Source organism: Ascaphus truei, chromosome 16 (genome assembly GCF_040206685.1).
Source record: "Ascaphus truei isolate aAscTru1 chromosome 16, aAscTru1.hap1, whole genome shotgun sequence".
NCBI lineage: Eukaryota > Metazoa > Chordata > Amphibia > Anura > Ascaphidae > Ascaphus > Ascaphus truei.
This window is the reverse complement of record NC_134498.1, coordinates 10,306,958-10,379,046: the sequence shown is the minus strand read 5'-3', so window position 1 is coordinate 10,379,046 and position 72,089 is coordinate 10,306,958. Positions and strand designations below refer to the sequence as shown.

At 49.7% G+C, this 72,089-nt stretch overlaps 2 long non-coding RNA genes across 2 annotated transcripts; both read left to right on the top strand.

Annotated features, from left to right (window-relative positions):
* Positions 1-18,934: 18,934 nt before the first annotated feature.
* LOC142467282 (uncharacterized) lies at positions 18,935-23,070 on the top strand. The gene is made up of 4 exons (XR_012788340.1): positions 18,935-19,241; positions 19,417-19,537; positions 21,141-21,280; positions 22,001-23,070. It is a non-coding gene; the product is annotated as an uncharacterized LOC142467282 (long non-coding RNA).
* A 30,427-nt stretch (positions 23,071-53,497) lies between these two features.
* Positions 53,498-61,386, top strand: LOC142467281 (uncharacterized). The gene is made up of 2 exons (XR_012788339.1): positions 53,498-54,116; positions 60,947-61,386. It is a non-coding gene; the product is annotated as an uncharacterized LOC142467281 (long non-coding RNA).
* The last annotated feature ends 10,703 nt before the right edge of the window (positions 61,387-72,089 follow it).

Below are 72,089 nucleotides of genomic sequence, written 5' to 3'. Positions count from 1 at the left end.
TCTGTCTCTCTCTGTGTGTCTCTGTCTCTCTCTGTGTGTCTCTGTCTCTCTCTGTGTCTCTGTCTCTCTCTCTGTGTCTCTGTCTCTCTCTGTGTGTCTCTGTTTCTCTCTGTGTGTCTCTGTCAAAAGAACATTTCAGTATTGCCAAAGCGTGAGTAAAAGGGGGTGTGGGACAATGATTACACGAATACTAGGGGGTACGGTATAATGGTTACACAGTACATTACTTTTGTCTCTCTCTCTCTCTGTGTCTGTCTCTCTCTCTCTGTGTCTCTCTCTCCCTATGTCCCTCTCTCTGTCTCTCTCTCATTCTCTGTCTCTCTCTCTCTGTGTCTCTCTCTCATTCTCTGTCTCTCTCTCATTCTCTGTCTCTCATTCTCTGTCTCTCATTCTCTGTCTCTCTCTCATTCTCTGTCTCTCTCTCATTCTCTGTCTCTCTCTCTCATCCCTGTATGATAGGTATGTTCCAACTCTATTTTTTGCTCTTCTTTTCCGTTTGAGAGGAGGGAGTCCCTCACCTCTTCAGCCACACACCAGGAACGCTGGATTGCTTTCAGACTCCTCTGTTCGCAGTGAGTGTCCCCTTTCTGTCCCGGGTCCCAGCCAGGGGGGGTAATAGGAGGTGGTAGCGGGGGTGCGCCTACCTTTGTACCACCTTGTACCTTTGCCCCCCTGGCGCTCCCACCATTGCCCCCCCGGCGCTCTCCCACCATTGCCCCATCGGCACTCCCACCTTTGCCCCCCGGCGCTCCCACCTTTGCCCCCCGGCGCTCCCACCTTTGCCCCATCGGCACTCCCACCTTTGCCCCCCGGCGCTCCCACCTTTGCCCCCCCCCGGCGCTCACAGCTTTGCCCCCCGGCGCTCCCACCTTTGCCCCTCCGGCGCTCACAGCTTTGTGTGTGTGTGTGTGTGTGTATCAGTGTGTGTGTGTGTGTTTCAGTGTGTGTGTGTTTCAGTGTGTGTGTGTTTCAGTGTGTGTGTGTGTGTGTGTGTGTGTGTGTGTGTGTGTGTGTGTGTGTGTGAATCAGTGGGTGTGTGTGGGTGTGTGTGTGGGTGTGTATCTGTGTGTGTGTGTGTGTGTGTGTGTGTATGTGTATGTGTATCAGTGTGTGTGTGTGTGTGTGTGTGTATCAGTGTGTGTGTGTGTGTGTATCTGTGTGTGTGTGTGTGTGTGTGTGTGTGTGTGTGTGTATTTGTGTGTGTGTGTGTGTATGTGTATCTCTGTGTGTTTGTGTATCTGTGTGTGTGTGTGTGTGTGTTTCAGTGTGTGTGTGTGTTTCAGTGTGTGTGTGTGTTTCAGTGTGTGTGTGTATCAGTGTGTGTGTGTGTGTGTGTGTGTGTGTGTGTGTGTGTGTGTGTGTATCAGTGGGTCTGTGTGTGTGTGAATCAGTGGGTGTGTGTGTGTGTGAATCAGTGTGTGTGTGTGTGTGTGTGTGTGTGTGTGTGTGTGTGTGTGTGTGTGTGTATTAGTGGGTGTGTGTGTGTGTGTGTGTGTGTGTGTATCAGTGTGTCTGTATCTGTGTGTGTGTTTATTGTATTGTATGTCTTTATTTATATAGCGCCATTAGTGTACATAGCGCTTCACAGTAGTAATACATGTGGTAATCAAATAAATAACAGATAATATAAATAACAGATCATGGGAATAAGTGCTTTAGACATAAAAGTAACATTTCGGAAGAGGAGTCCCTGCCCCGAGGAGCTTACAGTCTAATTGGTAGGTAGGGAGAACATACAGAGACAGTAGGAGGGAGTTCTGGTAAGTGCGTCTGCAGGGGGTCAAGCATTATGTATCGTGTTTATAATATCCACAGTGCTATTCATATGCTTCTTTAAGCAAGTGTGTCTTAAGGTGGGTCTTAAAGGTGGATAGAGAGGGTGCTAGTCGGGTACTGAGGGGAAGGGCATTCCAGAGATGTGGGGCAGTCAGTGAAAAAGGTTTAAGGCGGGAGAGGGCTTTAGATACAAAGGGGGTAGAAAGAAGACATCCTTGAGAAGAACGCAAGAGTCTGGATGGTGCATACCGAGAAATTAGGGATGAGATGTAAGGAGGGGCAGAAGAATGTAAAGCTTTAAAAGTGAGGAGAAGAATGGAGTGTGAGATGCGGGATTTGATCGGAAGCCAGGAGAGGGATTTCATGAGGGGAGATGCTGAGACAGATCTAGGAAAGAGTAGAGTGATTCTGGCAGCAGCATTTAGGATAGATTGTAGGGGAGACAGGTGAGAGGCAGGAAGGCCGGACAGCAGGAGGTTACAGTAATCAAGACGGGAGAGAATGAGGGCCTGAGTCAGAGTTTTAGCAGTCGAACAACAGAGGAAAGGGCGTATCTTAGTTATATTGCGGAGGAAAAAGCGACAAGTTTTAGAAATGTTTTGAATGTGAGGGGCGAGTGTGAGAGAGGAGTCGAACGTGACCCAGAGGCAGCGTGCTTGGGCTACTGGGTGAATGATTGTAGTTCCAACAGTAATGTGGAAGGAGGTAGTAGGGCCAGGTTTGGGAGGAAGTATGAGGAGCTCTGTTTTAGCCATGTTGAGTTTAAGGCGTCGGAGGGCCATCCAGGATGATATAGCAGAGAGACATTCAGAAACTTTGGTTTGTACAGCAGGTGTAAGGTCAGGTGTTGAAAAGTATATTTGTGTGTCGTCGGCATAGAGGTGATAATTAAACCCAAAAGATGTTATTAGGTCACCTAGAGAGAGTGTGTACAGAGAAAAGAGAAGAGGTCCCAGGACAGAGCCCTGGGGTACCCCCACAGAGAGATCAATAGAGGAGGAGGAGGTGTTAGCAGAAGAGACACTAAAAGTACGATGGGAGAGGTAGGATGAGATCCAGGATAGAGCTTTGTTCCGAATACCTAGAGTATGGAGAATGTGGAGGAGAAGAGGGTGGTCCACGGTGTCAAATGCTGCAGAGAGGTCGAGTAATATGAGCAGAGTGTAATGACCTCTGTCTTTGGCAGCATGGAGCTCGTCAGTTATTTTAGTGAGGGTTGTTTCCGTGGAGTGAGCAGTGCGGAAGCCAGATTGTAGAGGGTCTAGGAGAGAATAAGTGTTGAGAAAATGGAGCAAGCGAGAGAATACAAGACGTTCAAGTAGTTTAGAGGCAAAAGGCAGGAGGGAGACAGGTCGATAGTTAGAAAGACAGGTAGGGTCAAGCTTGCTGTTTTTGAGTAATGGTATGACTGTTGCATGTTTGAAGGAGGATGGAAAGGTTCCAGAGCAGAGGGAGGAGTTAAAAATGTGTGTAAGCGTAGGGATTATAGTAGGAGCTAGAGGTTTTAGGAGATGGGAGGGAATGGGGTCAAGAGGGCAAGTGGTAGAGGGAGAAGAGGAGATCAACAGCGGCACATCCTCCTCTGAGACAGTGGAAAAAGACTCAAGGAAGGCAGGAGGAGAGTTAGGAAGAGGTGTAGGATGGGGGGAAGAAACAGAGGGGATGTTCTGCCGTATGGATTCCACCTTTTCCTTAAAATAGTCTGCAAAGTCCTGAGCGGAGGTGGAGGAAGGAGAGGCAGCTGAGGGTGGTTTGAGTAGAGTATTAAAGACAGAGAACAGTCGGCGTGGGTTAGACTTGTGCATGTTGATTAGTGCAGAAAAGTAGGCTTGTTTAGCTTGCGAGAGGGCAGAGTTGAAACAGGATAGCATAAATTTGTAGTGAAGGAAGTCTGCGAGAGTGTGAGACTTCCTCCAGAGGTGTTCAGAGGAACGAGTGGAGGAACGCAGCATGCGCGTGTGGGAATTTAGCCAGGGTCTAGGGTTAGAAGGGCGAGGGCGGCAGAGAGAAAGCGGGGCATGTAGATCAAGAGATGAGGACAAGACAGAGTTGTACTTTCTGACCAGGTTGTCAGGGTCTGTAGCAGAGCTGAGAGAGGAGAGGGAGGAGTGTAAAGTGGACTCAAAGTCAGGTAAGTGAATAGAGCGCAGGTTTCTGCAGAACCGGGGGGTAGATGGAGGTGGAGAAGGGGAGAAGCGAGATAAAGAGAATGAGATGAGATGATGGTCAGAGAGAGGAAAAGGGGAAATGGAGAAATCAGAGAGAGAGAAGTTTTTAGTGAAAACCAGGTCTAAGTAGTGGCCATCCTTGTGGGTGCTGGCTGCAGTCCACTGTTGAAGGCCAAAAGAAGAGGTAAGAGAAAGAAAGCGGGAAGCCCAAGAGAGAGAGGGGTCATCAATGTGGCAATTGAAGTCCCCAAGGAGAAGAACAGGGGAGTCTGAGGAGAGAAAGAAAGAGAGCCAGGATTCAAAGTGAGAGAGAAAGGCAGAAAGGGGATGAGTAGAGGTAGGTGGGCGATAGATGACCGCCACATGAACAGGGAGAGGAGAGAAGATCTGGACAGTGTGAGCCTCAAAGGAGGGAAAAGCAAGAGAGGGGGGAATAGGAAGGGTTCGGTAACGGCAGACAGAGGAGAGCAGGAGCCCCACGCCTCCACCCCTGCCATCAGGGCGCGGTGTGTGTGTGTGTATCAGTGTGTCTGTATCTGTGTGTGTGTGTGTATCAGTGTGGCTTTTTTGGCGATAAGCTGGTGATAAGTGGCTTATTGCTGCTTACTGCATGAGGGCCTTAGGGAGGATTTGTTCCTTTAAAGTACACCTAGTTTGGCATAGGATTTGGATGTCAGGGTATCAATGTGCAACCCAATTGTTAAATGGGAGTTGAATGATCAGATATTTCAAACAAGTAACAGGGGCTAGGATGGTTTTAGAGCTGGTTTTTATCTGAAGCTCTGTCATTGGTAGCTTTAGCAATTAAGCTCTGGTCCCAAATACCATTGTTACAGTCTTGTCAGTGTTTAAAATCAGTTTGTTTTGGGAAATCCAGTTTCAAGTCTCAAAAATCAGATTGAAGTATGTGTTCAAGGTCAGAGAGGCGAGGGCTGCGTGCATATAGGATAAGATCTAAGGCCTCTCACAATAACCCGTTAGGAATATTAATTCCTCATCTATCCGACATAAGTATAAAATTTAGTCTACCAAGACCCCTAATACAGAGTTACCCACCTTATACGGGAGCAGTTGCCAGACGAGTATAGTAAATGTATCTTATTTTTGAAAAATAGCACTTCTGGCGACATTGTTCATTTTCTCTACAAATGATAAATGAAAAAGTTGGATAAAACGTTATATGTGTGTGTGCGCGCGCAATATATATATATATATAGAGGTATCAGTACCGTGTTAGCCGAGCTTCAATAATCAAAAAATAAATAGATGATACCGTTCTGTGGCTAACGAAATGCTTTTATTTGTGCGAGCTTTCGAGATACACTGATCTCTTCTTCCGGCGATGTTACAATGAATGAAGCAAGCAAAAGGTATACTTAAAAACAGTGTCTCTTGGAATGTTATCTGTGCTGGTCCTTCCCCCGGTGTGGATGTGTTTTATGCCTAGAGACAGCTGTGTGTGCATAGATATAGCACAGTATGTTAAATTACGCCGCGGGGTCATGTGACGTCACCCTCGTCAAATGCCGCTGCAGGTCACATGACGCCGCATCAAGGTAAGGGTGGGGGGGCGCGAGCACCGGCAGGGGGGCGAGCTGCAAAAGTTTGTGCTCCCCTGGTATAACCAATAAATAATATAGCTGATATAGCAATTTGGTTGTGGCTAGAGAGAGATTATAATGGCAGTGAGAATTAGTGGTCAGAATTAATAACAGTGCAATTACTAAAAAGTAGCTGTAATAAAATAATAATAAACACTATGCCTAAACACAATAAAAGTCCAGAAACCTAGCTCTAATAGCTATGTTATAACTCAATCATAAAAGGATCCAATTCGGGCGTCCTCTGGAGCCCTGGCAGCTCTCTTCAGGGAAACAACCACCTCCTCGATAGATATCTAAACAAAAAAAAGAAGAGAAAGCGCCCGCTCCATGTGTAAATTCGGTTTAACAATTTCATTTCCTGGACAAGATAAAAATAGCAAACTCACAAACGCCCGTTTGGTAAAAGCATTGTGTGAGACAGGCTCGGGCTCCGTGGTAATCCGGTGGTCAATCCGCAGCTCCAGACTTTGGACGATGACCGGGAAACTCGATAGGCTGCGCCCCTCGCAGTGTGGTCCTCCAGCAATCTGTGGTATGTTGTGGTTCCACTCTGTAAATCCGGTGTCTCGTCTTAGTCGCGTACCAACTTCCCTTCCGGCGTCAGGACGTATAGTGTGGCAATAGCAACGAGAAGAAAGTACTGAGGTGGGGTTGGATCCTCCTCGGTTATTTCTTGTTTTATTAATAAATAATTTACTATATTTTAATCTCTGGTGCGCATTGTGTGCATTTTTCTTCTTGTCTGCACAGTGCTTCAGATGCTGCATCTGAAAAAATGCCGGTGGATCGGGATGTGAGGTAGGGAAGTGACGTCCACGCCGGAACGTTATTGCCACGCCTCCAAATATTTATTGCCACGCCCCCAATCGCACCCGCTGCATACCCTGCAAAGCCATAAAAAAGCTCAGGCTTCAGCAAGTGTATTGCAGCGTGTGTGCCTTCCCTCCGTCTGAAATACTATAGACGCAGCCTTATCGACGCTTACTTAAATAGGCCCGTGTCTCTCTCTCTCTCTCTCTCTCTGTGTCTCTGTCTCTCTCTGTGTGTCTCTGTCTCTCTCTGTGTGTCTCTATCTCTCTCTGTGTGTCTCTCTGTGTCTCTGTCTCTCTCTCTGTGTCTCTGTCTCTCTCTGTGTGTCTCTGTTTCTCTCTGTGTGTCTCTGTCAAAAGAACATTTCAGTATTGCCAAAGCGTGAGTAAAAGGGGGTGTGGGACAATGATTACACGAATACTAGGGGGTACGGTATAATGGTTATACAGTACATTACTTTTCTCTCTCTCTCTCTCTCTCTGTCTGTCTCTCTCTCTCTCTCTGTGTCTCTCTCTCCCTATGTCCCTCTCTCTGTCTCTATCTCATTCTCTGTCTCTCTCTCTCTGTGTCTCTCTCTCATTCTCTGTCTCTCTCTCATTCTCCGTCTCTCATTCTCTGTCTCTCTCTCATTCTCTGTCTCTCTCTCATTCTCTGTCTCTCTCTCATTCTCTGTCTCTCTCTCATCCCTGTATGATAGGTATGTTCCAACTCTATTTTTTGCTCTTCTTTTCTGTTTGAGAGGAGGGAGTCCCTCACCTCTTCAGCCACACACCAGGAACGCTGGATTGCTTTCAGACGCTCGGAGAGGCGGATACAGTCGTGGATTGCAGGCACTGATTTATCTGGTAAGTACCGCAAACATGCTTGAACAAGGGCCGTAGACATTTTATTTGACGGTTTAGATTATCATTGTCTGTGGTTGTTAGTTATTGGTATTAGAGTTTTTTGATGTTGTTACGAATCAAATACATTTTGAAGTAGTAATCCCCTCCGAACTGGGCATTCCTGGCCAATAATGCCCTGGCTGTAAGAGTTGAAGGGCCCAAGCAAAGCCCCCACCTCTATACACACTAACACTGCAGGGGCATCAGAGTGTCTTGTTGTCATGGCAACGGGGGGTGTCACGTGATGTAATTTGTTTAATAAATTATTTTTTAAGGTGTCCCGGTTTTTCATTTTCGAAATCTGGTCACCCTATTGATCAAGCAGAAAAAGTGAAGAAACAATTGTAGTTTTGCTAATGGACGTCATTTTGGCATATCATTAGCTTTGAGGATACCCATTAATATGAAGAAAAATAACATCGATTCCCAATGTAGCCCCCCTTCCCTGGGCCAATCGCAGATCGGGCCCCCCTCCTCTGTACTAGGGTCTGGCTACGTGTCTGAGTGTGGTGCATACCTGCTGGCAACAGGGGGGCCTGAGTCTCCCGCGATTGTATGGGGGATGACAGGATCAGGTTTCTGGGGTGAATGCCTCCGTCTCATCAGAGCAGGATGAAATTTCTCTTCAGAAGGACTTGGAGAGACTGGAAACGTGGGCAGGTAAATGGCAAATGAGGTTTAATACAGATAAATATAAGGTTATGCATTTGGGATGCAAGAATAAAAAGGCGACTTACAAATTAAATGGAGATATATTGGGGGAATCCTTGATGGAGAAGGATTTAGGAGTGCTTGTAGACAGCAGGCTTAGCAATAGTGCCCAATGTCATGCAGTAGCTGCAAAGGCAAACAAGATCTTATCTTGCATCAAACGGGCAATGGATGGAAGGGAAGTAGACATAATTATGCCCCTTTACAAAGCATTAGTAAGACCACACCTTGAATATGGACTACAATTTTGGGCACCAATCCTAAGAAAAGACATTATGGAACTAGAGAGAATGCAGAGAAGAGCCACCAAATTAATAAAGGGGATGGACATTCTAACTTATGAGGAGAGGCTAGCTATATTGGATTTATTTACATTAGAAAAGAGGCGTCTAAGAGGGGATATGATAACTATATACAAATATATTCAGGGACAATACAAGGAGCTTTCAAAAGAACTATTCATCCCATGGGCAGTACAAAGGACTCGGGCCATCCCTTAAGGTTGGAGGAAAGGAAATTTCACCAGCAACAAAGGATAGGGTTCTTTACAGTAAGGGCAGTTAAAATGTGGAACTCATTACCCATGGAGACTGTGATGGCAGATACAATAGATTTGTTCAAAAAAAGGTTGGACATCTTTTTAGATGGGACAGGTATACAGGGATATACCAAATAAGTATATATGGGAAGGATGTTGATCCAGGGATTAATCCGATTGCCAATTCTTGGAGTCAGGAAGGAATTAATTTTTCCCCTTAATGGGGTTTTTTGTTTGCCTTCCTCTGGATCAATAAGTAAGTATAGATATAGAATAAAGTATCTGTTGTCTGAATTTAGCATAGGTTGAACTTGATGGACGTACGTCTTTTTTCAACCTCATCTATTATGTAACTATGTAACTACAGCTAAACCCCGTTATAACGCGCCTCGCTATACCGCGATTCGGTTATAACGCGGTTTTCCCGTGGCTCCCGTTTTTAAAAAAAATGCACACACTCACTGCACACACACTGCTCATTGCTCACACTGCACACACACTGCTCACACTGACACTGCACACACACTGCTCACACTGTCACACACTGCACACTGCACACTGCACACTGCACACACTGCTCACACTGACACACACTGCACAGACACTGCTCATTGCTCACACTGCACACACTGACACACTGCTCATTGCTCACACTGACACACACTGCACACTGCTCACACACACACACACAGCAAGGTAACCCAACCTCTGTGGTGCCTCTTCAACATTAACCCCCTCACAGCCAGGGGTAAGGGTGTCCGAGCGTCCGGTGTGTCCCCCTCCCCTCTAGGCTGGTGTTACGGCCCGGGGCGGGGGATGGGACGTCATTATGCTGTGGGGGGGTGGCGGGGCCCTGCGCTGCGGCTGAGTGGCAGGACGACCCTGCGCTACGGCGGGCCCTGTACTGCTGCGCGAGGGCCCTGTGCTGCGGCGGGGGGGGGGGGTTAGCGGTCTTCCGGAGACTGTGCTTACCTGTCTCCAAAGCAGCACATCCCGACAGCGATCACTTTAGGCACCCCTCACGTTCGCCGTGCGCATGCGCATGCGCCGTGCGGCTCGTGAGGTGTGGATGTTCCCTGCCAGTTCCCTCTGCTCCTCCTGAAGCGGGGACCGGAGGGGCATCCCCCCTCCCATCCCGCGGCCTGTCACGCGGTGACAGGGGGAAGCGGGGACCGGAGGGACATCCCCGCTCCCATCTCCTGTCCCGCGGTGACAGGGGGAAGCGGGGACCAGAGGGTCATCCCCGCTCCCATCTCCTGTCCCGCGGGATGAATATGCGCTGATGCGGCGGCCATTTTTTTTTTTTTTAAATTAGCGCGACCCCGTTACTAACGCGGTGGTCTCGGGGTGGACCCCGAGGACCGCGTTATAACGGGGTTTAGCTGTATGTATGTAATGGTGCAGCGCCTCCATCTCTGAGCCCCAGGAATACGGGTGGAATCCTTCCAGAGAGTCCCCCCCCCCCCCCCTCGGGGATGAGAGATTCCAGTCTCACACTGTATATCTTTAAAAGCAGCCGCAGCTCTTTATTCACAGCAGCAGAATAGCAGCAACAAGACTGTCAATCAGGTACAGGGTGTCTTCCTCCACACAGGACTGCTCTCCCTCAGGATGGTCTCTGTGTCCCTGCCACCACCCCAGGTCAAGGGCACCCAGGGTGGGGCTAGCTCTTCCCTCGCCCCCTAAACAGGGTGAGAGGAATTGGTCCACCTCCCTAACTAAGGTTGCATCAGCTCTACTCAGAGGCTGATGGCTCCCCTTCTCCAACGGCCAATTGATATAGGCTCTCTCTGTCACCCTGGGCCAGCCAGGTGACAGACTCAGCAGACTCTAACTCTGGACTGAACTCTTAACTCTGACACACACTTCTACTAAATAGGAAGTGCACTGCTCTTTATGATATTGGCAGGCACTGCCCCTGTGTCTCTGCCTACCACACAGGGTCAGGTACCAATTTCAGGAATGTCCCGTTATTAGCGTAAACACAACAGAGTTATATGGATCTAGCATTAAGACTGTAAGCTCTGCAGGCCAGGGATTTCCTTTCCTATTGTCTGATTTTGTTTGTTGCACTTATTGTACTACAATTCTCTGTACTGTATTGCCTCTCTTATAAAGCGCTATATAAATAAATATTTACATACATAATATATCTTAATGCATCTTAAGACACCTTAGAGTTCCCTCTATAAGACACTTTATGGTCCACTCAAGTGAATAGTCTGTAAGTAGGGTGACCATTCGTCCCGGTTTTGCCGGGACAGTCCCGTTTTTTTCTGCCCTGTCCCGATTTTAGCTCCGTCCTGGTTATGTCCCGGTTTTTGTCCCTGGTCCCGGTATTGCGGGGCAGCGGCGGTGAGGAGAATGCGGCGGCCGGTAAGTATTTTCTATGTGTGTGTGTGAATGCTGCCGGGGAGACTGAATGAAGGAGAATGCCGGGGGCGGGACTTAGAATGCCGGCCGGCCCGCATGGGATTGGATGAATGATGATGCCGGGGGCGGGACTTAGAATGCCGGCCGGCCCGCAGGGGATTGGTTGCAGGCAGGTCAGAGGAAGCCGGGGGCGGGACTTCCGCTTTGTGCAGAGCACAAGTGTCTTCCCGCTCCCGGCTCCTCTGTTCGCGGTCAGTGTCCCCTTTCTGTCCCGGGTCCCAGCCAGGGGGGGTAATAGGAGGTGGTAGCGGGGGTGCGCCTACCTTTGTACCACTTTGTACCTTTGCCCCCCCGGCGCTCCCACCATTGCCCCATCGGCGCTCCCATCATTGCCCCATCGGCGCTCCCACCTTTGCCCCCCGGCGCTCCCACCTTTGCCCCCCGGCGCTCCCACCTTTGCCCCATCGGCACTCCCAACTTTGCCCCCCGGCGCTCCCACCTTTGTCCCCCCCCGGCGCTCACAGCCTTGCCCCCCGGCGCTCCCACCTTTGCCCCCCCGGCGCTCACAGCTTTGTCCCCCTGGCGCTCGCAGCTTTGCCCCCCGGCGCTCCCACCTTTGCCCCCCTGGCGCTCACAGCTTTGTCCCCCGTCGCTCACAGCTTTGCTCCCCGGCGCTCACTTCCCCCCCGTCCCCTTGGTGTGAGAGATGGGCTCGGGGGCGGGCAGCGGTCGCAGGCGGTGCAGGGGGAGGCGGGGTGTATCTCTGTGTGTATCATTGTGTGTGTGTGTATCAGTGTGTGTGTATCAGTGTGTGTGTGTGTATCAGTGTGTGTGTGTGTGTGTGTGTGTGTGTGTGTGTGTGTGTGTGTGTGTGTGTGTATCAGTGTGTGTGTGTGTATCAGTGTGTGTGTGTGTTTCAGTGTGTGTGTGTGTATCAGTGTGTGTGTGTGTGTGTGTGTGTGTGTGTATCAGTGTGTGTGTGTGTGTGTGTTTCAGTGTGTGTGTGTGTATCAGTGTGTGTGTGTTTGTGTTTCAGTGTGTGTGTGTGTGTGTGAATCAGTGGGTGGGTGTGTGTGGGTGTGGGTGTATTAGTGTGTGTGTGTGTATCAGTGTGTGTGTGTGTGTGTGTGTGTGTGTGTGTGTGTGTGTGTATCAGTGGGTGTGTATCAGTGGGTGTGTGTGTGTGTGTATCAGTGGGTGTGTGTGTGTGTGTATCAGTGTGTCTGTGTGTGTGTGTGTGTGTGTGTGTATCTGTGTGTGTGTGTGTGTATCTGTGTGTGTGTGTGTGTATGTGTATCTGTGTGTGTGTGTGTGTGTGTGTGTGTGTATGTGTGTGTGTGTGTGTGTGTGTGTGTATCTCTGTGTGTTTGTGTATCTGTGTGTGTGTGTATCTGTGTGTGTGTGTGTGTGTGTATCTGTGTGTGTGTGTGTGTGTGTGTGTCAGTGTGTGTGTATCAGTGTGTGTATCAGTGTGTGTGTATGTGTGTATCAGTGTGTGTGTGTGTGTGTGTGTTTCAGTGTGTGTGTGTGTTTCAGTGTGTGTGTGTGTGTGTGTGTGTGTGTGTGTGTGTGTGTGTGTGTGTGTGTGTGTGTGTGTGTGTGTGTGTGTGTGTGTGTGTGTGTGTGAATCAGTGTGTGTGTGTGTGTATTAGTGTGTGTGTGTGTGTGTGTGTGTATCAGTGTGTCTGTATCTGTGTGTATGTGTGTGTGTATTAGTGTGGCTTTTTTGACGATATGCTGGTGATAAGTGGCTTATCGCTGCTTACTGCATGAGGGCCTTAGGGAGGATTTGTTCCTTTAAAGTACACCTAGTTTGGCATAGGATTTGGATGTCAGGGTATCAATGTGCAACCCAAATGTTAAATGGGAGTTGAATGCCCAGATATTTCAAACAAGTAACAGGGGCTAGGATGGTTTTAGAGCTGGTTTTTATCTGAAGCTCTGTCATTGGTAGCTTTAGCAATTTAGCTCTGGTCCCAAATACCATTGTTACAGTCTTGTCAGTGTTTAAAATCAGTTTGTTTTGGGAAATCCAGTTTCAAGTCTCAAAAATCAGATTGAAGTACGTGTTCAAGGTCAGAGAGGCGAGGGCTGCGTGCATATAGGATAAGATCTAAGGCCTCTCACAATAACCCGTTAGGAATATTAATTCCTCATCTATCCGACATAAGTATAAGATTTAGTCTACCAAGACCCCTAATACAGAGTTACCCACCTTATACGGGAGCAGCTGCCAGACGAGTATAGTAAATGTATCTTATTTCTTTTGCCACTGGAGGGCAGCGTGGAGTTGCAAGGAGTGGCGCCCGTAAGGACGACGTGCCAGTTAGGCGGAAGGAGAAGCGCACACACTTTTATGTGAAACGGATATATTTGGGGAGGGATTTAGGAGTCTGAGTGAGAAAATTTATATTTTGTCACAATGGAAAAATGGAAAAATTAACCATTTAAATATGCACAGATTTAATCCCACTTTTGGAAATTAGGGATGTTGCCTAAAAGTTTGAGAATGCATCAAGTGCCACCCATGGGCTTTAATGAAGCAGCATTTGTGGGCTAAGGGGAACAGCATTCTGTATAAAGGTATTTTGGACTCGATATAAATAATTGATGCCAAAAACTAATATTAAGTAAATTGAGAATGGAAAAATCTTCAGCACAAACGTACAGAATGTGATATTCTGAGAGATTTTACAGATGTTATCAAATCCCACAATGAATATATAGAAAATGTCTGTATAGAACGAGTCAAACAAGAATACGCCAATAAAACGTTTAAAGCTGCAGTTCAGTCTTTTTTTTTCATTTTATTTATTTTTTTACTTTAATAGTTTCATGTGGGCAATCTCTAATTACCTAAAGAACTGTATAGCTGCAGGTCAATTCGTTCTCCATGTATTGATAGGCGAAATTTGGTGACATAATTAGTGAAGGGATCTGTTTCTCTTCTGCTTCTGTCACTCAGTGGAAGCTCATGAATATTCATGAGCACTCCTGCACTGATATGTGCTAGAGGGAGGGCAGGGCTGACAAAGGGGTGTGCCAGGGCTTGTGACAGGACATGAAGGGGCAGTGCCTTAGCAAATGGCTGTTAAACTAGAATACAAGAAAATTGGTCTTTCAAAGTTGTTTTTTTTTAAAACAGAAAATGCTAAAAGTATTTTTTCTTAATACAGAACTGATTTATTAAAAAAAACCACATGGAGGATATTGCCTGAACTGCAGCTTTAATTGGGAGATACAGGGGCCACAATTCAGGTCATTTAGCTGAAAGAAGGGAAGCCAGTCAGCCGGTAGAGCAGGTCAGTCGGTCAGCCAGTAGAGCAGGTCAGCCGGTCAGCCAGTAGAGCAGGTCAGCTGGTAAGCCAGTAGAGCAGGTCAGCCTGTAGAGCAGGTCAGCCGGTCAGCCAGTAGAGCAGGTCAGCCAGTAGAGCAGGTCAGCCGGTAGAGCAGGTCAGCCGGTCAGCCAGTAGAGCAGGTCAGCCGGTCAGCTCTGAGATCAGCATTACTTATATCTCCTAACCTTTGCCCCCTGCATGTAATGCTGCAGAACAGCCTACACTGCATATACTGTACATGAGATACTTAACCCTTTCTTTTCGCTCGACTTTAATCTGAATGATTTGCAAATTGGTTTGTAATTAAAGAGATATTTGTAGCAGAATCCCATGTATGTTCTTTTTACCTTTTTAGAAACCGTTTTGTGTAATAAAAGATATGACAGATCTTGCACTTGTGTTTTGGCAGAAGTGTATATGTGACCCTATAAATCTCCCTCACACCCGGGCTTGGCAGCGTGACACTAGTGCAGCGTCCTGGGTAAGAATCACTGAGCTGTTAGCAATAGATACAACGGATAGAAAAGACACTACACATAGGTTTGATTAAAGAGAGTATTTTATTTAAATAATTAATCTCTTTGCTGGGAGGGGCCTGCAGCACATTGCAGAGCGATATAGTAACACGCAGAGCAATGCACTGCAGGCCCCTCCGGCAGCGAAGGGGTGAAGACCAATGCAGGGTGTATAAAGATTTCACTGATAATTCATGCACAAAGGGCAGTTTGTTGCTGTGATCCAGAGGAAGGCGAAACATAACCCCTGCTGTGCAATGGGGGAAAAAATTCCTTCCTGACCCCATTAAATCGCGATCATAGGGTCCCTGGATCACTGCGCAGTGAGATCAGATGGAGCAGCACAGATCAGCGTTGTTATACACAGGGGCACACTCGGTATATAGAGATGCGGGTGATGGGGCCCTTGTGCCCCTGTGTATAACTCACCTGCTCCCCCATCCGCCTGCATATCTATCCCATTCACCCCTTTTCCTCCCGCATACCTCGCAGGGCCGGCCGGCCATTAGGCGGTCACCTAGCGCGCAGAGCTCCTAGGGGCGCATTAATAATCATTATTATTTTTTCCTCTTATTATTTTTAATTTATTTATCTTTTTGTTTTGAAAATTATTTTTATTTTTTTATCCAGTATTTTGGCGCCCTTTTATTTTTATTTTGCGTTGCGCTGGGGTGCGGTCGCACCCCCTGCCGCCTCGATAGCTACGCCACTGTTTATTTTATTATTTTATTTATCTTATTATTTTTTATACAACTGGGGCACAAATTTTAAGTTTTGCCTCGGGCGCATGAAACCCGTGCTCCGGCCCTGCTCCTTGTTCTCTCTCACCCTCTCACGCCCAATATCCCTATCTCCCTCTAGTACCTGCCCCTCCCGCAGCCTTCCTGATCTTATCTGCCTCTCCTGCGGTCAAACCAACTTCTCAGGGCCCCTAGAATACCCCTGTATCTACGCCCTGGCTCCTCTGCTACCTGCTCCTGGCTTCTTCTCCACCTAAAAAAGGTGAAGCAGCAGATCCGTCCACACCTCTTGTATTCTCCTTCGCCATGGCCCACCTCGTCGCCAGACTTAACATCCGCTTCGTCGTCTGCCTCATCGGCCGCCTTGTAGCCCACCTCTTCGCACCACTTGACGCCCGCTTTGTCGTATGCCTCATCGTCCGCCTCGTAGCCCGCCTCGTCGTCTGGTGGCACGAAGGGCTCCACCTTCGTGCGTGTCCTGATCTGCAGGAGACATGAAGTGTTTGTAACCAGGGACAGTGATACTCTGTATCGCAAGAGCTCCTGTGCCACCTATACCCCCTCCCCAATACCACGTTATACCGCCCTCCACAGGGCAAATACCCGTTATACCCACCTCCCCAGGCCCAGTACCCAGTTATACACCCCTCCCCAGGCCCAATACCCTGTTATACACCCCTCCCCAGGCCCAAAACCCTGTTATACACACCTCCCAAGGCCCAGTACCCTGTTATACACCCCTCTCCAGGCCCAGTACCCTGTTATACACCCCTCCCCAAGCCCAGTACCCTGTTATATACCCCTCCCCAGGCCCAGTACCCTGTTATACACCCCTCCCCGGGCCCAGTACCCTGTTATATACCCCTCCCCAGGCCCAGTACCCTGTTATACACCCCTCCCCAGGCCCAGTACCCTGTTATACGCCCCTCCCCAGGCCCAGTACCCTGTTATACGCCCCTTCCCAGGCCCAGTACCCGTTATACCCACCTCACCAGGCCCAGTACCCGTTATACCCACCTCACCAGGCCCAGTACCCGTTATACCCACCTCACCAGGCCCAGTACCCATTATATACCCCTCCCCAGAACTCCATTATACGTCCCTCCCCAGGATCCTTTACACACACACTCCCCAGACGCAGGACCCCCTACGGTGGAGGTGTAATGTCACATGGGTAGTGGAAGGTTTCCCAGAGAAGGTGTCCATGTGTCACAGCTGTTTCATCACCTTGGGTGAGAAGTCTCCCTACTCTCTGCCTTTCCTTTCCCTCTCCTGTCAGTCTCTCTCTCCCCCTTTAATCTTATCTCTTTTATTTATCTCTGTCCCTCCTTATTTTTGTTTCTATGTATTTCTCTCCCCCCCCCCATGTAAGGCCTGAGACATAGAGGGTTCAGCCGCACTGAGCCGCGCTCCTGCTCTGCCTCGCCTGCTGAAAATGGTGTTTTTTTCTGTCCTTGCAGGCGAGGCAGTGAGCGCGCTCTGGGGGCGGGTGGAGACGGAGCAGAGGCAGAGCGGAGGCGTGTCAGGAGGCGGAGCGGGAAGCGGGGCTAGTCCCCGCTCCCATTGGATGGGAGCGGTCACGTGACCGCTTCTTCGCTTCCCCGAGCGGCAAATTTGAAACTTGCCTGTCTCGGCAAAGTTTCTGAGCCTCTGCACGCATGAGCACGCATGCGGAGGGGGAAACTATAGCCGCGCTGATGACAGATGCAGGGGGTTTGTGCATCTGCTCAGCGTGGCTCAGCCCACCTCAGCGAGCTTGAACTTACTAATAGGCCCAGGCCTAATAGGGGCACAAACCTCAGATCTAAGTGTGTGGGGTTCTCTGTCTCTGGAGAGACCCCTAAATGTTCTCTCTTTGTTTGGGGAGACCCCTAAATATTCCCCAGTGTAGCTCGTTTCAAAATAACCCAGAAAAGTAGTCTTGAGCCCTCGGTGACCGGGCGCTATGACCAGAGGGACTAGGCTCTCCCTTACCTGTGAGTGTGGACTACGTCCCCCCTGGCCTTCCCCCCCCTCTGGCAGTGATGTGACACAGCCGGGGGAAGGGCCAGGGAGGTTAGAATTAGACAGAGGCGCGGGGTCAGTCTACGCCCTGCCATGGGAGTCCCGCCCACCCTGCCCTTTATTGTGAATACTGGTAAATATGTTGGTTGTACGTGTTTAAAAGGAAAAAAAGAATAAATAAACAATGAAAATGAATAACAGAAATAAAATAAAAGGTGGCTGGGAGTGGTGAGAGGGCGCGGCTCATTTACACGTGCGTTCCTGGGCCCATTCTCGCCAGACAGGCGGGGCCCGGCTAGGGGGGAGTAACGGGCCATTGGATCGGGTACCTTTGGCCTTTACCCAATGAGCAAGCACTCTGGCAGGGGGTTGGCACTAATTAGGTTAATAGAAGTTTTACTAAAAAGCAGCGGCCGCCAGACCTCGTGTTTGTGGTTATTTGTGTATTGGTTATGGTGGGGTTTGGGAAGCCAAGGGAAGGGGGGGAAGGAGAGGGGGTCTCACAGTCTCCGAGGTCAAGTTTCTATTTATCAAAAATACATTGAGTTACCTCTGGTTTCCAGGCATGTCCTGGGGGAGTTATCACAGAGACACAGAAGCGTCGCTGAGTTTGGTGAGTAACTCCCTTAACCTCTCAGCAGTTGAATTCCCCCTTGGCGCTAACACGTTAAAAACAAGCATTGCTATTTCTTTGCATGAAGTTGCAGGTAATTGGAAGAGTTACACAGTGACGGCTATTTCATCACTCGAAACGGTCTTTTCGGTATTGTTCTCGGTCTTATTTCCGACTTCACATCGGATATCCATATCCATTCTTCGCCTCTGATCTGTATGCAGGACAATGCTTTAAAGCTGCAGTTCCGTCAATATCCTGCATGTGTGTTTTTTTTTAATAAATCAGTTCTGTAGTAAGAAAAAATACTTTTAGCATTTTCTGTTTTTAAAAAAACAACTTTGAAAGACCAATTTTCTTGTATTCTATTTTAACAGCCATTTGCTAAGGCACTGCCCCTTCATGTCCTGTCACAAGCCCTGGCACACCCCTTTGTCAGCCCTGCCCTCCCTCTAGCACATGTCAATGCAGGAGTGCTCATGAATATTCATGAGCTTCCACTGAGAGACAGAAGCAGAAGAAAAACAGATCCCTTCACTAATTATGTCACCAAATTTCGCCTATCAATACATGGAGAACGAATTGACCTGCAGCTATACAGTTCTTTAGGTAATTAGAGATTGCACACATGAAACTATTGAAGTACAAAAATAAATAAAATAAAAAAAAGACTAAACTGCAGCTTTAATAGGGCCTCTTTGGACTTGAATATTTTGGTTATTGAGGAGGTGGGGGAACAACTTAGCCACACAAGGAAGGATATACTCAAAGTGGAAATCCTCATTGAACAGTCTAGGCCTGGTACGGACGTTGTACAATCATTGGATAGTCTTAAGATCAAGCTGGAAAAAAATTAAAAGTGATCTTATTCACTTTAAGAAGTTGAAATTCAAAAAAGTTGTTAATGACTATAAAGATGGAAGAGTATACCCGTGGCTGAAGCAAGACCCCAAACAACGCAAGAACCAAAGAGGGAGAGCACCCCAGGGAGTCCAAGAAGTCCACACCAGTGACTCTGAAGCCCATTCCTCAACAGAACGTCAGAGAGGCCAAAGTCCGGCCCCTTTTTTAGGCCAATCCAAGGACAAGGAGAAAGGAAAATTAGACGCGGGGGCCAGGGGAAAGGGAAGATCACCCTATCCCCTACGTACAACGGAGCAGAAATGAGTATGGACACCGTGGTTGTTAATCTGTCTGATTACACTCTTAATCAATGTGAAATGTCTGTCTTAGCTAGGGGGCCCTCATATGTACCTACTACATTGTTTAATGATTTTGATTTGGAGGTTGACCTATTTAAATTCGAACGTGTATTAAACCTTAAATCATTTTTTTCTAACAGGTCTACAGAATCGGTGCATTCCAATATCCAACCAGGGACAGGTAATCCTCCTATGAACAACAAGGGACAGTTAATTTGGCCACTGACCAGCAAGGGACAGATAATTCGGCTTCTTATCAAGGTACCAAAATGTGCAAGCTCAAATCCACTTTTGTCCCGCCATTTAAAAATCAATCAGTCAGCACATATATACGATTGGTTAAGGGGGACATTGCAAGGTACAAAAAAAAAAACATAGGGCTACATACAATATGTCTGTTCAGGAAAAGGAAGCATTAAAAATGTTGACTAATAATAATGAGATTATTATTAAGCGTGCGGACAAGGGGGGTGCCCTAGTAGTGCAGAATTACTCAGATTATAAGGCTGAAACCATCAGACAACTGAGTGACAGTAACTGCTACATTAAATGGGATAGGGACCCTATCTTTAACTATGCGAGAGAAATTAAGGAAATTATCCAAATGGGGGTTAATAACCGGTGGATAACAGAGCCTGAATCTGAGTTTCTAACTATGTTGCATCCTAAATGCCCTATTTTCTATACCTTGCCCAAAATACACAAGAATTTAAACAATCCCCCGGGGCGGCCTATTATAGCTGCTATTAATTCATTAAATCAACCCCTTGCAAAATTTGTAGACACATTTCTACAACCTATAGCACAGACAGCCAACTCATACATCAAAGACACGTTTGATTTTTTTGACAAATTAAAAAACTCACCTGGTGATGGGACTAATCATATTCTGGTTAGTTTAGATGTGTCTAGCCTTTATACAATAATCCCCCATGTTGAAGGTCTTGAGATAATCAAGGCCGCCCTCATTCGCCATTATAGTGATACTGTTCCAATTGAATACATTATGCTCATTTTACATTTCATTCTCTATAAAAATTATTTTAGATTTGAGAGTGATTTCTTCCTGCAGATTAAGGGGACAGCAATGGGCAGTAATATGGCCCCTGCTTACGCCAACATATACATGACACATTTCGAAGAGCAGTACTGCACCGACACATTTTATTCGAGCAAATACCCAGTATGTACCTGGCAGATACCTGGAATGCGCCGCTCCTCACCTCTGACATGCCCCGTTGTGTTTGCCTTCCCAGCCTGGGTTCATGCCTGGCTGACGGGCGGCTGATCTGTTAAATGATAATGATTAGGATTTAACAGGCTGCAATGCTTCGCGTGTCTACCAGATGGCATAAATTCATGAATTGTAATGCAGTATATATATATATACAGTATACTGTGCAGTATTGCAGCCAGCGGGAATAAAATGCTTCAATCCCTGCCTGGAAAATACCTCAATGCACTCGGGCAGAAAACAGTCACAAACCTCAATACACCCGGGTATACCCGAATTCGTGGGACTAGCCGAGCTCGAATAAAGTGTGTCGCCAGTGTACATCTACAAATCAGACTTTTTAGTGCATATTAAAAGCTATTACAGATATATTGATGATGTTTTTCATCTGGACAGGTACGGAGGATCAGCTGTTATCTTTTTTTGAGTATCTTAATGGTCTCCATTCACCGGTCCTCCTCACTAATACATGGAGTACACAGCAACTCTCTTTTTTAGATGTCCTCATTACACAGACTAATGGGGAGTTACATACTGATCTTTTTTAGAAAGGATACAGACAGAAATGCAATTTTAAGGGCAGATAGCCATCATCCTCCTTCTCTTATTGATGCATTACCTTTTTCACAGAAAGTCCAGGTCTGCAAAATCACGAGCAGGAAGGATCATATTTAACCAGCTATTGGAGAACTACGTGGTAGATTCCTGGCTAGGGGATATCTTCCTGCGTATATCCTCCTGCTGTGTTAGACCGGGCACTGGATAAAGAGGTAAGTGCTACCAAAAATAAGAAGGAGGACGGGCTTGTATTTACCACTATATACAGTCAAGCTGGTGGTTTTATTAAATCTACCATTCTTAAACACTGGCATATTCTGCAAAATGATGTTATATTATGTGAAAGTTGCTGTGTACCACCAATGGTGGCATTCAAAAGAGGGAGAAATCTGGCGGATAGCCTGATACATGCAGATAATGAGGGTAACTACAGAACTCCTCATTTTCTGGAGGGTGGCAGACCGGGTAACTTTAGATGCATGAGCTGCTCGGTCTGTAACAGTCTGACTACCGGTAGTCAATTCAGTCACCCCCAAAGCGGGAGGATCATAAAAATCAAAAATAAAATCACATGTAGATCTGAATATGTAGTGTACGTAATAAAGTGTCCATGTGGTCTTCTTTATGTGGGTAAGACCATAAGAATGTTAAAAACAAGGTTCATTGAACATAAAAGTGTAATTCGAAAAGGTACAGATCCCTCTATTCTTGTGCAACACTGTGTGGAACACAATCATAATGTTGCCTCTTTACGCATCATGGGTATTGAGACAGTAGCACCTAGACAAGGCACTCCAGATAGGGAGACTTTCTTATTGAGACGTGAAGCATTCTGGATACATGCTTTAAATACCAGCAACGGTATGGGTCTTAATGAGCAACAGAATTTAAAATGCTTCCTTAATAGAAGGTAATTTTTTGTCATTCTACAGGCATATTTGATCTTGCACCATCCATGGACTCTGCACTTACCAATTGGGAAGATTATCCTTTTTGTGTGTTTTTTTTCCCCTTCTTTTTTTCCCCTCCCTCCCTCCCCCTTCCCCTCCCTCCCTCCCCCTTCCCCTCCCTCCCTCCCCCTTCCCCATCCTCCCTTCCCCTTCCCCCCCCCCCTGGTTGTTCTAAATACTGATGTACTGCATATTCTTATGTGGAATTTCACTGTAACTTTGCAGGATTATACTGATGTCATCAGCAGTACAGTATACAGTCACATGTTTTAATAGTATATTGCTGTATTAGTTTTGTGCACATATGCTTTATTAATATTTTGGTGTGTGGTTTATTTACACTTTCAGGGTGATTTATAGGAGTGTCTCACTCCTCCCTGCTCTGAAACTGATCCCATGGCGACGGATACATCTTTGTCCAGCCCTGTGAGTACAGTCTTGATTGGTGCACGCCCGCCCCCCCTTACCCCCCCCCCTGACTGCCGGGTCACGCTGACGTCATCATGGGGGAGTGTTCAGTCTGGGGAGAGGTGTGGCTGTGGCTGCAGTCCTCCAAGACAGCTCTATGCTGTATTGCCAGGGATTTAGACCTAGACGTCTGACGTCACTAGGGGGCGCCATATGGTAGCTCTGACGTCATCAGGTGGGCGTCAACATCCTGGTTATGTGGCAGAGCGGGGAGGGGTGAGTATCAGGGGGGTGGTATATATTGTGACTGTTTCTTGTGTTTGTAGCCTTCACCTTGACTGCCGAAACGTTGGACTTCATGGCATATTAAACCTCCTTTGAGTAAGACCGTGTGCCTGCTTCTTCTTCTTTGTCCGGCTACAGGAAGGGTCAGGAGACAGGGAGGACAGAGGCAGGAGAACCCCATCTGGCTCCGGCCTTGCCTGTCCCTACGAATACAAACATACAACCCCTCACTGAATAACATAGCCCTAATCCCATGTAATAATCCTGGGTGTAAACAAAATAATGGTTTTATGAATATTGTAATGGTTTATTAGGGACCTAGGAGGTGGCCAGTGGGGCTGTTATGTGTATTTTTGTTTATTGTGGGTAGCGGGGGTGGGTGAACGGGGTATTGGCCCCAAGGATGGGTGTTTAGGCCTACCGGGTGGGGGGGGGGGGGTAGCGGGAGGGGTTAACCCCTTCATTACCTTAGCGGTATTAACCGCTAAGTTAAAGAAGAGGTTAAGTCATCCCGCAACCCCCTGGCAAGGCCTAAACACCCACCCAGGGCCAAATACCACCTTCACCCACCCCCGCTACCCGCAATAAGCCTGGCACGGGTATATAACCCCTTCACTGCCTTGGCGGTAATGAAGTTGCCTGTAAATGCATTTTTTATGCATCGGATTCATGCCGGGGGTCTCTTGTGCTGATATTAATGGATATCAGCTCTGGGACACATGCATTTTATTTTCATCGCAGCTTCACCCCACCTTCTTGCCAACTTTTGTGGCTGGACAATTTGGAGAAGAAACAGCAATTTTAAAGTGGCGATCAGCCGCAATAAGCTGATCAGGGCTTATAGAATTGAGCGTGTTTGAAAAACTGGCGATCAGTGCCGAAAAGTGGCTTATCACCGCGCGTCTGCCGATTTTATTTATTTATTTATTTTCCGGCAAAAAAAAAACGGTTATTTTTGCTCTAATCGCCAGCTTCTCTGGGCTTTCTGAATCGCTGTAGGCGATTACTGCATGAGGGCCTTAGGGAGGATGTGTTCCTGTAAAGTACACCTAGTTTGGCATAGGATTTGGATGTCAGGGTATCAATGTGCAACCCAAATGTTAAATGGGAGTTGAACTATATGCCCAGATATTTCAAACCAGTAACAGGGGCTAGGATGGTATTAGAGCTGGTTTTTATCTGAAGCTCTGTCATTGGCAGCTTTAGCAATTTAGCTCTGGTCCCAAATACCATTGTTACAGTCTTGTCAGTGTTTAAAATCAGTTTGTTTTAAGAAATCCAGTTTCAAGTCTCAAAAAATCAGATTGAAGTATGTGTTCAAGGTCAGAGAGGCGAGGGCTGCGTGCATATAGGATAAGATCTAAGGCCTCTCACAATAACCCGTTAGGAATATTAATTCCTCATCTATCCGACATAAGTATAAAATATAGTCTACCAAGACCCCTAATACAGAGTTACCCACCTTATACGGGAGCAGCTGCCAGACTAGTATAGTAAATGTATCTTATTTCTTTTGCCACTGGAGGGCAGCGTGGAGTTGCAAGGAGTGGCGCCCGTAAGGACGACGTGCCAGTTAGGCGGAAGGAGAAGCGCACACACTTTTATGTGAAACGGATATATTTGGGGAGGGATCTAGTAGTCTGAGTAAGAAAATTAACCATTTAAATATGTACAGATTTAATCCCACTTTTGGAAATTAGGGATGTTGCCTAAAAGTTTGAGAATGCATAAAGTGCCACCCATGGGCTTTAATGAAGCAGCATTTGTGGGCTAAAGGGAACAGCATTCTGTATAAAGGTATTTTGGACTCGATATAAATAATTGATGCCAAAAACTAATATTAAGTAAATTGAGAATGGAAAAATCTTCAACACAAACGTACAGAATGTGATATTCTGAGAGATCTTACAGATGTTATCAAATCCCACAATGAATATATAGAAAATGTCTGTATAGAACGAGTCAAACAAGAATATGCCAATAAAACGTTTAATTGGGAGATACAGGGGCCACAATTCAGGTCCTTTAGCTGAAAGAAGAGAAGCCGGTCAGCCAGTAGAGCAGGTCAGCCGGTCAGCCAGTAGAGCAGGTCAGCCGGTAGAGCAGGTCAGCCGGTAGAGCAGGTCAGCCGGTCAGCCGGTAGAGCAGGTCAGCCGGTCAGCTCTGAGATCAGCATTACTTATATCCCCTAAACGTTGTCCCCTGCATGTAATGCTGCAGAACAGCCTACACTGCATATACTGTACATGAGATACTTAACCCTTTCTTTTCGCTTGACTCTAATCTGAATGATTTGCTAATTGGTTTGTAATTAGAGAGATATTTGTAGCAGAATCCCATGTATGTTATTTTTACCTTTTTAGATACCGTTTTGTGTAATAAAAGATATGAGATCAGAGGGGCTTCCTGTTTGCACTAGTGTTTTGGCAGAAGTGTATATGTGACCCTATAAATCTCCCTCACACCCGGGCTTGGCAGCGTGACACTAGTGCAGCGTCCTGGGGAAGAATCACTGAGCTGTTAGCAATAGATACAACGGGTAGAAAAGACACTACACATAGGTTTGATTAAAGAGAGTATTTTATTTAAATAATTAATCTCTTTGCTGGGAGGGGCCTGCAGCACATTGCAGAGCGATATAGTAACACGCAGAGCAATGCACTGCAGGCCCCTCCGGCAGCAAAGGGGTGAAGACCAATGCAGGGTGTATAAAGATCTCACTGATAATTCATGCACAAAGGGCAGTTTGTTGCTGGGATCCAGAGGAAGGCGAAACATAACCCCTGCTGTGCAATGGGGGAAAAAATTCCTTCCTGACCCCATTAAATGGCGATCGGATGGTCCCTGGATCACTGCGCAGTGAGATCAGATGGAGCAGCACAGATCAGAGTTGTTATACACAGGGGCACACTCAGTATATAGAGATGCGGGTGATGGGGCCCTTGTGCCCCTGTGTATAACTCACCTGCTCCCCCATCCCCCTGCATATCTATCCCATTCACCCCTTTTCCTCCCGCATACCTCGCAGGGCCGACCGTCCATTAGGCGGTCGCCTAGCGCGCAGAGCTCCTAGGGGCGCATTAATAATCATTATTATTTTTTCCTCTTATTATTTCATTTATTTATATTTTTTTTTAAATTATTATTCTTTTTTTTATCCAGTATTTTGGCACCCTTTTATTTTTATTTTGCGTCGCGCTGGGGTGCGGTCGCACCCCCTGCAGCCCCGATATCTACGCCACTGTTTATTTTATTATTTTATTTATCTTATTATTTTTTATACAACTGGGGCACAAATTTTAAGTTTCGCCTCGGGCACATGAAACCCGTGCTCCGGCCCTGCTCCTTGTTCTCTCACCCTCTCACGCCCAATATCCCTATCTCCCTCTAGTACCTGCCCCTCCCTCAGCCTTCCTGATCTTATCTGCCTCTCCTGTGGTCAAACCAACTTCTCAGGGCCCCTAGAATACCCCTGTATCTACGCCCTGGCTCCTCTGCTACCTGCTCCTGGCTTCTTCTCCGCCTAAAAAAGGTGAAGCAGCAGATCTGTCCGCACCTCTCGTATTCTCCTACCTGCTCCCGGGGTCTTCTCCTCCGCCTAAAAAAGGTGAAGCAGCAGATCCGGCCACACCTGTCGTATGCTCCTTGGTCATCGTACACCACGTCTGCGTCATCGGCCGCCTTGTAGCCCACCTCATTGTTCCACTCTCGTACACTACCGACACGCTTTATTGCGCATCAATTTCCCGGCTTGCTAGTGGCCGCCCCTCGGCATGACGCGCGGTCACGCGTCTTCTGGAGCCTGCGCCCCCTGCACGCGCGTCCAGGGCTCCCCGAGGGATCGCGGGACGGCGGCAGGGATTCCGGGGGACCCGGCGGACCCGGCAGCGGGAGGGAGAGCGCCCCGATCGGAGGGCGCTCTTCCGCTGCTTCGGCGCGCGCCCGGGCTACTGCTGCGGCCAAGAACGAGCAAATGCTCGAATAAACTTGGCCGCAGCAGTATTCTCCTACCTGCTCCCGGGGTCTTCTCCGCCTAAAAAAGGTGAAGCAGCAGATCCGGCCACACCTGTCGTATGCTCCTTGGTCATCGTACACCACGTCTGCGTCATCGGCCGCCTTGTAGCCCACCTCATTGTTCCACTTGACGCCCGCTTTGTCATATGCCTCGTCGTCCGCCTCGTAGCCCGCCTCGTCGTCTGGTGGCACAAAGGGCACCACCTTCGTGTGTGTCCTGATCTGCAGGAGACATGAAGTGTTTGTAACCAGGGACAGTGATACTCTGTATCGCAAGAGCTCCTGTGCCACTTATACCCCATCCCCAATACCACGTTATACTGCCCTCCACAGGGCAAATACCCGTTATACCCACCTCCCCAGGCCCAGTACCCAGTTATACAACCCTCCCAAGGCCCAGTACCCTGTTATACGCCCCTCCCCAGGCCCAGTACTCGTTATACCCACCTCACCAGGCCCAGTACCCGTTATACCCACCTCACCAGGCCCAGTACCCATTATATACCCCACCCCAGAAGGTCATGTTTCTATTTATCAAAAATACATTGAGTTACCTCTGGTTTTCAAGCATGTCCTGGGGGAGTTATCACAGAGACACAGAAACGTCGCTGAGTTTGGGTTAGTAACTCCCTTAACCTCTCAGCAGTTGAATTCCCCATTAGGCGCTTAGCACGTTAAAAACAAGCGTTGCTATTTCTCTGCATGAAGTTGCAGGTAATTGGAAGAGTTACACAGTGACGGCTATTTCATCACTCACCTTCTTCCCCCGAAACGGTCTTTTCTGTCTTATTTCCGGCTTCACATCGGATATCCATATCCATTCTTGGCCTCTGATCTGTATGCAGGACAATGCTTTAAGACAGGGTTGCACAACCTTTCCCCCTGCTCCCCCCTCCACCTTCCCCACCTTGTCTCCGACGTTCTGATGTAACGACGTCATGTGATATCACGTTGCTATGGCAATGCCACATCATGTGACGCCACGTTGCTGTCGCCAGAAGCCGCCGGAGACAAGGAAAGGGAACTTACAGAGGCCTTGCGCGCGATCTCCGGCATTTAATTTAAATGCTGTGGGTAAGAGCGAGGGGCCTCTGTAAGCGCCGAGCCCCTCCTCCCAAGAAAATGTCGTGCCCCTCGATTTGCGCACCCCTGCTTTAAGAGATATTCTGGGACCCTCCAACTCCTCCATCGGACCCTTCCTCATATTGACTGACCTTGCAGTGCTCTGCACTGACTTGCACTGACCTGCTATGGTGCCTCTCAAAATACCATGCTAACTCATTCTGAACATACATGTGTCCTTTCTACATGTTACTCAGCTTGTATGGGCCACAGACAGCTTTCCCGGGGTCCAGGACTAGTTTCCACCGGAGATACTCACCCATGGGTCGGCGACTTTGCGAGAACCCACCCCCCCCCAACCTGTTTTCTCTTGCACTGCCATAGACAACAACATTTTGGCCTGCTGGTCTTTCTCAGGTAAAGTGGCTAAACCCACTAAATCCAGCAAAGAAAGGCCAGCAGCCGAAACATTGTAGTCTGTGGCACAATAAATTATCTTTTTTTATTCAAATCCGTGTGCCCTTTCCCATCAATCATATTGTATCCATTGGACGAAATGCCGGTCTTCCCTGAGACTAAGGGGCACCGGTAAAAGTATCACTACTTATTGTTTTTTTTTGGTGTGCAGCAAATCCCCATCATTTTTGCGTTCTCTTGCTCTGCCCCAATCTGACACACCACCTTGCTCTCTCACCCCCCTCTTAGACTCCCCCGTCACCCTTTCCTTCCTCAAAGGATGTCCTTTAATCAGATCTTACCCAAATTGTCTCCATCTCCCTTGGAAATGTTCTTTCTTTAAGCTGTGCGGCTCCTCTTGATCCGAACTTTCTTAGCTGACCCCTTTAGGTTTCGGCTCCGAGGGTCTAAAAAATAAGCAACTCCGAAAAGATGTGAAATATGCGCACGGGTCCTAATGGGGCACTGAGGGGTAGACTTAAATACTAGTAAATATAATCTACTGTGCTAACAAATATAATCTATTAACTAACAAATATAACTTATTAAACTAAGAAATATAATTTATTAAACTAACAAATATAACTTATTAAACTAAGAAATATAACTTATTAAACTAAGAAATATAATTTATTAAACTAAGAAATATAACTTATTAAACTAAGAAATATAATTTATTAAACTAAGAAATATAACTTATTAAACTAAGAAATATAACTTATTAAACTTAGAAATATAATCTATTAAACTAAATAAATATCTATTAAACTAAATAAATATCTATTCAACTAAATAAATATAATCTATTTAAAAACAATACAATAAAAAGCTGGAGAAATGATACGTCAACCAAGCCACAGATGTGATGCCAATGAGCGTTGAACTCCTTGCAGATCCACTGTCAGCTGGTTGTGGCAGAAAGTGGTGACATACAGTAGAACAGAGTGGTTGAGCTGTAACCACGGCAGTCAGGTCAGAAATCAACACAATATTTTTTGAAATTTAGAATGAGAATGTTCTGTATGTCACATTCTGGGCTCAGACTCTGAGCCCTGTCACATGTTAGCAGCTTGTGATAATAGAAAGTATCCATATACTGGGATGTGATAAGAAACATGAAGGTCATTTTATAATGGGTCCCATAACCTGCTTTATATGAAGTATCATTTTACACTAATTAGTAGAGATGTTACATTTTGAAAAATAGCACTTCTGGCGGCATTGTTCATTTTCTCTACAAATGATAAATCAAAAAGTTGGATAAAACGTTATATGTGTGTGTGCGCGCGCAATATATATATAGAGGTATCAGTACCGTGTTAGCCGAGCTTCAATAATCAAAAAATAAATAGATGATACCGTTCTGTGGCTAACGAAATGCTTTTATTTGTGCGAGCTTTCGAGATACACTGATATCTTCTTCCGGCGATGTTACAATGAATGAAGCAAGCAAAAGGTATACTTAAAAAATGTGTCTCTTGGAATGTTATCTGTGCTGGTCCTTCCCCCGGTGTGGATGTGTTTTATGCCTAGAGGTGTCAAAAGGTTCCTTAAAGCAAGTGATGAAAGAGTGTGTATGTGTATCAGTGTGAATGAAAATGAATGGAGAGCCCACAGTATATACAGTGCTTTACAAAAGGTGTGTGTGGAGTGGGAGTGGATAGAAATGGTGTGGGTGGGTGTGGAAATGTGACAGTTTGTAGCACAATTAAAAGTGTGTGGATACTTTGTGGTCCCTATTGATGTATAGGGATGTAAAAACAGTATTTGTATGTGTAAGAGACAGCTGTGTGTGCATACATATAGCACAGTATGTTAAATTACGCCGCATCAAGGTAAGGGGGGGGGGCGCGAGCACCAGCAGAGGGAAGGCAGGGGGGCGAGCTGCAAAAGTTTGTGCTCCCCTGGTATAACCAATAAATAATATAGCTGATATAGCAATTTGGTCGTGGCTAGAGAGAGATTATAATGGCAGTGAGAATTAGTGGTCAGAATTAATAACAGTGCAATTACTAAAAAGTAGCTGTAATGAAATAATAATAAACACTATGCCTAAACACAATAAAAGTCCAGAAACCTAGCTCTAATAGCTATGTTATAACTCAATCATAAAAGGATCCAATTCGGGCGTCCTCTGGAGCCCTGGCAGCTCTCTTCAGGGAAACAACCACCTCCTCGATAGATATCTAAACAAATAAAAGAAGAGAAAGCGCCCGCTCCATGTGTAAATTCGGTTTAACAATTTCATTTCCTGGACAAGATAAAAATAGCAAACTCACAAACATCCGTTTGGTAAAAGCATTGTGTGAGACAGGCTCGGGCTCCGTGGTAATCCGGAAGTCACTCCGCAGCTCCAGACTTTGGACGATGACCGGGAAACTCGATAGGCTGCGCCCCTCGCAGTGTGGTCCTCCAGCAATCTGTGGTATGTTGTGGTTCCACTGTAAATCCGGTGTCTCGTCTTGGTCGCGTACCAACTTCCCTTCCGGCGTCAGGACGTATAGTGTGGCAATAGCAACGAGAAGAAAGTACTGAGGTGGGGTTGGATCCCCCTCGGTTATTTCTTGTTTTATTAATAAATAATTTACTATATTTTAATCTCTGGTGCGCATTGTGTGCATTTTTCTTCTTGTCTGCACAGTGCTTCAGATGCTGCATCTGAAAAAATACCGGTGGATCGGGATGTGAGGTAGGGAAGTGACGTCCGCGCCGGAACGTTATTGCCACGCCTCCAAATATTCATTGCCACGCCCCCAAATCGCGCCCGCTGCATACCCTGCAAAGCCATAAAAAAGCTCAGGCTTCAGCAAGTGTATTGCAGCGTGTGTGCCTTCCCTCCGTCTGAAATACTATAGACGCAGCCTTATCGACGCTTACTTAATAGGCCCCTGTGTCTCTCTCTCTCTCTGTGTCTCTCTCTCATTCTCTGTCTCTCTCTCATTCTCTGTCTCTCTCTCATTCTCTGTCTCTCTCTCATTCTCCGTCTCTCTCTCTCATCCCTGTATGATAGGTATGTTCCAACTCTATTTTTTGCTCTTCTTTTCCGTTTGAGAGGAGGGAGTCCCTCACCTCTTCAGCCACACACCAGGAACGCTGGATTGCTTTCAGACGCTCGGAGAGGCGGATACAGTCGTGGATTGCAGGCACTGATTTATCTGGTAAGTACCGCAAACATGCTTGAACAAGGGCCGTAGACATTTTATTTGATGGTTTAGATTATCATTGTCTGTGGTTGTTAGTTATTGGTATTAGAGTTTTTTGATGTTACGAATCAAATACATTTTGAAGTAGTAATCCCCTCCGAACTGGGCATTCCTGGCCAATAATGCCCTGGCTGTAAGAGTTGAAGGGCCCAAGCAAAGCCCCCACCTCTATACACACTAACACTGCAGGGGCATCAGAGTGTCTTGTTGTTATGGCAACGGGGGGCGTCACGTGATGTCATTTGTTTAAAAAATTATTTTTTAAGGTGTCCCGGTTTTTAATTTTTTAAATCTGGTCACCCTATCCTCATGGAGTATTTAAGTGAAGTGGATTTATCGCAGCACCTGAAAGAGAAGAGACTACTTAAGATCAGCAGCGCAACGCAAGTGAAAAGGGGGGAGAAGGGAATATAGAGAAAGGAGGGTTAGAGGGGGGTGAGAGAAATTAGAGAGGGGGTTTGGGGAGGGGATATGATAAATATGCATTATATATATATGCATGCGAGTGACGTCATCTGGATGCGACGTGACCAGCGGGTCTGCGATCAGGACAACAGCTAGCGTGACGGCGACGTCTGAGCCCTGAAAGTACACTGTGGAGTCCCCAGATTGGGATCCAGCACGGAGGGAGAGACAAAGTTTCTATCAGCGCTGTTTGTTGGCCACCCTGTCGTGAGTAGGATTCCCATTTTTACATCACCGGGTGGGATCTCCACAGTTCATGTTCCTCATGTCTATTTAGACAATTGTTTTATCTTTTATAGGTTTTTATTCTTAGTATTAAATAGCACCAGTTTTTTCAGTCAGTCTGTGTTATGTGAGTGTGTGTTTGTAAGTTGTTGTGGTCCTTTTTAGTTTGATTGTGTATACCAGTGTTGCACTATGATTTTTTTCTTTGTTTATTTCCACGTTATGAGACATCAATCAAGAATCATCTGATATTGATTGGGCACTAAGGACTGATCTGATATTTGATCTGTGATCCCCTTAGGTGGTGAATGGTAAATCTAGGCGCCAGTTATTTTGTGTTTTCTATGTGTTTATGTTGACCTGTATCGGTCATAGTTTCTAGGTAGCCTAGACCTTTAATATAGAGGCTTGTTTGTGTAATCACTTTAGTATTTATTTTTACTATATTGTTTTAAGCATTAGCGCTGTAAGCACTTATTTTCTTTATATTATCTAAGAGTTTGGGTTTTTATAGAATGCAAGTTAAAACCAAAGTATTACTTACCATAAAAAAATAATTAAAAAAAAGTATATTATGTTTAAGATGCTCAAGTTAACTCGATGTTTTTATATAGTAGTCACAGGATAAGGACATTTTCTTCAGGATGTAAGACGTACGACGTAAATGGCACATGCTGGAAATGTAGTGACAAGATCGTGCGATGTACAGACAAATGATCTCAGGTACCACAGTGCACCCCGAGCATATACACTATTAGACTCTGCATACCACAATTACCCCATAAGCAGAGTCAACGGCCAAAGATGTACATGGGCTTCAACCCAAGATAAAACCCTTCTTTTTTCTCTTTATTATTTTCATTTTTACCCGTCCACCCATTCCCACTGTTCTAAACCCAGTGAGCGAGGCGACACTAACTTTTTCACTCGCCAAGCTGCGGGAGACCAACAAGACTAACGAGATAAAAACATGAGCCTTATGTAGCCAGGTCCCCCCTGCCTGTCAGCACCCCCCTCACCTTGCTGGCGATCGCGGGTGCCGCCGAGTCCAATGGCGGCCCCGGCAGCCGATCGCAAGGGTGAGGGCGGTCAGGCTCCTGCTCGGGAGTTGCCGGGGACACGTGCGGCCGGTTACCAAGACCGCGATCGCGTTGCAGGGCTCCCGAAGCCGGGTGGCGAGGGCGCCGCCATCTTCTTGTGGTTCGCGCATGCGCAGAGTAGACCTAGGTGCGGTGGCCAGCAGGAGAGCTCGCGCATGCGCAGGGATGAGCCCGCGAAACCCTAGCCTACCAGGGAAGGCTCTAGGCAGGGACTACGAGTCCCATGAGCCTCTGCGCACCCCACGTGATGCCAGGGAGCCAATAGGGCTTAGGATCTCCCTAGAGGGGGAGAATAAATACATTTCGCGCGCGGCAGAACGTCAGTTGGAGCTGGGAGCTAGGAGGGAGCAGGAAGGGTGTAGGGAGCAAGTAAAGCTCCTGCACCAGGTAGGTCCCCCATATCCCAGGTAGGCCCCAACTCACCACCAGGCTAGTGGGTAATTGATAAGGGATGGCCCTAGGTTAGGGACACTGCCCTTAGGTTCGTGAGGTGCCTTATTGTCCGGTCACAGCGGTCAGTGCTGTGAGGGCGGACAAGAGGGCATAGTGTCAGGTTGCAGTGCGTTGCAGCCAGGATTAGGAGAGGTTAGGTAGGAGTGAGTCAGAGGGGACCCGGGTGGGTACGGGAGAGGTAGTGGGGGTGCAGGGGGTCAGGGACCCACCTGCATAGGATAGGCGACCCCATAAGCCCCCAGGAGTTTTCCCCAAAAGCCATTCAAGGTTGCTGTGCTGTAGGGACGGCCTATAGTACAGCGAGTGTCACCGTAGTTGGTAAGAGTCAGTTAGGGACTCAGCGGACGCTGCACATCCGTGCAGCGAGTTGGGCGGAGGTTTTCATTGCGGCTGCAGCAATCATCCGAGTGGGATCGTCCTGGAGGTGGTTCCGGTGTTCTTCGGTCGTCGGATCCTTTGCAAAGCCAGTTGCAGATCCGAGCATGGGAGTGCTCGGCAGGTACTTTAGATCTACAAGTGCACCAACGGGCCCATTAGTTTCCTTAGTGACTGCGCAGTCACCCATATCCTCTCTCTGCAAGAGTGCGGGACATTGGGTGGGGAATTATTGGACACGGGGTAGGATCACCCGGTGTTGGGGGAAGCGTCCGGTGAGACGCCTTGGTTAGTGTCTCCTCTAGAGAGGGACACCTGTTATTCTGTTGATGGTATATGTGTCGTATGTTCTCAAGTAAAAGGTATTGGTTATCATACACACGGTGTGCGAGTATTTGTATGTGTCCTGCGAGGAACAATTCCTGCTCTGCTGGGAACCATCGCAGGTGGAGTCGCTGCACCGAGTACAGGGTTACTCTTAATATAATTGCACCGCACCAAGTACAGGATTACTCTTAATATAATTGCCCCAGGTTCCCCGTAGCGGAAGCTCAGCCCTCCTGTGAGCTTAACAGGTAAAGCACCACACCTGGTTACACTGTATGTTCTCCGCACCCACACTATAACTGCGATTGGGTGGGGGAATACCCGTTACATCTGGAGGCGCTGCTGAGATAAGACCTGGGGTGCCCTGTTCCATTTTTTTTTTGTCAAATTGTCCCACCATGTTTGTGAAGTCCGGACGCAAGGGCTTTGAGGCAAGATTTTAGCCCCCGCCGTGTGGTGGCCGTAGGAGGCCTTCCCGCAAATATATCAGATGTGGAGGTCTGTAATCATACTGTATGCGTAAAATCCCCGGGTGGCCGGAGTGCCACGGCGTAATTGAATGAGTAACCATTATATTGGTATACCCTTAGACACTTGTTTGCTACAATCATAACAAATTTAATACATAGCTGTAGTATTTCAAGGGATAAATGATTTTGGGACACCTATTCCACAAGCATAAAACCTTACATGAAACCCATTTGTATTTATCTGGGCCCAAAAGAGATTTGGGCATCAAACTGGCTGCTAAACTGAGAATGGGTGCCAATATTTACTCATTTGAATAAGTAGCTGCAGTGTTTCCATGGGTTAATCGCTTTGAGTCACCTATTTCACAGTGGTTATGCACAAAGGGAGATCCCCTATGTAACCCCTATCTTGCCTGCCCCCCAAAAAAAGAGTATGGGCATCAATAACAGTTGTTAAATTGGACACAGGTGCCTATTTTTTTTTTTTTTTTTTAAACAATTTGAATAAGTGATTGTATTTTTCCAAGGGTTAAATGACTTTGGACCACCTACTGTACAGTGGCTATCGAAAGAAGGGGATCTCTTACATAAAACCTGTATTTAGCCGGGCCCAAAAAGGGTATTGGCATCAAAACATGTGCCGAACTGGTCACGTGTATCCGAGTTTCATACAGTAGCTCTAACTACACGTATATTAATATAACTGGTAAGCAATGCACATTTAATACAGAACAGATATGAATGATACTTTTAGTAAGCAAAGAGAGTACGAAGTACTGTAAAAATAATCATTTCTTGAAAGCCTTTTAAACACGTAGGTGAACCATAAATTGATGCAGTATTATGCTTTGACTTTACAGACATCTTATAAATTAAAACAGCAAAATACATAAGTTCCTTTTAAAGTTTTCATAAATTCAAATAATTACACATAGGTACCCTGTGTTGATATAAACTGGGGGAAAAACATAACTGCCTGACCCAGTACATTTGTGGATATACAGTAGAATGTAAAATACTGTACATGGGCAAAAGTGACTTGCTCTTGGAAACCTGCAGATAATTACAGCCATCTGTTCTGATGGCCAAATCATTTTGGAGCCAGGCAAAATTGATGGTGGGCTTTAAATAGAGGACCAATTTCTACACTATAAAGAACCCTTGTGAAATATGTAGGCAAAAGTCATTTCATCCTTGAAATACTACAGCTGCTTCTTGAAATTATTTAAAATTGGCATCTGAGACTAGTTTGCCACCTGTTTTGGTCCCCAAACCTTTTTTGGCTAAATACAAGCTTTATGCAAAGGCTCCAACTCTGTCAATATCTACTGTGATATAGGTGGCCCAAAAGCTTTTATCCCTTCAAATACTGAAACTACGTTATTCAAATTGTACCTGTTTTGATGCACAAATATTGTTTGGGATGGGTTAGTGCAACTAGGTGTGACACAGGAATTCATCTTCTGTTGATAAACACAGTGGGATGTGACCCACATTCATTTAACCTTTAAAATACTGCAACTACTTATTCAAATGGATAAATATTGTTACCCGTACCCAGGGTGGCACCTGTTTTGATGCCCAAATTCCTTTTGGGGCAGACGATATGCAAATGGGTGTTATGTAAGGGACTGGGAAATAGGTGGCTCAAAGTCATTTTAGTTTGCACTGTAACTAGGCATTAAAGTCATAACCTTTTCATTCTCCCATATCTTATGATGTCATATAACACCAAAGATGTATTTATATATGGAAACAACATAATTATTGTTGAACGCCATTTAAAAATAAGCCTGTGTTTGCCGTACCTGCTATTAGTGCATTCACCTTTTCTGTATACTCTGAGGTAGATAAATACTAAAGATGCATCATTTGCATGTTACTTCCCAGAATCCCTGGCTGCAGTGGAAGCACTGTAGGCTAAAAGATAATGGTGAAAATCAGGGTTGCAGACCTGTCTAAGGCTGCGGTCCCAGTGACTGCCACAGCGCACGCCACGGTGTGCACTGTGCGCACAAGCACCGGCCCCCCAGTCACTCAGGGCCGAGTACATGCGTCGGCGCACACTCAGCAGCCGCGCTGTACTGCAGGATTTCACACACTCAAAAAAATTGTGTGTGGAACTTGCGACGGAGCCGTGGCCACGCCCCCGCTGGCGGTTCAGCAAATGAGGGCGAACCAGCTGCGTGAGGTCATAGCCACGCCCCCGCAAAAACCCGACCACGCCTCCTCCCGTCGCATCCTCTCCCTCTCTCCTGAAGACCGCAGATCGCGCTTAGCGCTGTGCACGCGCCGCCACCCCGCCGGGCGCGCGTGTCACAGTGTTGACTGGGACCGCAGCCTGAGACATGTGAATGTGCTCACAAATTATATTTTTATTAACTGCATTACCAAACTTTTGCCATGTATGATGAAAGAGATCTGTAAATAACATTATTTTTATATATTTATTTGCATACATCTACAATCACCTCCACAGGCAGAGACCATCTAAATTACTATATGCACCAGAAAATAATCTTAATATATAAATTCGAAAGGTTAGTGCTAGATGCGGTGAATCTGATTGGTCCGTGGCCACCCCGACTCTCATTGGCCAAGAGGTACGCCCCACTGTGACACACACATAGACACTATGTCCGCCCTCCCATAGTCAGCCTCCCACATGACTTTCATTGGCCAAAAGGTACAGTGACATCACTGACACACACCTACTTCACTCTCATACACTTGCACTGACACCATACACCCAGAGAACCCCTGCGGAGTCCTTGTTAAGTTTACATCTCACACTCTCACCCCTGTCTACACACACACACACACACACACACACACACACACACACACACACACACACACACACACACACACACACACACACACACACACAGTCACCCCTATGTACAGAGGCGACCAACTTTATTCTAACTCGGCTAGTTCCGCAAATTTCAGAATATCCCGGTGATGTTCGGTTTTGTATCGTTTTCGCCCGGAGTGTATTGCGTTATTTTCCCGGCTGTGATTTAAGCATTTTATTCCCGCTGGCTGCAATACTGCAATGCCGTGTAAAAACACATGGGGGCGTTTGCGAGCTGTTGTCTTTGAAGCCGTCCCCTATAACCCCTAACATACAGTACATCAATGAAAACCTGTCACATGGTACTAGAACCAATCAGAGTAGGGATGGAGTTCCCACGCTCTGATTGGCTCTAGTACCATGTGACAGGTTTTCATTGACGTCACATCCTTTCTCCCCCAAGCCTCTGTCACATGGTATACTAGAGCCAATCAGAGTAGGTATGGAGTTCCCACGCTCTGATTGGCTACCGTACCATGTGACAGGTTTTCATTGACGTCACATCCTTTCTCCCCCAAGCCTCTGTCACATGGTATACTAGAGCCAATCAGAGTAGGTATGGAGTTCCCACGCTCTGATTGGCTACCGTACTGGGTGCTGAGCTCAAGGACTGACTCCAGAAAGGAGAATAACAGCAGCACTTCCAACAAAGAGGGACAAGTGCCTATCTGGGTGCCCCCTTCACATAACCCCCCTGCACCTCACATCGCCCCCTGCACCTCACATCACCCCCCCCTTGCAAATCAACCCCCCTTCCCTTGCACATCACCCCCCCCCTTGAACATCAACCCCCCCTTGCACATCAACCCCCCCTTCCCTTGCACATCAACCCCCCCTTCCCTTGCACATCAACCCCCCCTTCCCTTGCACAACACCCTCCCCCTTGCACATCAACCACCCCCCTTGCACATCAACGCCTCCTTCCCTTGCACATCAACCCCCCTTCCCTTGTACATCAACCCCCCCTCCCTTCCTTGCACATATCCCCCTGCACATAACATCACCTCCTCGCCTCCGATCACGGCGGGACTGGCCGCGCTCGCAAGCAGTGGGCACCGGAAAAGTGCCGCACTTGAGAGCGGGCTCGGCTCCCCCGGGGAGGAAGGGGAGAGCGGGCTTGGCTCGCGGGGGGAGGGAGAGCGGGCTCGGCTCGCGGGGGGAAGAGGGAGAGCGGGCTCGGCTCGCGGGGGCAGATAGAGCGGGCTCGGCTCGCGGGGGCAGGGAGAGGGGGCTCAGGAGGAGGAAAGCAGCCGCCGCCGTGGGCCGTGTGATGTGCAGGTCTGCCCTATATCCATACCTCTCCAATCCCCGCCACTGCTCAGTGTTCAATGGGGGAGGTTGACGTCGGCGGAGTGACGTTGACGTCGGCGGCATGACATTGACGTCGGTGACAGATTAGCCCTGCCTGCCGACACGCCCACAACCCGCCTCCCAAGCGCGCTTGCTATCTCCTCTGCCAGGACAGCAAAAAGCTCCTGGTAGAGCGAGCGGCAGCAAGCAACAGCGAACAGCAGCACAAAAGTGCTTACTATGTCCCAGGCCTCATACATCCAGTAGCGCAAGCACGCTGCCTAGGGGTCACACTCGACTCCTCTCTCACATTCTCCTCTCACATTCAAAACGTATCTAAAACCTGTCGCTTTTTCCTCCACAATATTACAAAGATACGCCCTTTCCTCTGTTGCTCAACTGCTAAAACTCTGACACAGGCCCTTATTTTTCAATCCGGCCAGGGATCTTACCTGATCCGCAGTCCCTCAATGTACTATACTGGAGGGGAGGTGTTCTCTACCTGTCTTCCGATGTCTCCCGTGTGAAACTTGAGAGTCAGATCTGGAAGAAAGCAGTGTAGGTTATTTCGGTGTATGTATATGACAGTTAAGATAAGATAAAACAGAGAGAGAGTGGGTGAGGGTGACAGGGAGAGAGAGGGGGTGAGAGAGAGAGGGGGGAGAGAGAGAGAGATGGGGAGAGAGAGAGAGGGGGGAGAGAGAGAGGGGGGGGGGAGAGAGAGAGGGGAGAGGGAAGGGGAAGAGACAGAGGGGGGAAGAGAGAGAGGGGGGGAGAGGGGGGGAGAGAGAGAGAGAGGGGGGAGAGAGAGGGGAGAGGGAAGGGGAAGAGACAGAGGGGGGAAGAGAGAGAGAGGGGGGGAGAGAGAGGGAGGGGGGAGAGAGGGAGGGAGGGGGGAGAGAGAGGTGGGGGAGAGAGAGAGGTGGGGGAGAGAGAGAGGTGGGGGAGAGAGAGAGAGGTGGGGGAGAGAGAGAGGTGGGGGAGAGAGAGGTGGGGGAGAGAGAGAGGTGGGGGGAGAGAGAGAGGGGAGAGAGAGAGGTGGGGGAGAGAGAGAGGGGAGAGACGGGGGGAGAGAGAGAGGGGAGAGAGAGACAGGAAGGAGAGGGTGGAGAGAGGGGGGGAGAGAGAGGGGGTGGAGAGAGAGGGGGAGAGAGAGAGAGTGGGGGGAGGGAGAGAAGGGGGGAGAGAAGGGGGGAGAGAGAGTGGGGGAGAGAGAGAGAGTGGGGGAGAGAAAGAGAGAGAGAGAGAGAGAGAGAGAGTGGGGGAAAGAGAGAGTATGGGAGTGAGAGGGAGGGGGGGAGAGAGAGGTGGGGGAGAGAGAGAGGTGGGGGAGAGAGAGAGGTGGGGGAGAGAGAGAGGTGGGGGAGAGAGAGAGGTGGGGGGAGAGAGAGAGGGGAGAGAGAGAGGTGGGGGGAGAGAGAGGGGGAGAGACGGGGTGAGAGAGAGAGAGAGGGGAGAGGGAAGGGGAAGAGACAGGGGGGAAGAGAGAGAGGGGGGGGGAGAGAGAGGGAGGGGGAGAGAGAGGTGGGGGAAGAGAGAGGTGGGGGGAGAGAGAGGGGAGAGAGAGAGGGGAGAGAGAGAGGTGGGGGGAGAGAGAGAGGGGGAGAGACGGGGGGAGAGAGACAGGGGGGGAGAGAGAGAGGGGGGAGAGAGACGGGGAGAGAGAGACAGGGGGGAGAGGGGGGAAAGAGGGGGAGAGAGGGGGGGGAAAGAGGGGGAGAGAGAGAGTGGGGGGAGGGAGAGAGGGGGGAGAGAGAGAGGGGGGGAGAGAGAGAGGGGGGGAGAGAGAGAGAGTGGGGGAGAGAAAGAGAGTGGGGGAGAGAAAGAGAGAGAGAGAGTGGGGGAAAGAGAGAGTATGGGAGAGAGAGAGAGATAGAGTGGGGGAGAGAGAGTGAGTGGGAGGAGAGAGAGTGGGGGGGAGAGAAAGAGATCGAATGGGGGAGAGAGAGTGGCTGTGTGGCTGTGTGTGTATCAGTTGCTGTGTGTATCATATCAGTGGCTGTGTGTGTGTGTGTGTGTGTGTGTGTGTGTATTGTGGCTGTGTGTGTGTATCAGTGGCTGTGTGTGCCTGTGTGTGTATCAGCCACTGATACACACACACACAGCCACTGATACACACACACACAGCCACTGATACACACACACAGACACTGATACACACACACACAGACACTGATACACACACACACAGCCACTGATACACACACAGTCACTGACACACACACACAGCCACTGACACACACACACAGCCACCGATACACATACACAGCCACCGATACCCACACAGCCACCGATACCCACACAGCCACCGTTACCCACACAGCCACCGATACACACACACAGCCACCAATACACACACAGCCACCGATACACACACACACACACACAGCCACTGATACACACACAGCCACCGATACATACACACACAGCCACTGATACACACACACAGCCACCGATACACACACATACAGCCACCGATACACAGCCACTGATACACACACACAGCCACCGATACACACACATACAGCCACCGATACATACACACACAGCCACTGATACACACACAAAGCCACCGATACACACACATACAGCCACCGATACACACACACACAGCCACTGATACACACACACAGCCACTGATACACACACACAGCCACCGATACACACACATACAGCCACCGATACATACACACACAGCCACTGATACACACACACAGCCACTGGTACACACACATACAGCCACCGATACATACACACACAGCCACTGATACACACACACAGCCACCGATACACACACATACAGCCACCGTTACATACACACACAGCCACTGATACACACACAAAGCCACCGATACACACACACACACTCCCCCCAATACAAAAACATACTCTCCCCAATACACACACAAAGTGGAGTACAGTCAGAGTCAGCGACGGATGTGAGTGTACAAGAAAAAACAAAAAATAATAATGCGCCAAATGGGATGTTACTAAGAATATGGGCAATAAGCAAGATTGACAATAAAATATATATAAAAATAAAAAACAAAAAACAAAAAACATGTGACATGAACCAGTCCGGTGCGTATAGGGTATTGCTGAAAAGAATATATATATGAGTGAGACAAACACAACCCAATGAATGGTGCAGCTGCTTTAAAACAGGGAACCCCCAGTCCCTGATATATACGTGGCAACAAAGAAGAAAAAAGTTAGAAGCGCAGTCAGTACGGGGTTGTGGTCAAACTCTATATCTTTATTAATATATCTTGTCCCAGGGATAAACCTCTAGGACAACAACAACATGAGAATTAATACATTGATAATAATAGTAAAAACTGTGCAGATGAAGCTGTTTGTGCAATTGCACTTGATGGGTCTCCAAGGGGTTAAAAACGGGAGTAGCCCGATAGTAAGTCTCAGTCCTGCAATCTGTGCACTGCCCGGGCAGGTTTAGGTAAAATAGGGGGTACCCCAGGGTTGAGACAATGCTCAAAATGCTCACCCTTGATCCACTTTGGTCCGTTGGTGTCCAGTAGTGTTCTTTGGTCCCGAAATCTGCTCCGTAGCAAGCTGCTCAGATGCGCTGGTGCGCACGATAGCAGACAGCCCTCCGGGTGTCCGGGTCTGATGTCACTTCCGGCTGTGACGCACAGACCCTTCCCGGTAGTCTCTGGGCTTCGTCTATCAGCTCTCCTCCTCCTGCTAGTTGCCGATCACCAGGCAAACAGGTTTTGATCAGCTGGAGCCCAGCGTGTGGTGTTAACAGCTCTACTCCACTGCACTGTATGGAAGCAACACCCTATTGCTCCTCCTCCTACGCGTTTCACCAAAAGGCTTCGTCAGGGATATCAATGCACCAGTGCCATATTAATTTATAGCCTAGTTAATTGCAATGGCTCAATTAGTGTGATAATGAACTTCCATATTGGTTCATTAAACCTATTTTCTTAATGGACTGGTGCTATTGATACAAATGACTGGTTCATGTCACAAACAAAGAAAAAAACAATACTTAAACAAAAAACATGATATAAAAAAGATTAATTACAATATAGGATAAATTAAAAATATTTTAAAATTTTTAAAAATGTAATAAAATATGAATTAAAAATACATTCTTTTATGAATTTATCGGTGTTTGTCATTATTAAACAAATGGATTCATCAATATGTATTATAATAATTTAGCTATACAGTTAAAACACCTTATATAACCCACAGATATATATAATTGAATAACTGACTGACTTGATTACAAAAAAATCAATACATGAAATAGATAATATATTAAACACTCATAAATAGAATTTAAAACATTTAAAATCAGATAAAGAATAGAGATCATTTAAATCTCAATAGATAAATGGTTTATGAGACAGATAACAATTACTGAAAAGCTAAAAGATCCAGTTCTTCATTCAGACCCACTGGACTCATTGTTTGTAATTTGAAAATCCAGTAGGTCTCCTGTTTTCTAAGTTTTAAAAGCCTGTCACCCCTCATGGTTGTATGGTAATGTGTTCAATACCGACAATGGATAATCCTCCTATATCTTTATTGTGGGCTGTTAAAAAATGACGTGAAACCCCATGTCCAAGGAAGCCTCTTAAGATGTTTCTCCTATGTTCAGTAAAGCGTTCCTTTAAACTTCTCTTGAACAATCATATAAAAACCCCAGTGACTCAGGGAGGAATGTAGCTGCCCCACAAAAATCTAAAAGTAGGGAAATTGAGAAACCCAATCATAACTTCTAACTTTTTTCTTCTTTGTTGCGACGGATGTGAGTGACTGGAGGGGGGCGGGAGAGAGAGGAAAGGCCGACGATCCGAGCAGGCGGCTCCCCACCTCCCCATGCACCTATCTCCCGCACCAAGGGGACCGGGGGCAAAGGGAGTGCAGGGGGGTGGGGGGCAAAGGAAGCACTAGGGGGGGCAAAGGGAGCGGTAGGTGGGGCAAAGGGAGCACCAGGGGGGCAAGGAGGGCAAAGGGAGAGTCAGGGGGGCAAAGGGAGCGTCAGGGGGGCAAGGAGGGCAAAGGGAACACCAGGGGGGCAAAGGGAGAGCCAGGGGGGCAAGGAGGGCAAAGGGAGAGCCAGGGGGGCAAAGGTAGAGTCAGGGGGGCAAGGAGGGCAAAGGGAACACCAGGGGGGCAAAGGGAGAGCCAGGGGGGCAAGGAGGGCAAAGGGAGAGCCAGGGGGGCAAAGGGAGCGTCAGGGGGGCAAGGAGGGCAAAGGGAACACCAGGGGGGCAAAGGGAGAGACAGGGGGGCAAGTGGAGAGCCAGGGGGGGGACAAAGGGAGTGCCAGGTGGGGCAAAGGGAGCACCAGGGGGGGCAAAGGGAGCGCCAGGAGCACCAGGGAGGGGCAAAGGGAGCACCAGGGGGGCAAGGCGAGCGCCAAGGGGGCAAAGGGAGCACCAAGGGGGCAAAGGGAGCGCCAGGGGTGATACCCACACAGCCACCGATACCCACACAGCCACCGATACACACACACAGCCACCGATACACACACACACAGCCACCGATACACACACAGCCACCGATACACACACACAGCCACCGATACACACACACAGCCACCGATACACACACAGCCACCGATACACACACACACAGCCACCGATACACACACAGCCACCGATACACACACACAGCCACTGATACACACACACAGCCACCGATACACACACACAGCCACCGATACACACACACAGCCACCGATACACACACAGCCACCGATACACACACAGCCACCGATACACACACAGCCACTGCACAGCAAAGGAATAGCCCGCGATCGCAAGTGTAGCCAGGTCCCCTATCAGGGCTCAGAGCCCCTTCGGGTACTGGATGGGAGAGAGAGAGAGTGGGGGAGAGAAAGAGAGAGAGAGAGAGAGAGAGAGAGTGGGGGAAAGAGAGAGTATGGGAGTGAGAGGGAGGGGGGGAGAGAGAGGTGGGGGAGAGAGAGAGGTGGGGGAGAGAGAGAGGTGGGGGAGAGAGAGAGTTGGGGGAGAGAGAGAGGTGGGGGAGAGAGAGAGGTGGGGGAGAGAGAGAGGTGGGGGGGAGAGAGAGAGGGGAGAGAGAGAGGGGAGGGAGAGAGGTGGGGGGAGAGAGGAGGGGGGAGAGAGAGAGGGGGAGAGACAGGGGGGGAGAGAGAGAGAGAGGGGAGAGGGAAGGGGAAGAGACAGGGGGGAAGAGAGAGAGAGAGGGGGGGAGAGAGAGGGAGGGGGAGAGAGAGAGATGGGGGAGAGAGGTGGGGGGAGAGAGAGAGGGGAGAGAGAGAGGGGGAGAGACAGGGGGAGAGAGAGAGAGGGGGGAGAGAGACGGGGAGAGAGAGACAGGGGGGAGAGGGTGGAGAGAGAGAGGGGGGTGGAGAGAGGGGGGGAAAGAGGGGGAGAGAGGGGGGGGAAAGAGGGGGAGAGAGAGAGAGTGGGGGGAGGGAGAGAGGGGGGAGAGAAGGGGGGAGAGAGAGAGAGTGGGGGAGAGAAAGAGAGAGAGAGAGTGGGGGAAAGAGAGAGTATGGGAGAGAGAGAGAGATAGAGTGGGGGAGAGAGAGTGAGTGGGAGGAGAGAGAGTGGGGGGGAGAGAAAGAGATAGAGTGGGGGAGAGAGAGTGTGGGGGAGAGAGTGGCTGTGTGGCTGTGTGTGTATCAGTTGCTGTGTGTATCATATCAGTGGCTGTGTGTGTGTGTGTGTGTGTGTGTGTGTGTGTGTTTGTATTGTGGCTGTGTGTGTGTGTATCAGTGGCTGTGTGTGCCTGTGTGTGTATCAGCCACTGATACACACACACACAGCCACTGATACACACACACACAGCCACTGATACACACACAGCCACTGATACACACACAGCCACTGATACACACACACAGACACTGATACACACACACACACAGCCACTGACACACACACACAGCCACCGATACACATACACAGCCACCGATACCCACACAGCCACCGATACCCACACAGCCACCGTTACCCACACAGCCACCGATACACACACACAGCCACCGATACACACACAGCCACCGATACACACACACACACACAGCCACTGATACACACACAGCCACTGGTACACACACATACAGCCACCGATACATACACACACAGCCACTGATACACACACACAGCCACCGATACACACACATACAGCCACCGATACATACACACACAGCCACTGATACACACACACAGCCACCGATACACACACACACACTCCCCCCAATACAAAAACACACTCTCCCCAATACACACACAAAGTGGAGTACAGTCAGAGTCAGCGACGGATGTGAGTGTACAAGAAAAAACAAAAAATAATAATGCGCCAAATGGGATGTTACTAAGAATATGGGCAATAAGCAAGATTGACAATAAAATATATATAAAAATAAAAAACAAAAAACAAAAAACATGTGACATGAACCAGTCCGGTGCGTATAGGGTATTGCTGAAAAGAATATATATATGAGTGAGACAAACACAACCCAATGAATGGTGCAGCTTCTTTAAAACAGGGAACCCCCTGTCCCTGATATATACGTGGCAACAAAGAAGAAAAAAGTTAGAAGCGCAGTCAGTACGGGGTTGTGGTCAAACTCTATATCTTTATTAATATATCTTGTCCCAGGGATAAACCTCTAGGACAACAACAACATGAGAATTAATACATTGATAATAATAGTAAAAACTGTGCAGATGAAGCTGTTTGTGCAATTGCACTTGATGGGTCTCCAAGGGGTTAAAAACGGGAGTAGCCCGATAGTAAGTCTCAGTCCTGCAATCTGTGCACTGCCCGGGCAGGTTTAGGTAAAATAGGGGGTACCCCAGGGTTGAGACAATGCTCAAAATGCTCACCCTTGATCCACTTTGGTCCGTTGGTGTCCAGTAGTGTTCTTTGGTCCCGAAATCTGCTCCGTAGCAAGCTGCTCAGATGCGCTGGTGCGCACGATAGCAGACAGCCCTCCGGGTGTCCGGGTCTGATGTCACTTCCGGCTGTGACGCACAGACCCTTCCCGGTAGTCTCTGGGCTTCGTCTATCAGCTCTCCTCCTCCTGCTAGTTGCCGATCACCAGGCAAACAGGTTTTGATCAGCTGGAGCCCAGCGTGTGGTGTTAACAGCTCTACTCCACTGCACTGTATGGAAGCAACACCCTATTGCTCCTCCTCCTACGCGTTTCACCAAAAGGCTTCGTCAGGGATATCAATGCACCAGTGCCATATTAATTTATAGCCAAGTTAATTGCAATGGCTCAATTAGTGTGATAATGAACTTCCATATTGGTTCATTAAACCTATTTTCTTAATGGACTGGTGCTATTGATACAAATGACTGGTTCATGTCACAAACAAAGAAAAAAACAATACTTAAACAAAAAACATGATATAAAAAAGATTAATTACAATATAGGATAAATTAAAAATATTTTAAAATTTTTAAAAATGTAATAAAATATGAATTAAAAATACATTCTTTTATGAATTTATCGGTGTTTGTCATTATTAAACAAATGGATTCATCAATATGTATTATAATAATTTAGCTATACAGTTAAAACACCTTATATAACCCACAGATATATATAATTGAATAACTGACTGACTTGATTACAAAAAAATCAATACATGAAATAGATAATATATTAAACACTCATAAATAGAATTTAAAACATTTAAAATCAGATAAAGAATAGAGATCATTTAAATCTCAATAGATAAATGGTTTATGAGACAGATAACAATTACTGAAAAGCTAAAAGATCCAGTTCTTCATTCAGACCCACTGGACTCATTGTTTGTAATTTGAAAATCCAGTAGGTCTCCTGTTTTCTAAGTTTTAAAAGCCTGTCACCCCTCATGGTTGTATGGCTAATGTGTTCAATACCGACAATGGATTATCCTCCTATATCTTTATTGTGGGCTGTTAAAAAATGACGTGAAACCCCATGTCCAAGGAAGCCTCTTAAGATGTTTCTCCTATGTTCAGTAAAGCGTTCCTTTAAACTTCTCTTGAACAATCATATAAAAACCCCAGTGACTCAGGGAGGAATGTAGCTGCCCCACAAAAATCTAAAGTAGGGAAATTGAGAAACCCAATCATAACTTCTAACTTTTTTCTTCTTTGTTGCGACGGATGTGAGTGACTGGAGGGGGGCGGGAGAGAGAGGAAAGGCCGACGATCCGAGCAGGCGGCTCCCCACCTCCCCATGCACCTATCTCCCGCACCAAGGGGACCGGGGGCAAAGGGAGTGCAGGGGGGTTGGGGGGCAAAGGAAGCACTAGGGGGGGCAAAGGGAGCGCCAGGTGGGGCAAAGGGAGCACCAGGGGGGCAAGGAGGGCAAAGGGAGAGTCAGGGGGGCAAAGGGAGCGTCAGGGGGGCAAGGAGGGCAAAGGGAACACCAGGGGGGCAAAGGGAGAGCCAGGGGGGCAAGGAGGGCAAAGGGAGAGCCAGGGGGGCAAAGGGAGAGTCAGGGGGGCAAGGAGGGCAAAGGGAACACCAGGGGGGCAAAGGGAGAGCCAGGGGGGCAAGGAGGGCAAAGGGAGAGCCAGGGGGGCAAAGGGAGCGTCAGGGGGGCAAGGAGGGCAAAGGGAACACCAGGGGGGCAAAGGGAGAGACAGGGGGGCAAGTGGAGAGCCAGGGGGGGGACAAAGGGAGTGCCAGGTGGGGCAAAGGGAGCACCAGGGGGGGCAAAGGGAGCGCCAGGAGCACCAGGGAGGGGCAAAGGGAGCACCAGGGGGGCAAGGCGAGCACCAAGGGGGCAAAGGGAGCGCCAGGGGTGATACCCACACAGCCACCGATACCCACACAGCCACCGATACACACACACAGCCACCGATACACACACACACAGCCACCGATACACACACAGCCACCGATACACACACACAGCCACCGATACACACACACAGCCACCGATACACACACAGCCACCGATACACACACACACAGCCACCGATACACACACAGCCACCGATACACACACACAGCCACTGATACACACACACAGCCACCGATACACACACACAGCCACCGATACACACACACAGCCACCGATACACACACAGCCACCGATACACACACAGCCACCGATACACACACAGCCACCGATACACACACAGCCACTGCACAGCAAAGGAATAGCCCGCGATCGCAAGTGTAGCCAGGTCCCCTATCAGGGCTCAGAGCCCCTTCGGGTACTGGATGGGAGAGAGAGAGAGTGGGGGAGAGAAAGAGAGAGAGAGAGAGAGAGAGAGAGAGTGGGGGAAAGAGAGAGTATGGGAGTGAGAGGGAGGGGGGGAGAGAGAGGTGGGGGAGAGAGAGAGGTGGGGGAGAGAGAGAGTTGGGGGAGAGAGAGAGTTGGGGGAGAGAGAGAGGTGGGGGAGAGAGAGAGGTGGGGGAGAGAGAGGTGGGGGAGAGAGAGAGGTGGGGGGAGAGAGAGAGGGGAGAGAGAGAGGGGAGGGAGAGAGGTGGGGGGAGAGAGAGAGGGGGAGAGACAGGGGGGGAGAGAGAGAGAGAGGGGAGAGGGAAGGGGAAGAGACAGGGGGGAAGAGAGAGAGAGAGGGGGGGAGAGAGAGGGAGGGGGAGAGAGAGGGAGGGGGAGAGAGAGAGATGGGGGAGAGAGGTGGGGGGAGAGAGAGAGGGGAGAGACAGGGGGAGAGAGAGAGAGGGGGGAGAGAGACGGGGAGAGAGAGACAGGGGGGAGAGGGTGGAGAGAGAGAGGGGGGTGGAGAGAGGGGGGGGAGAGAGGGGGGGGAAAGAGGGGGAGAGAGAGAGAGTGGGGGGAGGGAGAGAGGGGGGAGAGAAGGGGGGAGAGAGAGAGAGTGGGGGAGAGAAAGAGAGAGAGAGTGGGGGAAAGAGAGAGTATGGGAGAGAGAGAGAGATAGAGTGGGGGAGAGAGAGTGAGTGGGAGGAGAGAGAGTGGGGGGGAGAGAAAGAGATAGAGTGGGGGAGAGAGAGTGTGGGGGAGAGAGTGGCTGTGTGGCTGTGTGTGTATCAGTTGCTGTGTGTATCATATCAGTGGCTGTGTGTGTGTGTGTGTGTGTGTGTGTATTGTGGCTGTGTGTGTGTGTATCAGTGGCTGTGTGTGCCTGTGTGTGTATCAGCCACTGATACACACACACACAGCCACTGATACACACACACACACAGCCACTGATACACACACAGCCACTGATACACACACAGCCACTGATACACACACACAGACACTGATACACACACACACAGCCACTGACACACACACACAGCCACCGATACACATACACAGCCACCGATACCCACACAGCCACCGATACCCACACAGCCACCGTTACCCACACAGCCACCGATACACACACACAGCCACCGATACACACACAGCCACCGATACACACACACACACACACACAGCCACTGATACACACACAGCCACTGGTACACACACATACAGCCACCGATACATACACACACAGCCACTGATACACACACACAGCCACCGATACACACACATACAGCCACCGATACATACACACACAGCCACTGATACACACACACAGCCACCGATACACACACACACACTCCCCCCAATACAAAAACACACTCTCCCCAATACACACACAAAGTGGAGTACAGTCAGAGTCAGCGACGGATGTGAGTGTACAAGAAAAAACAAAAAATAATAATGCGCCAAATGGGATGTTACTACGAATATGGGCAATAAGCAAGATTGACAATAAAATATATATAAAAATAAAAAACAAAAAACAAAAAACATGTGACATGAACCAGTCCGGTGCGTATAGGGTATTGCTGAAAAGAATATATATATGAGTGAGACAAACACAACCCAATGAATGGTGCGGCTTCTTTAAAACAGGGAAGCCCCCCAGTCCCTGATATATACGTGGCAACAAAGAAGAAAAAAGTTAGAAGCGCAGTCAGTACGGGGTTGTGGTCAAACTCTATATCTTTATTAATATATCTTGTCCCAGGGATAAACCTCTAGGACAACAACAACATGAGAATTAATACATTGATAATAATAGTAAAAACTGTGCAGATGAAGCTGTTTGTGCAATTGCACTTGATGGGTCTCCAAGGGGTTAAAAACGGGAGTAGCCCGATAGTAAGTCTCAGTCCTGCAATCTGTGCACTGCCCGGGCAGGTTTAGGTAAAATAGGGGGTACCCCAGGGTTGAGACAATGCTCAAAATGCTCACCCTTGATCCACTTTGGTCCGTTGGTGTCCAGTAGTGTTCTTTGGTCCCGAAATCTGCTCCGTAGCAAGCTGCTCAGATGCGCTGGTGCGCACGATAGCAGACAGCCCTCCGGGTGTCCGGGTCTGATGTCACTTCCGGCTGTGACGCACAGACCCTTCCCGGTAGTCTCTGGGCTTCGTCTATCAGCTCTCCTCCTCCTGCTAGTTGCCGATCACCAGGCAAACAGGTTTTGATCAGCTGGAGCCCAGCGTGTGGTGTTAACAGCTCTACTCCACTGCACTGTATGGAAGCAACACCCTATTGCTCCTCCTCCTACGCGTTTCACCAAAAGGCTTCGTCAGGGATATCAATGCACCAGTGCCATATTAATTTATAGCCAAGTTAATTGCAATGGTAATTGCAATGGCTCAATTAGTGTGATAATGAACTTCCATATTGGTTCATTAAACCTATTTTCTTAATGGACTGGTGCTATTGATACAAATGACTGGTTCATGTCACAAACAAAGAAAAAACAATACTTAAACAAAAAACATGATATAAAAAAGATTAATTACAATATAGGATAAATTAAAAATATTTTAAAATTTTTAAAAATGTAATAAAATATGAATTAAAAATACATTCTTTTATGAATTTATCGGTGTTTGTCATTATTAAACAAATGGATTCATATCAATATGTATTATAATAATTTAGCTATACAGTTAAAACACCTTATATAACCCACAGATATATATAATTGAATAACTGACTGACTTGATTACAAAAAAATCAATACATGAAATAGATAATATATTAAACACTCATAAATAGAATTTAAAACATTTAAAATCAGATAAAGAATAGAGATCATTTAAATCTCAATAGATAAATGGTTTATGAGACAGATAACAATTACTGAAAAGCTAAAAGATCCAGTTCTTCATTCAGACCCACTGGACTCATTGTTTGTAATTTGAAAATCCAGTAGGTCTCCTGTTTTCTAAGTTTTAAAAGCCTGTCACCCCTCATAGTTGTATGGCTAATGTGTTCAATACCGACAATGGATTATCCTCCTATATCTTTATTGTGGGCTGTTAAAAAATGACGTGAAACCCCATGTCCAAGGAAGCCTCTTAAGATGTTTCTCCTATGTTCAGTAAAGCGTTCCTTTAAACTTCTCTTGAACAATCATATAAAAACCCCAGTGACTCAGGGAGGAATGTAGCTGCCCCACAAAAATCTAAAAGTAGGGAAATTGAGAAACCCAATCATAACTTCTAACTTTTTTCTTCTTTGTTGCGACGGATGTGAGTGACTGGAGGGGGGCGGGAGAGAGAGGAAAGGCCGACGATCCGAGCAGGCGGCTCCCCACCTCCCCATGCACCTATCTCCCGCACCAAGGGGACCGGGGGCAAAGGGAGTGCAGGGGGGTGGGGGGCAAAGGAAGCACTAGGGGGGGCAAAGGGAGCGCCAAGTGGGGCAAAGGGAGCACCAGGGGGGCAAGGAGGGCAAAGGGAGAGTCAGGGGGGCAAAGGAGAGTCAGGGGGGCAAAGGGAGCGTCAGGGGGGCAAGGAGGGCAAAGGGAACACCAGGGGGGCAAAGGGAGAGCCAGGGGGGCAAGGAGGGCAAAGGGAGAGCCAGGGGGGCAAAGGGAGAGTCAGGGGGGCAAAGGGAGCGTCAGGGGGGCAAGGAGGGCAAAGGGAACACCAGGGGGGCAAAGGGAGAGCCAGGGGGGCAAGGAGGGCAAAGGGAGAGCCAGGGGGGCAAAGGGAGCGTCAGGGGGGCAAGGAGGGCAAAGGGAACACCAGGGGGGCAAAGGGAGAGACAGGGGGGCAAGTGGAGAGCCAGGGGGGGGACAAAGGGAGTGCCAGGTGGGGCAAAGGGAGTACCAGGGGGGGCAAAGGGAGCGCCAGGAGCACCAGGGAGGGGCAAAGGGAGCACCAGGGGGGGCAAAGGGAGCGCCAGTAGCACCAGGGGGGCAAGGCGAGCGCCAAGGGGGCAAAGGGAGCGCCAAGGGGGCAAAGGGAGCACCAGGGGTGATACCCACACAGCCACCGATACCCACACAGCCACCGATACACACACACACAGCCACCGATACACACACAGCCACCGATACACACACACAGCCACCGATACACACACAGCCACCGATACACACACACACAGCCACCGATACACACACACACAGCCACCGATACACACACACACAGCCACCGATACACACACACACAGCCACCGATACACACACACAGCCACCGATACACACACAGCCACCGATACACACACAGCCACCGATACACACACAGCCACCGATACACACACAGCCACCGATACACACACAGCCACCGATACACACACAGCCACTGCACAGCAAAGGAATAGCCCGCGATCGCAAGTGTAGCCAGGTCCCCTGTCAGGGCTCAGAGCCCCTTCGGGTACTCACAGGGCAGTCAGCCCCCAGGGTGCACAGGGACAGCGTCACATGTCCCAAGGGAGCCAATAGGGCGGCAGCATGTCCCTGCAGGGAGATGGATACATTTCGCGGGCTGGCAGTTGGTGACAGTTGGTGACCGGAGCAGCTAAGGGAAGGAGGTCGGGTGCGGGAGTCAGTGACTCCCTGCACTAGGCCAGCAGCCCCCCAGGCCCCAGATAGCCCTGAGTCACCAGTAGCTGAGTGCTATAGGGACAGGCCCTAGGTTAGGGACCCTGCCCCATTAGCTGTTTGATAGGGACACAGCGGACGCTGCGTTTCCTGCGGAGAGACTTGGGCTCAAGTCTCCGCCATTAAAGAGAGCTGGACTATCTTCAGGGTGGGATCGCCCCTGACGGATCACCACGCGGGTGGATCCTGGATGTCGTGTGGGAGCTCGTCTGATCCTTTGTGAAGCCATTGCAGGCCCGAGCACGGGAGCGCTCGGCAGGTAACCAGTAACAACAAGTGCACCAACAGAGTCCTCACGCGGGACTAGTGGCTGCGCAGTCACACACACACCCATATCATTTAAAGGGACACATTGTGTGGGGTCACTGCGTATCACGGGGCGGGATCACCCGGTGGGAGGAGGTTGCGTCCTGCGAGACGCCGTAGTAGTGTCGCCTCTAGAGAGGGACACCTGTTATTATATGCAAGTTCCTTCTATGCTCACAAGTAAAGTTATTGGTTGTAATATATATGCTGTTGTGTGATATATATATATATATATATTGTCCTGCGATCACCCGGTGGGAGGAGGCCCGAGCAAATAATTATTTATTATTTTGTCCGAATTTGGGCTAGTATTACTCAGTCAAATGTATATCTTAGGGAGCTTCAGACAAACCCGACTATCCCTGTCAGGCCCCAAACCGCGCCCCTGCACTCTTTCCTAAATCTGTCTCAGCGTCTCCCCTCCTGAAACCCCTCTCCTGGCTCCTGTCACACCCCGCACCTCACACCCAATCCTCCTCCTCCTCACTTTTACAGCTTTACCCCCCTCTGCCCCTCCTCACATCCCAGCCCTAATTTCTTCCTATGCTCCCTCCCGACCCGTGCGTTGTACCCCCTTTGTATGTAAAGCCCTCTCCCGCCTTAACCCTTTCTCACTGGCTGCCCCACACTCTGGGATGACCTTTAAGAGCCACCTTAAGGCACACCGGCTGAGAGAAGCCTATGAGTAGCCGCGCCGTGGCTAATACTATACACACGATACATGAAGCTCGGCGGCCCCCTGCAGGCGCACTTACCACAGCGCCCTCCTACTGTCTCTGTACCTTCTTCCTAACAATTAGAGTGTAAGCTCCTCGGAGCAGGGACGCTTCCGCAATGTAACTTTCTGTCTGAAGCGCTTATTCCCATGATCTGTTATTTGTATGTCGCCCCCTGTAAGCAGAACGGGCGACTTATCCTTCTACTACTGGGGTAAGCCCTGGTAAGGGCAGGCGCCAGTAGTGACCATGGGGTTTCCCCCCTCACCAAGCCCCGCCTCTGTGATAGAGGCAGGCCCCTGGCCCTGTGCAGGCCTAGACAGAGAGGAGGTCCTGCTGACATCACAGGGGGCGGGGCTGTGTCTCTTTAGTGGACTGTCCCGTGGCTGTGTGTGGGAGAGAGGTCTGAGTGCAGCTCGGGGAGAATACTATTTAATAAGAATAGATATGACACGGCCTTCTCCTGCCGGCTCCTCTTAGTTTTATTTCCCCTTCTGTTATCCATATTCTGTATGTCCGGCTACAGGAAGGGTCAGGAGACAGGGGGGACAGAGGCAGGAGAACCCCATCTGGCTCCGGCCTTGCCTGTCCCTACTAATACAAACATACAACCCCATACAACTATTTACCCTATTTCCTCGATTGTAAGACGCACCCTTGATTTAATAAAAAAAAAATTGGGAAAAAAAATCCCACTATATTAAATGTGCAGAATTTTTGTGTTTATTTTTTAACTAGCAGGGTCACATGACACTTCAATAACCAATGGGGAGAGAGAGGCAGACACAGAATGGGGAGCGACAGGCAGAATGGGGGGAGAGAAACTGGAGGGAAGGGGGGGAGGGAATGTGAGGGAAGGGGGGGGGAGGGAATGTGAGGGAAGGGGGGGATGGAATGTGAGGGAAGGGGGGGATCGAATGTGAGGGAAGGGGGGGAGGGAATGTGATGGAAGGGGGGGGTGGAATGTGAGGGAAGGGGGGGGTGGAATGTGAGGGAAGGGGGGGAGGGAATGTGAGGGAAGGGGGGGGGGGTGGAATGTGATGGAAGGGGGGGAGGGAAGGGGGGATGGAATGTGATGGAAGGGGGGGAGAGAATGTGAGGGAAGGGGGGGATGGAATGTGAGGGAAGGGGGGGGATGGAATGTGAGGGAAGGGGGGGGATGGAATGTGAGGGAAGGGGGGGAGGGAAGGGGGGATGGAATGTGAGGGAAGGGGGGGAGAGAATGTGAGGGAAGGGGGGGGATGGAATGTGAGGGAAGGGGGGGATGGAATGTGAGGGAAGGGGGGGGGGTGGAATGTGAGGTAAGAGGGGGGAGGGAATGTGAGGGAAGGGGGGGGAGGGAATGTGAGGGGAGGGAATGTGAGGGAAGGGGGGAGAGAATGTGAGGGAAGGGGGGGAGAGAATGTGAGGGAAGGGGGGGGGAGAGAATGTGAGGGAAGGGGGGGGAGAGAATGTGAGGGAAGGAGGGGGGAGAGAATGTGAGGGAAGGGGGGGAGAGAATGTGAGGGAAGGGGGGGAGAGAATGTGAGGGAAGGGGGGGGAGAGAATGTGAGGGAAGGGGGGAGGAGAGAATGTGAGGGAAGGGGGGGGGGAGAATGTGAGGGAATGGGGGGGAGAGAATGTGAGGGAAGGGGGGGGAGAGAATGTGAAGGAAGGGGGGGGAGAGAATGTGAGGGAAGGGGGGGAGAGAAAATGTGAGGGAAGGGGGGGGAGAGAATGTGAGGGAAGGGGGGGGAGAGAATGTGAGGGAAGGGGGGGGAGAGAATGTGAGGGAAGGGGGGGGAGAGAATGTGTGGGAAGGGGGGGGAGAGAATGTGAGGGAAGGGGGGGAGAGAATGTGAGGGAAGGGGGGGGAGAGAATGTGAGGGAAAGGGGGGGGAGAGTATGTGAGGGAAGGGGGGGGAGAGAATGTGAGGGAAAGGGGGGGAGAGAATGTGAGGGAAAGGGGGGGGAGAGAATGTGAAGGAAAGGGGGGGGAGAGAATGTGAAGGAAGGGGGGGAGAGAATGTGAGGGAAGGGGGGGGAGAGAATGTGAGGGAAGGGGGGGGGAGAGAATGTGAGGGAAGGGGGGGGAGAGAATGTGAGGGAAGGGGGGGGGAGGGAATGTGAGGGAAAGGGGGGGGGGAGAGAATGCGAGGGAAAGGGGGGGGGGAGAGAATGCGAGGGAAGGGGGAGAGAATGTGAGGGAAGGGGGAGAGAGAATGTGAGGGAAGGGGGAGAGATAATGTGAAGGAAGGGGGAGAGAATGGGAGGGAGAGAATGGGAGGGAAGGGGGGGAGAGAATGGGAGGGAAGGGGGGGAGAGAATGTGAGGGAAGGGGGGGAGAGAATGGGAGGGAAGGGGGGAGAGAATGGGAGGGAAGGGGGGGAGAGAATGGGAGGGAAGGGGGGGGGAGAGAATGGGAGGGAAGGGGGGGGAGAGAATGGGAGGGAAGGGGGGGGGAGAGAATGGGAGGGAGAGAATGGGAGGGAAGGGGGGGGGGAGAGAATGGGAGGGAAGGGGGGGGAGAGAATGGGAGGGAAGGGGGGGGGAGAATGGGAGGGAAGGGGGGGGGAGAATGGGAGGGAAGGGGGTGAGAATGGGAGGGAAGGGGGGGGAGAGAATGGGAGGGAAGGGGGGGGTGAGAATGGGAGGGAAGGGGGGGGGAGAGAATGGGAGGGAAAGGGGGGGGGAGAGAATGGGAGGGAAAGGGGGGGGAGAATGGGAGGGAAGGGGGGGGAGGGAAGGGGGGAGGAATGGGAGGGAAGGGGGAGGGAGAGAATGGGAAGGAAGGGGGAGAATGGGAGGGAAGGGGGAGAGATTGGAGGGATGGGGGGGAGGGGGCACACACAGACCAGAGAGAGACAGATATGGCAGGGGCAGTGGCAGTGTGGGGGGATTTTTCTTAACCCCTTTGCTGTTAGAGCAGCCAGCATCAGATTTCAAAGCAGTGAGAGAGGGGAGCATGAGAGAGCAGTAAGAACAGGACGGGCAGGAAGGTGTCCGGGATAAATAAACACACGAGCCATTTACATTTAGTGGCCCTTATTATGATGTTACCAAGTACCTTTTTATTCCTGTACTCATTGCTTTCCTTAAAGTAAAAAGAACATGTTCTAACAATCTCCTATCCTGCTTTTGCTAGCAGAGAGAGACACACACACACACACACACACACACACACACACACACACACACACACACACACACACACACACACATACAGACACACACACATACAGACACACACACATACAGACACACACACACACACACACACAGTGACAAACACACACACACACACACACACACACACACACACACACACACACACACACACACACAGTGACACACACACATACAGACACACACACACATACAGACACACACACATACAGACACACACACACACACAGTGACAAACACATACAGAGACACACACAGACAGAGAGACACACACACACACACACACACAGAGAGACACACACACACACACACACACACACACACACACACACACACAGTGACAAACACATACAGAGACACACACAGACAGAGAGACACACACACACACACACACACAGAGAGACACACACACACACACACACACACACACACACACACACACACACACACACACACACACACACACACACACACACACACACAGTGACACACACACATACAGACACACACACATACAGACACACACACACACACAGTGACAAACACATACAGAGACACACACAGACAGAGAGACACACACACACACACACACACAGAGAGACACACACACACACACACACACACACACACACACACACACACACACACACACACACACACACACACACACACACACACACACACACACAGTGACAAACACATACAGAGACACACACAGAGACACACACACACACACACACACACACACACACACACACACACACACACACACACACACACACACACAGTGACACACACACACACACACACACACACACACACACACACACACAATGACAAACACATACAGAGACACAGAGAGAGAGACACACAAACACATCCAGAAAGACACAGCTACCTCTGCACCTCCTGCATTTCACACGGGGATTCGGAGGGCGGGGGCTTCTGGGCAATGTTGATGTGCCCTGACAGACCTCTCCGATCCCTCTGCACCTCATGGGGAGGGGAGGGGAGGGGGGGGGAGGGGATGGGAGGGGGAGAGAATGGGAGGGAAGGGGGGGAGAGAATGGGAGGGAAGGGGGGGGAGAGAATGGGAGGGAAGGGGGGGGGAGAGAATGGGAGGGAAGGGGGGGGGAGAGAATGGGAGGGAAGGGGGGGGAGAGAATGGGAGGGATGGGGGGGAGAGAATGGGGGGAGGGAGAGAATGGGGGGAGGGAGAGAATGGGGGGGAGGGAGAGAATGGGAGGGAGGGGGGGGGGAGAGAATGGGAGGGAAGGGGGGGAGAGAATGGGAGGGAAGAGGGGGGGAGAGATTGGGAGGGAAGGGGGGGAGAGAATGGGAGGGAAGGGGGGGGAGAGAATGGGAGGGAAGGGGGGGAGAGAACGGGAGGGAGGGGGGGGGGGAGGGAAGGGGGGGAGAGAATGGGAGGGAAGGGGGGTAGAGAATGGGAGGGAGAGAATGGGACGGAAGGGGGAGGGAGAGAATGGGAAGGAAGGGGGAGAATGGGGAGGGAGGGGAGGGGGGGGGAGGGGAGGGGGGGATGGGGAGGGAGGGGAGGGGAGGGGGGGGGAGGGGAGGGGGGGAAGGGGAGGGAGGGGAGGGGGGAAGGGGAGGGGAGGGGGGAGAGAATGGGAGGGATGGGGGGGAGAGAATGGGGGGAGGGAGAGAATGGGGGGAGGGAGAGAATGGGGGGGAGGGAGAGAATGGGAGGGAGGGGGGGGGAGAGAATGGGAGGGAAGGGGGGGAGAGAATGGGAGGGAAGAGGGGGGGAGAGATTGGGAGGGAAGGGGGGGGAGAGAATGGGGGGGGAGAGAATGGGAGGGAAGGGGGGGGAGAGAATGGGAGGGAAGGGGGGGAGAGAACGGGAGGGAGGGGGGGGAGGGAAGGGGGGGAGAGAATGGGAGGGAAGGGGGGGAGAGAATGGGAGGGAGAGAATGGGAGGGAAGGGGGAGGGAGAGAATGGGAAGGAAGGGGGAGAATGGGGAGGGAGGGGAGGGGGGGGGAGGGGAGGGGGGGAAGGGGAGGGAGGGGAGGGGGGGGGAGGGGAGGGGGGGAAGGGGAGGGAGGGGAGGGGGGGAAGGGGAGGGGAGGGGGAGAGAATGGGAGGGGAGGGGGGGAGGGGAGGGGAGAGGGGAGGGGAGGGGAGGGGAGGGGGATGATCGCAGCCATGTGATGTTCATGCACACTGTGAATATCCTGGCCGGCATCTGCAGCAGCGCCCCCTAGCGGATTTTTTTTTAAATACATCGATTCTAAAACGCAGACCTATTTCAGCCTGTGAAAATAGGGGAAAAAAGTGCGTCCTAGAATCGAGGAAATACGGTAATAAGTATAGATATGACACGGCCTTCTCCTGCCGGCTCCTCTTAGTTTTATTTCCCCTTCTGTTATCCATATTCTGTATGTCCGGCTACAGGAAGGGTCAGGAGACAGGGGGGACAGAGGCAGGAGAACCCCATCTGGCTCCGGCCTTGCCTGTCCCTACTAATACAAACATACAACCCCTCACTGAATAACATAGCCCTAATCCCATGTGACAAGGAGGGGTAGGACAGGCACTGCTATCCTTCCTCTGCCATATAGGATGGGACCCTCCCCCCACCCCCCCCCCCCATGCTGTGACTCCTGTATGGGATGATACACTGGGGGAGATGCTGCAGGAGAGGAGGAAGCAATCAGAGGTCTCTCCCCCTCCCCCTGGGTATCACTGCAGCTTTCTGCCTGTCTGGGAGTCACAGCTCGCAACTATCGTCTGTGCAAGTCTGTATAGTAAAGATGGAGAGATGAGCACGTGCCTGGATAATAGTTATTGTGCCCATTACTGTGCTGTATGTGTTTGGTGGGGTGGGGGGAGCTGTATTCATGTAAATGTAGGCCATGTTTTTGTTTTTTTTTAATACAGGATTGGTACAGCAGGCCAGCGGGGACCCACGGGGACAACCCAAGGACAACCCAAGGACAACCACAGGGACCACCTGAGGACCCACGAAGGACACCTGCGGGGAAGAACTGGTGGCCCCACAGCTGTGGGGGCCCCAGGCACCCACAGGGCCACCCGAGGGCCCCCCAGACACCCGTGGGAACCACCCGAGGGCCCCTAGACACCTGTGGGAACCACCTGAAAGCTCCCAGACAACCGCGTGGACGCCATTGGTGCCCACGGACACCCGCGGGGACCACCTGGAGGCCCACAGAGCCTAGCGGGGACAACCCGAAGTCCCCCAGACACCGGTGGGCACCCCCCAGGATGAACTGTGGAACCTGCGGACACCCATCTGGACCACCGGGGACCCCTGCTGGACTGCGGTATTAATCCTGTGTGTAAAAAAAATAATGGTTTTATGAATATTGTAATGGTTTATTAGGGACCTAGGAGGTGGCCAGTGGGGCTGTTATGTGTATTTTTGTTTATTGTGGGTAGCGGGGGTGAGTGAACGGGGTATTGGCCCCAAGGATGGGTGTTTAGGCCTACCGGGAGGGGGGATAGCGGGAGGGATTAACCCCTTCATTACCTTAGCGGTATTAACCGCTAAGTTAAAGAAGAGGTTAAGTCATCCCGCAACCCCCCGCAAGGCCTAAACACCCACCCAGGGCCAAATACCACCTTCACCCACCCCGCTACCCGCAATAAGCCTGGCACGGGTATATAACCCCTTCATTGCCTTGGCGGTAATGAAGTTGCCTGTAAATGCATTTTTTATGCATCGGATTCATGCCGGGGGTCTCTGGTGCTGATATTAATGGATATGCATTTTATTTTCATCGCAGCTTCACCCCACCTTCTTGCCAACTTTTGTGACTGGACAATTTGGAGAAGAAACAGCAATTTTAAAGTGGCGATCAGCCGCAATAAGCTGATCAGGGCTTATAGAATTGAGCGTGTTTGAAAAACTGGCGATCAGTGCCGAAAAGTGGCTTATCACCGCGCGTCTGCCGATTTTATTTATTTATTTATTTTCCGGCAAAAAAAACGGTAATTTTTGCTCTTATCGCCAGCTTCTCTGGGCTTACTGAATCGCTGTAGGCTTTTGTGGCGATAAGCTGGTGATAAGTGGCTTATCAATGCTTACTGCATGAGGGCCTTAGGGAGGATTTGTTCCTATAAAGCAGGGGTGGGGAACGTCCGGCCCGCGAAAATCATTTGGTCCGGCCCCCGGGAAGCAAGCCTGCAGGAATGGTTTAAACAAAAAAAACTCCCCCTCTCCTGATTGGCTGCCCGTGCTGTCACTCTGCCAAGATTTGTTTTTTGGCCCGCCTCTTCATACATGGAGCAAGTGTAGGGTGCAAGCCGGGCCTCCCCTTCCCTCAGCACTGCCCCCCTCCCTTCTCTCCTCCAGTAATGCCGGGCCTCCCCTTCCCTCAGCACTGCCCCCCTCCCTTCTCTCCTCCAGTAATGCCGGGCCTCCCCTTCCCTCAGCACTGCCCCCCTCCCTTCTCTCCTCCAGTAATGCCGGCCTTCCCTTCCCTCAGCACTGCCCCCCTCCCTTCTCTCCTCCAGTAATGCAGGGCCTCCCCTTCCCTCAGCACTGCCCCCCTCCCTTCTCTCTCCAGTAATGCCGGGCCTCCCCTTCCCTCAGCACTGCCCCCCTCCCTTCTCTCCCCCAGTAATGCCGGCCCTCCCCTTCCCTCAGCACTGCCCCCCTCCCTTCTCTCTCCAGTAATGCCGGGCCTCCCCTTCCCTCAGCACTGCCCCCCTCCCTTCTCTCCCCCAGTAATGCCGGGCCTCCCCTTCCCTCAGCACTGCCCCCCTCCCTTCTCTCTCCAGTAATGCCGGGCCTCCCCTTCCCTCAGCACTGCCCCCCTCCCTTCTCTCCCCCAGTAATGCCGGGCCTCCCCTTCCCTCAGCACTGCCCCCCTCCCTTCTCTCCTCCAGTAATGCCGGGCCTCCCCTTCCCTCAGCACTGCCCCCTCCCTTCTCTCCTCCAGTAATGCCGGGTCTCCCCTTCCCTCAGCACTGCCCCCCATCCCTTCTCTCCTCCAGTAATGCCGGGCCCTCCCCTTCCCTCAGCACTGCCCCCCTCCCTTCTCTCCTCCAGTAATGCCGGGCCCTCCCCTTCCCTCAGCACTGCCCCCCTCCCTTCTCTCCTCCAGTAATGCCGGGCCTCCCCTTCCCTCAGCACTGCCCCCCTCCCTTCTCTCCCCCAGTAATGCCGGGCTTCCCCTTCCCTCAGCACCGCCCCCCTCCCTTCTCTCCTCCAGTAATGCCGGGCCCTCCCCTTCCCTCAGCACTGCCCCCCTCCCTTCTCTCCTCCAGTAATGCCGGGCCCTCCCCTTCCCTCAGCACTGCCCCCCTCCCTTCTCTCCTCCAGTAATGCCGGGCCTCCCCCTTCCCTCAGCACTGCCCCCCTCCCTTCTCTCCCCCAGTAATGCCGGGCCTCCCCTTCCCTCAGCACCGCCCCCCTCCCTTCTCTCCTCCAGTAATGCCGGGCCCTCCCCCTTCCCTCAGCACTGCCCCCCTCCCTTCTCTCCTCCAGTAATGCCGGGCCCTCCCCTTCCCTCAGCACTGCCCCCCTCCCTTCTCTCCTCCAGTAATGCCGGGCCTCCCCTTCCCTCAGCACTGCCCCCCTCCCTTCTCTCCTCCAGTAATGCCGGGCCTCCCCTTCCCTCAGCACTGCCCCCCTCCCTTCTCTCCCCCAATAATGCCGGGTCCTCCCCTTCCCTCAGCACTGCCCCCTCCCTTCTCTCCTCCAGTAATGCCGGGCCTCCCCTTCCCTCAGCACTGCCCCCCTCCCTTCTCTCCTCCAGTAATGCCGGGCCTCCCCTTCCCTCAAGTAATGGCGGGCCTCCCCTTCCCTCAGCACTGCCCCCCTCCCTTCTCTCCCCCAGTAATGCCGGGCCTCCCCTTCCCTCAGCACCGCCCCCCTCCCTTCTCTCCTCCAGTAATGCCGGGCCCTCCCCTTCCCTCAGCACTGCCCCCCTCCCTTCTCTCCTCCAGTAATGCCGGGCCCTCCCCTTCCCTCAGCACTGCCCCCCTCCCTTCTCTCCTCCAGTAATGCCGGGCCTCCCCTTCCCTCAGCACTGCCCCCCTCCCTTCTCTCCCCCAGTAATGCCGGGCCTCCCCTTCCCTCAGCACCGCCCCCCTCCCTTCTCTCCTCCAGTAATGCCGGGCCCTCCCCTTCCCTCAGCACTGCCCCCCTCGCTGCTCTCCTCCAGTAATGCCGGCCCTCCCCTTCCCTCAGCACTGCCCCCCTCCCTTCTCTCCTCCAGTAATGCCGGCCCTCCCCTTCCCTCAGCACTGCCCCCCTCCCTTCTCTCCTCCAGTAATGACGGGCCTCCCCTTCCCTCAGCACTGCCCCCTCCCTTCTCTCCTGCAGTAATGCCGGGCCTCCCCTTCCCTCAGCACTGCCCCTCTCCATTCTCTCCTCCAGTCTGTGTGTGTGTGTGTGACTGCCCCCTCCTTGTCTGTATGTGTGTGTGTGACTGCCCCCCTGCCAGTGTGTGTGTGACTGCCCCCCTCCCAGTGTGTGTGTGACTGCCCCCTCCCAGTCTGTGTGTGACTGCCCCCCCTCCCAGTGTGTGTGTGACTGCCCCCCTCCCAGTGTGTGTGTGACTGCCCCCCTCCCAGTGTGTGTGTGACTGCCCCCCTCCCAGTCTGTGTGTGTGACTGCCCCCCCTCCCAGTCTGTGCGTGTGTGACTGCCCCCCCTCCCAGTCTGTGTGTGTGTGACTGCCCCCCCTCCCAGTCTGTGTTTGTGTGACTGCCCCCCCCCCTCCCAGTCTGTGTGTGTGTGACTGCCCCCCTCCCAGTCTGTGTGTGTGTGACTGCCCCCCTCCCAGTTTGTGTGTGTGTGACTGCCCCCCCCTCCCAGTGTATGTGTGACTGCCCCCTCCCAGTCTGTGTGTCTGTGTGTGTGTCTGTCTGCCCCCTCCCACTGTGTGATGCCCCTCTCCCAGTGTGTGTATGTGCCCCCTCCAAGTCTGTGTGTGTGTGTGTGTGTCTGCCCCCTCCCATTCTGTGTGTGTGTCTGCCCCCCTCCCATTCTGTGTGTGTGTGTGTGTGTGTGTGTGTGACTGCCCCCCCCTCCCAGTGTGTGTGTGTGACTGCCCCCCCCCTCCCAGTGTGTGTGTGTGACTGCCCTCCCTCTCAGTCTGTGTGTGTGTGACTGCCCCCCTCCCAGTCTGTGTGTGTGTGACTGCCCCCCCTCCCAGTCTGTGTGTGTGTGACTGCCCCCCTCCCAGTCTGTGTGTGTGTGTGACTGCCCCCCCTCCCAGTGTATGTGTGACTGCCCCCTCCCAGTCTGTGTGTCTGTGTCTGTCTGCCCCTTCCCACTGTGTGATGCCCCTCTCCCAGTGTGTGTATGTGCCCCCTCCAAGTCTGTGTGTGTGTGTGTATGTCTGCCCCCTCCCATTCTGTGTGTGTGTGTGTGTGTGTGTGTGTGACTGCCCCCCCAGTGTGTGTGTGACTGCCCCCCTCACAATGTCTGTGTGTATCAGTGACAGAATGTATACAGACACCAACCCACTCACCCACGTGTCAGTCAGTCACCCACCCATATGTCAGGCAGTCAGTCACCCACCCACCCACGTGTCAGGCAGTCTAACGTGTCAGGCAGTCTACCACCCACCCACGTGTCAGTCAGTCACCCACCCACGTGTCAGTCAGTCAGTCAGTCACCCACCCACGTGTCAGGCAGTCAACCCAAGTGTCAGGCAGTCACCCACCCAAGTGTCAGGCAGTCTCCCATGAGTTTCAGGCAGTCTCCCAAAAAGTCCCCCACACAAGTGTCAGGCAGTCTCCCACCCACCCACCCATCCAAATGTCAGGCAGTCACTCACACCCACACACGCACGCACGCACACACACACACACATGTAACAAGGTTAGTAAAGTATAAGTGTAATACAATAAATAAACTGTTAATGTAAAAAAAAAAATGTTTTAAAATAAATAATATAATTGTGTCCCCCGGTTTTTAATTTTCAAAATCTGGTCACGCTAAGAATAGATATGACACGGCCTTCTCCTGTCGGCACCTCTTAGTTTTATTTCCCCTTCTGTTATCAATATTCTGTATGTCCGGCTACAGGAAGGGTCAGGAGACAGGGGGGACAGAGGCAGGAGAACCCCATCTGGCTCCGGCCTTGCCTGTCCCTACTAATACAAATATACAACCCCCCACTGAATAACATAGCCCTAATCCCATGTAATAATCCTGGGTGTAAACAAAATAATGGTTTTATGAATATTGTAATGGTTTATTAGGGACCTAGGAGGTGGCCAGTGGGGCTGTTATGTGTATTTTTGTTTATTGTGGGTAGCGGGGGTGGGTGATCGGGGTATTGGTCCCAAGGATGGGTGTTTAGGCCTACCGGGTGGGGGGGTAGCGGGAGGGGTTAACCCCTTCATTACCTTAGCGGTATTAACCGCTAAGTTAAAGAAGAGGTTAAGTCATCCCGCAACCCCCTGGCAAGGCCTAAACATTCACCCAGGGCCAAATACCACCTTCACCCACCCCCGCTACCCGCAATAAGCCTGGCACGGTTATATAACCCCTTCATTGCCTTGGCGGTAATGAAGTTGCCTGTAAATGCATTTTTTATGCATCGGATTCATGCCGGGGGTCTCTGGTGCTGATATTAATGGATATCAGCTCTGGGACACATGCATTTTATTTTCATCGCAGCTTCACCCCACCTTCTTGCCAACTTTTGTGGCTGGACAATTTGGAGAAGAAACAGCAATTTTAAAGTGGCGATCAGCCGCAATAAGCAGATCAGGGCTTATAGAATTGAGCGTGTTTGAAAAACTGGCGATCAGTGCCGAAAAGTGGCTTATCCCCGCGCATCTGACGATTTATTTTTTTCCGGCCAAAAAAAACGGTTATTTTTGCTCTTATCGCCAGCTTCTCTGGGCTTACTGATTCGCTGTAGCCTTTTTTGGCGATAAGCTGGTGATAAGTGGCTTATCGCTGCTTACTGCATGAGGGCCTTAGGGAGGATTTGTTCCTGTAAAGTACACCTAGTTTGGCATAGGATTTGGATGTCAGGGTATCAATGTGCAACCCAAATGTTAAATGGGAGTTGAACTATATGCCCAGATATTTCAAACAAGTAACAGGGGCTAGGATGGTTTTAGAGCTGGTTTTTATCTGAAGCTCTGTCATTGGCAGCTTTAGCAATTTAGCTCTGGTCCCAAATACCATTGTTACAGTCTTGTCAGTGTTTAAAATCAGTTTGTTTTGGGAAATCCAGTTTCAAGTCTCAAAAAATCAGATTGAAGTACGTGTTCAAGGTCAGAGAGGCGAGGGCTGCGTGTATATAGGATAAGATCTAAGGCCTCTCACAATAACCCGTTAGGAATATTAATTCCTCATCTATCCGACATAAGTATAAAATATACTCTACCAAGACCCCTAATACAGAGTTACCCACCTTATACGGGAGCAGCTGCCAGACGAGTATAGTAAATGTATCTTATTTCTTTTGCCACTGGAGGGCAGCGTGGAGTTACATGGAGTGGCGCCCGTAAGGACGACGTGCAAGTTAGGCGGAAGGAGAAGCGCACACACTTTTATGTGAAACGGGTATATTTGGGGAGGGATTTAGGAGTCTTTGAGAAAATTTATATTTTGTCACAATGGAAAAATTAACCATTTAAATATGCACAGATTTTATCCCACTTTTGGAAATTAGGGATGTTGCCTAAAAGTTTGAGAATGCATAAAGTGCCACCCATGGGCTTTAATGAAGCAGCATTTGTGGGCTAAATGGAACAGCATTCTGTATAAAGGTATTTTGGGCTCGATATAAATAATTGATGCCAAAAACTAATATTAAGTAAATTGAGAATGGAAAAATCTTCAACACAAACGTACAGAATGTGATATTCTGAGAGATCTTACAGATGTTATCAAATCCCACAATGAATATATAGAAAATGTCTGTATAGAACGAGTCAAACAAGAATATGCCAATAAAACGTTTAATTGGGAGATACAGGGGCCACAATTCAGGTCATTTAGCTGAAAGAAGAGAAGCCGGTCAGCCGGTAGAGCAGGTCAGCCGGTCAGCCAGTAGAGCAGGTCAGCAGGTCAGCCAGAAGAGCAGGTCAGCCGGTCAGCCGGTAGAGCAGGTCAGCCGGTCAGCTCTGAGATCAGCATTACTTATATCCCCTAAACGTTGTCCCCTGCATGTAATGCTGCAGAACAGCCTACACTGCATATACTGTACATGAGATACTTAACCCTTTCTTTTCGCTCGACTAATCTGAATGATTTGCTAATTGGTTTGTAATTAGAGAGATATTTGTAGCAGAATCCCATGTATGTTATTTTTACCTTTTTAGATACCGTTTTGTGTAATAAAATATATGAGATCAGAGGGGCTTCCTGTTTGCACTCGTGTTTTGGCAGAAGTGTATATGTGACCCTATAAATCTCCCTCACACCTGGGCTTGGCAGCGTGACACTAGTGCAGCGTCCTGGGGAAGAATCACTGAGCTGTTAGCAATAGATACAACGGATAGAAAAGACACTACACATAGGTTTGATTAAAGAGAGTATTTTATTGAAATAATGAATCTCTTTGCTGGGAGGGGCCTGCAGCACATTGCAGAGCGATATAGTAACACGCAGAGCAATGCATTGCAGGCCCCTCCGGCAGCAAAGGGGTGAAGACCAATGCAGGGTGTATAAAGATCTCACTGATAATTCATGCACAAAGTGCAGTTTGTTGCTGTGATCCAGAGGAAGGCGAAACATAACCCCTGCTGTGCAATGGGGGAAAAAAATTCCTTCCTGACCCCATTAAATGGCGATCGGATGGTCCCTGGATCACTGCGCAGTGAGATCAGATGGAGCAGCACAGATCAGCGTTGTTATACACAGGGGCACACTCAGTATATAGAGATGCGGGTGATGGGGCCCTTGTGCCCCTGTGTATAACTCACCTGCTCCCCCATCCCCCTGCATATCTATCCCATTCACCCCTTTTCCTCCCGCATACCTCGCAGGGCCGGCCGGCCATTAGGCGGTCGCCTAGCGCGCAGAGGTCCTAGGGGCGCATTAATAATCATTATTATTTTTTCCTCTTATTATTTTATTTATTTATCTTTTTTTTAAAATTATTATTCTTTTTTTTATCCAGTATTTTGGCGCCCTTTTATTTTTATTTTGCGTTGCGCTGGGGTGCGGTCGCACCCCCCTGCAGCCCCGATATCTACGCCACTGTTTATTTTATTATTTTATTTATCTTATTATTTTTTATACAACTGGGGCACAAATTTTAAGTTTTGCCTCGGGCGCATGAAACCCGTGCTCTGGCCCTGCTCCTTGTTCTCTCTCACCCTCTCACGCCCAATATCCCTATCTCCCTCTAGTACCTGCCCCTCCCTCAGCCTTCCTGATCTTATCTGCCTCTCCTGCGGTCAAACCAACTTCTCAGGGCCCCTAGAATACCCCTGTATCTACGCCCTGGCTCCTCTGCTACCTGCACCTGGCTTCTTCTCCGCCTAAAAAAGGTGAAGCAGCAGATCTGTCCGCACCTCTCGTATTCTCCTACCTGCTCCCGGGGTCTTCTCCTCCGCCTAAAAAAGGTGAAGCAGCAGATCCGGCCACACCTGTCGTATGCTCCTTGGTCATCGTACACCACGTCTGCGTCATCGGCCGCCTTGTAGCCCACCTCATTGTTCCACTTGACGCCCGCTTTGTCGTATGCCTCGTCGTCCGCCTCGTAGCCCGCCTCGTCGTCTGGTGGCACAAAGGGCACCACCTTCGTGTGTGTCCTGATCTGCAGGAGACATGAAGTGTTTGTAACCAGGGACAGTGATACTCTGTATCGCAAGAGCTCCTGTGCCACTTATACCCCATCCCCAATACCACGTTATACCGCCCTCCACAGGGCAAATACCCGTTATACCCACCTCCCCAGGCCCAGTACCCAGTTATACAACCTTCCCAAGGCCCAGTACCCTGTTATACGCCCTTCCCCAGGCCCAGTACTCGTTATACCCACCTCACCAGGCCCAGTACCCATTATATACCCCTCCCCAGAAGGTCATGTTTCTATTTATCAAAAATACATTGAGTTACCTCTGGTTTTCAGGCATGTCCTGGGGGAGTTATCACAGAGACACAGAAACGTCGCTGAGTTTGGGTTAGTAACTCCCTTAACTTCTCAGCAGTTGAATTCCCCATTAGGCGCTTAGCACGTTAAAAACAAGCGTTGCTATTTCTCTGCATGAAGTTGCAGGTAATTGGAAGAGTTACACAGTGACGGCTATTTCATCACTCACCTTCTTCCCCCGAAACGGTCTTTTCTGTCTTATTTCCGGCTTCACATCGGATATCCATATCCATTCTTGGCCTCTGATCTGTATGCAGGACAATGCTTTAAGACAGGGTTGCACAACCTTTTCCCCCTGCTCCCCCCTCCACCTTCCCCACCTTGTCTCCGACGTTCTGATGTAACGACGTCATGTGATATCACGTTGCTATGGCAATGCCACATCATGTGACGCCACATTGCTGTCGCCAGAAGCCGCCGGAGACAAGGAAAGGGAACTTACAGAGGCCTTGCACGCGATCTCCGGCATTTAATTTAAATGCTGTGGGGAAGAGCGAGGGGCCTCTGTAAGCGCCGAGCCCCTCCTCTCAAGAAAATGTCGTGCCCCTTGATTTGCGCACCCCTGCTTTAAGAGATATTCTGGGACCCTCCAACTCCTCCATCGGACCCTTCCTCATATTGACTGACCTTGCAGTGCTCTGCACTGACTTGCACTGACCTGCTATGGTGCCTCTCAAAATACCATGCTAACTCATTCTGAACATACATGTGTCCTTTTTACATGTTACTCAGCTTGTATGGGCCACAGACAGCTTTCCCGGGGTCCAGGACTAGTTTCCACCGGGGACACTCACCCATGGGTCGGCGACTTTGCGAGAACCCACCCCCCCCAACCTGTTTTCTCTTGCACTGCCATAGACAACAACATTTCGGCCTGCTGGTCTTTCTCAGGTAAAGTGGCTAAACCCACTAAATCCAGCAAAGAAAGGCCAGCAGCCGAAACATTGTAGTCTGTGGCACAATAAATTATCTTTTTTTATTCAAATCCGTGTGCCCTTTCCCATCAATCATATTGTATCCATTGGACGAAATGCCGGTCTTCCCTGAGACTAAGGGGCACCGGTAAAAGTATCACTACTTATTGTTTTTTTTTGGTGTGCAGCAAATCCCCATCATTTTTGCGTTCTCTTGCTCTGCCCCAATCTGACACACCACCTTGCTCTCTCACCCCCCTCTTAGACTCCCCTGTCACCCTTTCCTTCCTCAAAGGATGTCCTTTAATCAGATCTTACCCAAATTGTCTCCATCTCCCTTGGAAATGTTCTGTCTTTAAGCTGTGCGGCTCCTCTTGATCCGTACTGTCTTTGCTAACCCCTTTTAGGTTTCGGCCCCGAGGGTCTAAAAAATAAGCGACTCCGAAAAGATGTGAAATATGCGCACGGGTCCTAATGGGGCACTGAGGGGGAGACTTAAATACTAGTAAATATAATCTACTGTGCTAACAAATATAATCTATTAACTAAGAAATATAACTTATTAAACTAAGAAATATAATTTATTAAACTAACAAATATAACTTATTAAACTAAGAAATATAACTTATTAAACTAAGAAATATATTTTATTAAACTAAGAAATATAACTTATTAAACTAAGAAATATAACTTATTAAACTTAGAAATATAATCTATTAAACTAAATAAATATCTATTAAACTAAATAAATATCTATTCAACTAAATAAATATAATCTATTTAAAAACAATACAATAAAAAGCTGGAGAAATGATACGTCAACCAAGCAACAGATGTGATGCCAATAAGCGTTGAACTCCTTGCAGATCCACCGTCAGCTGGTTGTGGCAGAAAGTGGTGACATACAGTAGAACAGAGTGGTTGAGCTGTAACCACGGCAGTCAGGTCAGAAATCAACACAATATTTTTTGAAATTTAGAATGAGAATGTTCTGTATGTCACATTCTGGGCTCAGACTCTGAGCCCTGTCACATGTTAGCAGCTTGTGATAATAGAAAGTATCCATATA